At 45.8% G+C, this 60,948-nt stretch overlaps 1 protein-coding gene across 1 annotated transcript; it reads right to left on the reverse strand.

The window, feature by feature from the left end:
• Positions 1–5,013: 5,013 nt before the first annotated feature.
• Positions 5,014–60,640, reverse strand: acat2 (acetyl-CoA acetyltransferase 2). The gene is made up of 9 exons (XM_085981541.1): positions 60,531–60,640; positions 44,830–44,964; positions 30,930–31,111; positions 24,689–24,806; positions 23,121–23,264; positions 21,150–21,272; positions 20,877–21,031; positions 9,484–9,594; positions 5,014–8,324 (listed from the first exon to the last, which is right to left on the reverse strand). The coding sequence occupies exons 1-9, from the start codon at positions 60,580–60,582 to the stop codon at positions 8,154–8,156; spliced, it is 1,191 nt and encodes a 396-aa protein (XP_085837667.1). The 5' UTR covers positions 60,583–60,640; the 3' UTR covers positions 5,014–8,153.
• Positions 60,641–60,948: the final 308 nt, after the last annotated feature.

Raw genomic sequence — 60,948 nt, forward strand, 5'->3', positions numbered from 1 at the left:
CGCCTCTTGTCGCGTTGTTATACCTGGGCTGACCACCTCCGACTCCGCCCATGGCTCCACCTACCTGCCCAGGTATAAAGGTAGTCGACTGGCTGGTATTCCTCCTTGTTGGACCCGATCACCCACGAGGGTGGGCTCTGTTATTTAGTCAATAAAAACCTTTAGTTACGTTCCTAACTCGTCGCTTTTTATTGGACGAATTGATAGGTATATCAATTTTATTGACTAAATTTTAAAGATGTCTACTACTGGCCAGCCAGAAGCCCTCCCAGAAGCACAGCCACAGCAGCTTTCAGACACCGGGCTACACCAGCCACACCAGCCGGCTTGGCTGCAAGCCCTCAAACCACCGTACCTGGATCTAAACCCACAGGCAGCAAACTCAGCCCTCGACTTCAAACACTGGCTGGGCTGCTTCGAATCCTACCTGGAAGAATCCGGCGTCCCTCAGAGATCCAAACTAAGAGTTCTGAACGCCCAAGCGAGCCCGAGAGTGTACGCACTCATCCAGGACAGGACTACATACGAGGCCGCTATCAACCTACTGAAACAGCAGTACCGGAGCCCGGTAAATTACATGTACACCAGGCACCTCCTAAGATCCCGCCCGCAACAGCCAGGAGAGTCTGTAGCTGAATTTTTACGGGCGCTAAGAGCACTCGGCAGGAACTGTGACTTTAAAGCGGTGACGGCTGTTGAAAATACGGAAGATAATATCCGCGATGCCTTTGTGAAAGGCCTACGGTCCGACCACTCACGGCAAAGACTGCTTGAAGCTAAAGACCTCGACCTGGACAAAGCTGAAGCCCTCGCTCTCTCCCTAGAGGTGGCCCATCAGGACCAGGAGGCGTTTTCCAGGTGCTGCTCGCGACCCTGGGACTCGGGCCCGACCCCTACCGCAATACCCTTCGCAGCGCCGCCCCCGGGACCTACCTCAGCGTCGGCGTCCCGGACCCGACCGGGACCGCCACCCCCGGTACCGGCTCCGACATCGGGCACCCGCGATTGGGCCGCCGGCTGCTTCTTTTGCGGCCAGGAGAAGCACCCGAGGTCGTGCTGCCCAGCCAGGAACTCTACCTGCTCAACCTGCAGGAAGAAAGGCCACTTCTCTAAGGCCTGCAGGAGCGGATCTTCAGAGGCCAGCAGTGCCTCATGCGAACTGTGGGGGCGGCCATCTTCTTTCAAGGCAACTGAGGCCAGCATCCCCACACGTGTCATGGGGCGGCCATCAACCGGCCCCAATAGTGCCTCATGTGAGTTATGGGAGCAGCCATCTTCTCCTACCTCGTGGGAGACGCCATTTTACCCACCACGCCCGACTGCCACCGGGCCTCCGGACCCGACGACCGCCTCGCCCGCAGACGACAACGACTCGCTTACCTACACACTAGCCTCCGTCACTCTGGATCAAGCCCGCCCACACCATCTGTCCAAGTCGATGATGGACATCAAAGTAAACGGCCACGCCACGACCTGCCTGTTCGACAGCGGAAGCACGGAGAGCTTCATCCACCCAGACACGGTGAGCCACTACTCCCTCCCTGTCCTGCCAACGCGCAACCGAATCTCGATGGCATCGAGGTCCCACGCCACGGACATTAGCGGCTACTGTGTTGTGACCTTGTCGGTTAAGGGTACGGAGTATAAAAATTTTAAACTCCTCGTCCTCCCCCAGCTCTGCGCTGCCGTCCTACTAGGGCTGGACTTCCAATCCCACCTCCAAAGTGTAACCCTAGCATACGGTGGACCCCTCCCCCCACTCAGTCGACAACCAGCGAATGTTAAACCGCCCACCGCGTAACACCTGCAGCCTATCCACCCTCAAGGTGCCGCCACCTTCCCTGTTCGCTAACCTCACCCCCGACTGCAAACCCGTCGCTACCAAGAGCAGGCGGTACAGCGCTGGGGACAGAGCTTTCATTAGCCCTGAGGTGCGGCGCCTCCTGAAAGAGGGCATTATCGAGGGGAGCAACAGCCCCTGGCGTGCCCAGGTCGTGGTCGTTAAGACCGGCGATAAAAATCGCCTGGTCATCGACTACAGCCAGACCATAAACAGATACACCCAGCTGCACGCATACCCCCTTCCCCGCATATCTGACATGGTCAATCAGATTGCACAATACCGCGTATTCTCGACCATCGACCTTAAGTCGGCCTACCACCAACTCCCTATCCACCCCGAGGACCGCCAGTACACCGCCTTCGAGGCGAATGGGCGCCTATACCACTTCCTTAGGGTCCCCTTCGGTGTCACCAACGGGGTCTCGGTCTTCCAAAGGGAGATGGACCGGATGGTTGACCAGAACGGACTGCAGGCCACATTCCCCTATCTAGATAACGTCACCATCTGCGGCCGCGACCGGCAGGACCATGACGTGAATCTGGAGAAATTCCTCCGTACGGCCCAACGGCTGAACCTCACCTACAATAAGGAGAAATGTGTGTTTAACACCTCACGCCTTGCCATCCTTGGCTGTGTAGTAGAGAACGGACTCATCGGCCCCGACCCCGAAAGAATGCGCCCCCTCATGGAGCTACCCCTCCCCCACTGCCCTAAGGCACTTAAGAGAACCCTGGGGCTCTTCGCCTACTATGCCCAATGGGTGCCCAATTATGCGGACAAAGCCAGGCCCCTCATGAAGTCCACATCCTTCCCCCTCACGGAGGAAGCGTGCGCGGCCTTCTCCCTCATCAAGGGAGACATAGCCAAGGCCACAATGCACGCAGTGGATGAGTCCATCCCCTTCCAAGTGGAGAGCGATGCATCCGACTTCGCCCTAGCCGCTACCCTTAACCAGGAGGGGAGGCCGGTGGCCTTCTTCTCAAGGACCCTACAGGGCCCCGAGATCCGACACTCGTCGGTCGAGAAGGAAGCCCAGGCAATTGTGGAGGCGGTACGGCGCTGGAGGCATTACCTGGCAGGCAAACGATTTACCCTCCTCACCGACCAGCGTTCGGTCGCTTTTATGTTTAATAACAAGCTGAGGGGCAAAATCAAGAATGACAAGATCTTGAGGTGGAGAATCGAGCTATCCACCTACGATTATGATATCTTGTACCGGCCAGGTAAGCTGAACGAACCCCCTGATGCTCTTTCACGAATTACATGCGCCAGCGCGCATATTGATAGACTTCAGACCCTCCACAACGACCTCTGCCACCCCGGGGTCACCAGACTTTACCATTTCATTAAGGCCCGCAACCTGACCTACTCCATCGAGGAGGTCAGGACCATGACCAGGAACTGCCAGACCTGCGCCGAGTGCAAACCGCACTTCTATAGGCCGGACAGAGCAAGCCTGATCAAGGCCACCCGCCCCTTCGAGCGCCTGAGCATCGACTTTAAGGGGCCTCTACCGTCATCTGACCGCAATGTGTACTTCCTCAACATTGTTGATGAGTACTCCCGTTTCCCTTTTGCCTTCCCCTGCCCAGACATGACCAGTACCACGGTCATCAAGTGCCTGAACGACCTCTTCGCCTTGTTCGGGTTCCCGAACTATATACATAGTGACCGGGGCTCCTCCTTCATGAGCGAGGAACTCCGTCAGTTCCTACTAGCGAGAGGTATTGCAGCAAGTAGGACCACCAGCTACAACCCCCGAGGGAACGGCCAGGTGGAAAGAGAGAACGCGACGGTATGGAAGGCCGTCCTCTTAGCCTTAAAGTCTAAGGGCCTCCCAACCTCCCGCTGGCAGGAAGTCCTCCCGACAGCGCTGCACTCCATCCGGTCACTACTTTGCACTGCCGTTAACGCCACCCCCCATGAACGAATGTTTGTTTTCCCCAGGAAGTCGACTACGGGAACTACTCTACCAACCTGGCTGACCTCTCCGGGGCCCGTCTTGCTGCGAAAGCACGTGAGGGCCCATAAAACGGACCCCCTGGTCGAGAGGGTGAACCTCCTGCACGCCAACCCCCAGTACGCCTACGTGGCTTACCCAGACGGGCGGGAGGACACTGTCTCCTTACGAGACCTCGCACCCTCGGGCACTCCGGAGACACCACCATTACCCCCCCCCACCACCCCCCCAATTCCAGCCCAGGTAGACGGCATGCCGGACGAGCCTTCGCCGACCACGCAGACACCAGCATTAACACCGGATAATGCAACACCGCCGCTGCGACGATCGGAGAGGCTTACGAGGCCTCCGGACAGACTGACATACCAGAACTGGTAGTACACTTCACCCCGCCGGACTCAAATCTAAACAAGGGGTGAATGTGGTAAACCACTTTTATCGTTCACTATCGTTACACTATAGTTATCACTGTTGTATTGTTCTCACTGTTCTCACTGTTGTATCACTATACGAGGTCGCCTCTTGTCGCGCTGTTATACCTGGGCTGACCACCTCCGACTCCGCCCATGGCTCCACCTACCTGCCCAGGTATAAAGGTAGTCGACTGGCTGGTATTCCTCCTTGTTGGACCCGATCACCCACGAGGGTGGGCTCTGTTATTTAGTCAATAAAAACCTTTAGTTACGTTCCTAACTCGTCGCTTTTTATTGGACGAATTGATAGGTATATCAGAACCTCAACCTCATTATGTGGTCTAAGACAGTTTCTCCAGAGATTTGCAAAAATAGGTAATTTCTGGAGAATGTCAACAAGACAGACTGAAATGCCAAGGCCTGTTACAGGGCTGGCACTCAGGAGGCATTCTGAATCCTTCGGATACATACGTTTATCTGTTTCACCACTACATGTCTACTTTTTATATACATGTAAGAAGATAAGAAATCTCCTTCCAGTCCCAGCAGAAAGAGGAATCAAGTCTTTGAAAGGTCAAACAAATGCTGCCTAATGTGACTATATCCTGGGGTCTTACACAGGTCACTCACACAATACACTGGGGTCTCACACTATATCCTGGCCCTGTGTTGTCAGGAATGCAAGATGAGTTAGTACCTTGTGTAGTCAAGGATGTGAGGCGAGCTAGCACCTGTGTTATTGTCCTCTATATATGTAAGTGATTCTCTGGTCAGAGGCTCCATCACTCCGGGTAATGTTCGTTCTTGCTTCCAGAGTTTTATTATTGTAGTGTAAAAAAAAATATTTCCGTGCACAATCTAGACATTACAATATAACCCAATGATTCATTCTTAATACACTGAGTTACTCATGCATGGTAAATAAAGCTTCAGAATCTCTAACAACAGGGACGGTGGTGGAATTAACGCCAGTTTCCAAAAGCGTGCATGTGTCAGTCTTGTCAATTTCGGCAATCACTGATGGCAGCTCCATTGTCAATAAATGTGTTATAAATATATATATACGTATATATACATAGGCACATTCACAGCCCATATTTAAATATACTAGACAAAATGCATTCCTACATTTCTTCAGCTTTGGCCCAGAATTTGCTAGCGCATGGCCTCTCGTGGTGAGCGCTACGAGTTGGATTTCTTTCCTCGCCCTTCAGCTCCAATTAATTTTGTGCCACAAATTACTGGTCATGCGAGTTGATAACAGCGAGGTCAATGGGGCATCTGGGACCTTGATGAATGACGGAACTAATAGTTTATCTCCTTAAACAATTAAATTGAAAGAAATTTGGGCCTCAGCTCATCTGCTGCTGAAACTCTCATCCATGCCTTTGTACCTCTAGGCTCGACTAGTCCCATGCTCTCCTGGGCGGCCTCCCACCTTGCAGCCTCCATAAACTTCAGCTCATCCAAAAGTTCCCCTCACTCAGCAACACTATGCTTGCTGACCTACATTGGCTCCTGGTTCAGCAACGCCTCGATTTTAAAATTCTCATCCTTGTTTTCAAATCCCTCCATGGTCTTGCCACTTTGTAATCTCCTCCAGCCCAACAACCCTCCGAGGTCTCTGCACTCCTCCAATTCTGGCCTCTTACGTATCCCCAATTTTCTTCGTTCCACTATTGGCGGCTGTGCCTTCTGCTGCCTAGGCCCTACGCTCTGGAATTCCCTCCCTAAACCTCTCTGCCTCTCCTCCTTTAGGACGCTCTTTAAAACGTACCTCTTTGACCAAGTTTTGGTCACCTGTCCTAATATGTTCATATGTGGCTCGGTGTCAAATTTTGTTTGATGATCGCTCCTGTGAAGCGCCTTGGGATGTTTTACTACGTTAAAGGTGCCGTGTAAATGCAAGTTGTTGTTAGAAAGCTCTGAAGTGGCTGCTTGGACTTCTGATTATTTAAACAATGTTTATTAAAATATCAGCGAATTACATGCGGGAAATTTTGCTTTTTTTTGCCTATGGAGCATGACACAAAGATATGAATATGGCAGCCTCCTGCCCAGGGTTCAGCTTACTTTTCAATTCATGAAATTCAGGAACTGAAGACAGCTGCCACCTACACACGAAAGCTATATAATTTATAGTAAATCAAATTTGATGATCTACTTGCTTTGCCAGCCAGTTACTTGTCCACATATTCTGAATCAGTGACATTCACATCCAATAGAGCACTTTCCAATCTGTGCTCTCTTTGTTTCCTTTCAGTTTACCAAGGAAGAGGACTTTGCCAAAGCTATGGTAAACAAGGAGGTTGCTGGGATACTGGATGAGATAAAAATAGATGAAGTGGAAGTACTAGTAAGGCTGGCAGTAATTAAAGTAATAAGTCACCCGGTCCAGATGGGATGTATGCTAAGGTGCTGAGCGAAGTAAGGATAGAAATTGTGGAGGTGCTGGCCACAATCTTCCAATCCTCCTTAGATACGGGGTAGTGTCACAGAACTGGAGGATTGCAAATGTTACACCCTTGTTCAAAAAAAGAGGATAAACCTGGCAATTACAGGCCAGTCAGTTTAACATTGGTGGTGGGAAGCTTTTAGAATCAATAATCCGGGAGAAAATTAACAGCCACTTGGACAAGCATGGACTAATAGAGGAAAGCCAGCACAGATTTGCTAAGGGCATATCATGTTTGACTAACTTGATTGAGTTTTTTGATGAGGTAACGGAGAGGGTGGATAAGGGCAGTGCAGTTGATGATGTGTATATGGACTTTCCAAAAGCGTTTGATAAAGTACCACATATTAGGCTTGTTAGCAAAAGTGAAGCCCATGGGATAAAAGGAGCAGTAGCAGAATGGATACAAAATTGGCTAAGGGATAGAAAACAGAGTTGTGGTGAATGGCTGTTTTTTGGACTGGAGAGAGGTATGTAGTGATGTTCCCCAGGGTTCAGTACTTGGACCACTGCCGAATGGCCTTTTTTTGTGCTGTAACCATTCTATGATTAATGACTTGGACTTGGGGTTACAGGGCACAATTTTGAAATTTGCAGATGACACTAAACTTGAAAGTGTGGTATACAGTGAGGGAGGTAGTAATAGACTTCAAAAGGACATAGACAGGCTGGTGGAATGGGCGGACACATGGCAGATGAAATTCAACGCAGAGAAGTGTGAGGTGATACATTTTGGTAGGAAGAATGAGGAAAGACAATACAAGCTAAATGGTACAATTTTAAAGGGGGTGAGACCTGCGGGTGTTTGTGCACAGATCTTTGAAGGTGGCAGGACAGGTTAACAAAGCAGTTAATAAAGCACATGGGATCCTGGGCTTTATAATTAGAGGCTTAGAGTACAAAGCCAGGAAGTTATGCTAAACCTATATAAAACACTAGTTTGGTCCCAGCCGTGGACTCGCCGTTACTTTTGCAGCAAATTCTGGACCAATGTGTTGAAGGAGCATAATCAGACATCGACAACAGACTGCAATCACCCTTTCATTTTGTTATGCTAAAGCATCTGTGTGAAATTCCTGCTCAGTTTTATCCAGTGCCATGAGTGCAGGGTTTTGTTGCAGAAAAAGCATGGTGGCATAGTGGTTAGCACTGTTGCCTCACAGCGCCAGGGACCCGGGTTCGAATCTGGCCTCGGGTGACTGTCTGTGTGGAGTTTGTACATTCTCCCCGTGTTTGCGTGGGTTTTCTCCGGGTGCTCCGGTTTCCTCCCACAGTCCAAAGATGTGCGGGTTAGGTTGATTGGCTATGATAAATTGACCCTTAGTGTTAGGGGGATTAAATACGTGGGGTTACGGGGATAGAGTGGGATATGTGTTGGTGTAGGGGTTACGGGGATCGGGTGGGATATGTGTCGGTGCAGGCTCGATGGGCCGAAATGGCCTCTATCTGCACTGTGGGGTTTCTGTGATTCTGTGATCTGATTCATTGCCTTTCAACACACATTGCTATTCCCATACCACCTCCAATACACAAAGCAGCAACCCCATGCTTTCCTCCTGTTCTCTCCAGAGCGTAGAGAAGCGTCACCAGGATGCGGCATCCAGACATTCCCAGGGGGTGACCTAAAGCAATAGCACCACCTTGGATGTTTACCTACAAAAACACAATCGGTCCAATGTCAATCAATACAACAACTTGTTTTCTAAAGCAAAAGTTACTTTATCCTAGAGTTTTAACTCTGATTTTTCAATCACCCTGTACCCAATTGCTCCTCAAGGTAATAAGTTGTGTGGGGTATATTTCTATGGGAGAAGACAGCTTCCTGGTATCTGGGTGGTGAGTGAGATAATCATAGCTGGCTCAGCAGAGTAATTTAAAACCTAATAAATATGTCTCCTCCAGCTAATAAAGATACTTATATTAATATTATGTTCAAGGCTATTTGAGAGGTGACTGCAAACCCTGGCAGGGGTGGGCTTGGTTGTTGGGATGTGATCACAAGCTGTACAGAAACTGGAACATCACCAATTGCAGCATTATGGGGATCTCTTAATAGGGATGTCCAGTAGTGAGCAAAAGGTTTACTTAAATTCATTAAAAAATTGGAGTCAAGAGTACAATTGAAAAGTTCTTTGATGGGTGAACTGAACTGCAAGGGGTTGCACTGAGCAGTAGGCAGCAGAAACTCCCAGGTCTGATCTGTGCTGCATTAGTTAAACTCAGCCAGGGCTTTGACAACTGGCCTCAGTCCACCAGGAGGGAGGTGGGAAAAAAACACAGTAAGGATTCTTCCCTCTGATCCATGAATGACCCCTTGTTGGAAAGCGAATGTGCAAACATTGGGTGACTTGGTTGCGGCATCCCCCCATGTTTGAATAGCCCACGGCTACTCACCGACTTCATTCACAGGTGAAGAACTGGCTCTTGGGTGAGGTAACAGAGGATGGCTAATGCTCATGCAAGCATACTCCAGTAAGATCTGGCACCTTCAGGAGCAGTGAGGGAGAGGGGAGAACACTGGGGGAAAGGATTAGATATAAAACACAGTGCCTTAAGTGCCCAAAGCTAAAGATGTCAACTGATCTGTACTGGTGCAGTGATATTCTCTGATGCTCCAGATACAAAATATAGCGGTACTGCCTCAAACAAGGGTCTGTTTCTGTTACTGGCACACCAACACCCTGCTCCAATATAAATATATCTTGTCATCATTGAGATTGCTGTATAACTCGTGTGCTTTTGCAATACCTGTCTTTTCCAGGTACACCATTTCGCTGTTACTTTTGAAAGGACTTTTGTATCTACATCTCACCTTTTCTGGGTTTAAACCCAGCTCCTTGACAACAGCGACTGATTGTGCTGCAAAAGCTTCATTAATTTCAAACAGATCAACTTCAGCCAGTGTCCAGCCAGCCTTCTCCACCTAGTGAATTTAACAAGTCAGTACATTTAACAAATCAGTAAATGAAACCCACAGCTTAGCAGTGATTTTACACAAATTGTGCTCCTCTGGATGTTGAAAATGTTGAGGCTGCTAAAAGAAAACCCCCAACTCTTGCAAGATGTCTTGTAGATTTGTTGGGGACAATATTTGTAGAGTGAATTCATTATCATGGGTGGCAACAGCAAAAAGGTCATAAATTCAGCTGGTCAGCACACAAACTCACGTTAGGGAGCTGAGCCAAGATGTAAAAGTGAGCTTTTCCCATGATGCCACATCTCTTATTTCCCCCATGAAGCTTTGCAATGACTTATTCTCTTCTGTAAGGCTGTGTAACAGTCCACTGAGCAAGTCACTGACAGTCCACTGAGCAAGTCACTGACAGTCCACTGAGCAAGTCACTGACAGTCCACTGAGCAAGTCACTGACAGTCCACTGAGCAAGTCACTGACAGTGCACTGAGCAAGTCACTGACAGTGCACTGAGCAAGTCACTGACAGTCCACTGAGCAAGTCACTGACAGTCCACTGAGCAAGTCACTGACAGTCCACTGAGCAAGTCACTGACAGTCCACTGAGCAAGTCACTGACAGTGCACTGAGCAAGTCACTGACAGTCCACTGAGCAAGTCACTGACAGTCCACTGAGCAAGTCACTGACAGTCCACTGAGCAAGTCACTGACAGTCCACTGAGCAAGTCACTGACAGTCCACTGAGCAAGTCACTGACAGTCCACTGAGCAAGTCACTGACAGTCCACTGAGCAAGTCACTGACAGTGCACTGAGCAAGTCACTGACAGTCCACTGAGCAAGTCACTGACAGTCCACTGAGCAAGTCACTGACAGTCCACTGAGCAAGTCACTGACAGTCCACTGAGCAAGTCACTGACAGTCCACTGAGCAAGTCACTGACAGTGCATCTGTGTGACAGAAGCACCAAATTAGCGAGGCAGATGTGCACAGAGGAACTCATGGAGTTAAGAGACTGAAAAAAGAGAAACACATACGTACAAATATATACAGAGTTGCAGATGCTGACTGTGACAGAAACCATATTTTTGTCTGTATTAAGATTATTGATTTCAATTTCTTATTACTAGTAACAACACACGAGGGGTAAATAATCACACAGAAAATAACCAATCTGTTCAACACACTTTCAACTTGGAATCCAGGCAGGCTTCCTGGATTGATATCAATGTTTATGTGTCAATAAGTGTATTTGACCGGTACCTGTTGAAATAAAAGGTGGTTTTAATATATCACTATAGATTGAATGCAGAGGCAGTGGGTTTTAGCTGCTTTACAGCATCTTTGATGGCTTTCCAATTATATCAAGATATTTTAACTGGGGGAAAAATGTCCAATGCCACTGTCAAAGAAGGTCTCCAACCAGCAGAGGGTCTAGGTTAGTATGACTCTCATTGCATTGTGCCACATAAGATCCAGTTATGTTGAAAGATAGCTCAGGGGAAGCATCTTTATTACATTTGATAAATGTAAAACAACAACTACTTACATTTATATAGCGCATTTAACAGAGGAAAACATTCCAAGACACTTCACAGAAACATAATCAGACAAAATATGACACCGGGCCATAGAACGAGAACTTAAGAGAAGGGATTAAAAGCTTGGTACAAAAATTATAAAGGTTCTAAGGAAGGTCCTAAAGAATGAGAGAGGTGGCGAAGCGGAGTATAGTGAAGGATAGCAAAGTTTGTAATACACTGTTTCATGATGAATACCGTTCATTTATTGACTTGATTTCCAACAACTTGCATTAATGTAGCGCTTTTAAGGCAGAAAAAAGTCCCCAGGCACTTCACAAAGGCATATGGAACAAAATAACGCTGAGGCAAAAAGGGAGCTATTAGGAGGGTGTGACCAAAAGTTTGATCAGAGAGGTGAATTTTAAGGGTCTTAAAGGACAAGAGGTGAATGGAGGGGTTTAAGGAGGGGATTCCAGAATGTGGGACCTAGGCAGTTGAAGGCATAGCTGCCAATGTTAGTGCGAAGGGAGGGGAATGCACAAGAGGCCAGAGTCAGAGCAATGGAGAATCCCTGGCAGGGCTGGTGGAGTGGGGGGACGTAGATATAGGGAGGGATGAGCACATGGAGGGATTTAAACACAAACATGACAACTTAAAATCTGAGGCATTGAAAGCCAGTGTAGGTCAGTGAGGGCAAGGGTGACAGGAGGGGTACTTGGTGCAGGATAGCATACAGGCAGCTGAGTTTTGGATGAGCTGGTTTATAGAAGGTGGAGGATGAGAGGCTGGCCAGGAGAGAACTGGAATAAGAGAGTCTGGAAGGATGGATGCGGGTTTCATTGGCAGATGGCCTGAAGTAGGGACAGAAGCGGGCAATGGGAGTAGTTAGTGTATGTGATGGCGAGAATATGGGGTTGGAAGCTCAACTTGGGGCTGAATAGCAGGCCAAGGTTGTGACAAGTCTGGTTCAACCCGAGAAGCTAGCAAAGGTACAAAGCTTTAGTGGGGGACATAGACAATGGCTTTGATCCTCCCAGTGTTTAATTGAGTAAAATTGTGGCTCAGCCAAGACTGGATGTCAGACAAGCAGTCTGACAACACAGAGGCAGTGGATGGATTGACAGAAGTGGTGGAGAGGTAGAGCTGTGTGTCATCAGAGAACATTTGGAAGTTGATTCCCATGTCTTCGGAAAATGTTGCCAAGGGGAAGCACACAGATAAGGAAGTGTAGGGGCTAAGGATAGTTCCTTGGAGGATTTGTGAGGTGAACAATGCGGGGATGGAAAGAGAAGCCATTGCTAGAAATGCTCTGGCTACGATTGGACGGATAAGAGTGGAACAAAGTGAGGGCAGTCCCATCAAACTTCACAATGGAGGAAAGCCACTGAAGGAGGGTCAAAGGCTGCAGAGGCTGAGATGGGATAATGCACCATGGTCAGTCACAGAGAATGCCATTCCTGACTTTGATTAGGGGCACTTCATCATAGTAAGAGAGGCAGAAACCTGATTGGAGAGATTCAAACAGAATTGTGCAAAAGATATGCACGGATTTGGAAGCAACAGTATGTTCTAGAACTTTGAGGATGAAAGGGAGGTTGGAATTGGGGTCATAATTTACAAGGATAGAGTGATTAAGGGTGTGTATTTTGAAAGGAGAGAGAGCAGTTTACAATGTCAGCTGGTGTGGGAACTAGGAAGAGAAGTCGGGTAGTCAGCAGTCTAATGAGAATGGGATCAAGGGAAAAGGATGGGTTTCATAAACAAGATGAACTCAGAGAGGGTTTGGGGGGCGATGGGAAAGAAACTGGAGAGAGACGGGAGTTCAGGTCTGGAAGACAGCTTGGCTTGGTAGGCATGGGAAAGGAAGGACGCAGCATTGGAAACTGAATGGATAGTCTTGGTGACAAAGGAATCCAGGAGCTCTTTTACTTGTTAGATGTGAGGATGGAAAGAACAAGGAATAGGGGTTTAAGCTGAGGATTGATAGTGCAGAAGAGAAGCCAGGAGTTATCTTTGCTTTCTAGGATGATCTTAAGAGTAGTGGAGCTAGGAGTTTGAAAGTGCACTTGCAAGCAAATTAGGGGAGAGTTTTCCCAGGGGACGCAGAAGCTAGCTGGATTGGAAAGGGGTAGGGGAATGTGGATGGTAAGGGATACAAGGAAATGATAGATTTTTTAAAAATGTGTTTATGGGATGTGGGCATTGCTGGAAAGGCCAGCATTTATTGCCCATCCCTAATTGCCCTTGAGAAGGTGGTGGGGAGCCGCCTTCTTGAACCGTTGCAGTCCGTGTGGTGAAGGTACTCCCACAGTGCTGTTCGGTAGTGTGTTCTGGGATTTTGATCCAGCGACGATGAAAAATCAGCGATATGCTTCTAAGTCAGGATGGTGTGTGACTTGGAGAAGAATTTGGAGGTAGTATTCCCATGCGCCTGCTGCCCTTGTCCTGCTAGGTGGAAGAGGTCGCGGGTTTGGGGAGTGCTGTCGAAGAAGCCTTGGCGAGTTGTTGCAGTGCATCTTGTAGATGGTACACGCTGCAGCCATGGTATGCCAGTGGTGGAGGGAGTGAATGTTTAAGGTGGTGGATGGGGTGCCAATCAAGCAGGCTGCTTTGTCCTGGATGGTGTCAAGTTTCTTGAGTGTTGTTGGAGCTGCACTCATCCAGGCAAGTGGAGAGTATTCCATCACACTCCTTACTTGTGTCTTGTAGATGGTGGAAAGGCTTTGGGGAGTCAGGTGAGACACTCGCCGCAGAATACCTATCCTCAGACCTGCTCTTATTGCCACAGTATTTATGTGGCTGGTCCAGTTAAGTTTCTGGTCAATGGTCACCCCCAGGATGTTGATGGTGGGGATTCGGCGACGGTAATGCCGTTGAATGTCAAGGGGCGGTGGTTAGACTCTCGCTTGTTGGAGATAGTCATTGCCTTGCGGTAGTCTAGTCAGTGATCATGACCACAGAAGTCGAACAGCCACAGGAGATAGTGAGGTTGAAAGGGTGGCTGTGAATATGGGTGGGAGAGTTTATATTGGCGGAGATATTTAGAGAGAACAGGACCATGGTGAATTCAGAAGAGAGAGGGCAAAAGGAGCTGAGATGGAGATTGAAATCACTGAGGAGGAGTCACTCAGTGCAGAAGCTGAGCTTCAGTCTGATAGAGTGTACATTCAATTTACCTACTGAAGATGAAGAGAATGATGTAGTAGCACATGGGTCTTGCATTTGTTTACCTGGATTTTGGGCACGGTAACAGTACACTCTGGATCCACTTACAGAAGTGGTCAGTGACACCAAAACTAAGTAGACTATGTAGCGTAAAACCCAAGACTTTTCCCAACTCAGACAATGTACACTTAATATACATCACAATCCAAAGCTGCAATGCTGTAAGGTATGCCCACTCTCTATTGTGTCCTAGTGTAGAGATTCTGACCTCTTGTTCATGCTACAACTCATTCCATTGATACCCCATACTTGTGCAGCTATAGGTAAATATTGGACTATTTGTGGAATAACATAACAAAGGGAAGGAGAATGTGAGAATGAGAGATTGACCTGTTGTCTATATTATGACTTTATACACAGTACAGTAATGCAAAGAAGTAAAAGGGTATGACACACTGTGATTCCAGCTTGTCCATCACCGAGTGGAAATGGTCTTATAGGAAACAATCATGACCTTAACAAAACATAGATCAAAGTGCTTAAGATGTGGCTGAGTGGAGAACGTTTTTTGACTGTATCCCATGCATTATGGTTCTCTAAAGGTTTGGTACACAGTTCTTCCGGTATTTAAATACAGTAGGAAGTGATGGCCTTCCTACTGAGCTTGCCTGGGGACGATGCAGCTGTTTACCTAGTGCCAGGATATAGTGCCTAATGTAACTGGAATCCCCACCATGCTCTATTCACTCCCTCCTCTTTCTGCTTAATGAGCACTGTTCTCATGCTCAGCCCTGCAAACTATTTTGCAGCTGTATTTGTGACACAGCATCATCCACACAACAACCACTGGCATTTGAATGTCACCAGGCACAACAGGTGGCCTCAGCTGTAGTTCATAGGGTCCATTTTCTTCAACTGTGCAATCAGGAAGCGGTCAGGAAAAATCAGTGTAAAAAAGGGGGTGGAGACCTGTTACGTTTCCTCCCCCTTTGTGCTGCCCAGGGATACCCAAAGGGTAAGCAGAGCATCTGCCTAACAGCTCCCACCACAAAGACTTCTGTCCCAGGGAGAATTAGTATGTGTTGCATTAATTGGATTTAGTAGTGGTAACACTGCTTTTTTACTCCAAACATTCAGAATGCAAGGTAGGTTTCAGAGCAGCAATAACAGTACACACCAACCACACATGCACACAAACTCCTCTGAGGGTTACTGACTGATTTCCCTTTTCCTACAAAGGGCACTGAAACCCAGTCTCGCCAAAATTTGCTACTCGTCACGTTCGTAAACACTTTGCTTGCCTGCTTGGATACCGTTTGTTAAGAACAATCTTCATAGAGACTTTCTACTTCAAAGGAAAGCATACCCTTATGGACAAGGCTTCAACGCAACCGTAACTAGAAAATTACATAGAAAAATAGAAAATGCTGGAAATACTCAGCAGGTCAGGCAGCATCTGTAGAGAGAGGGAAACAGAGTTAACGTTTCAGGTCGATGACCCTTCGTCAGAACTGGAAAAAGTTGGAGATGTAACAGGTTTTTAAGCAAGTGTAGGGCAGGGAGAGGGGGAGGGAAGAAAAGAACAAAAGGGAAGGTCTGTGATAGGATGGAAGGCAGGAGAGATTAAGGGGGCGATTTTCTGATGCCGGAGGAGGCAGGTTTGGAGTCGGGAAAGGCGGGAAAATTAGAATCAATGTGGTCGGGTTCAAACCCGCCTCCATGGGATTTTGCCGGTGCCGGTTTTGGAGGTCGGGAAACACTCCTGCCTCCAGCTGGCCATTGCGTTAATTAACGTCTGCAAATGCTTGTTAAGGGCCTCTCTAAGCCTATTTTGAGAGGCTCTCGAGAATTTCCCATCATTTTGGTGTGCTTCACGCAACTTCTGAACCTGGCGGGTTGACTCGTGGGTGGCCTCCTCACTGCTGCAGGTCTAACAAGACATCGTTTACTGCAGCAAGGATTACTTGCAGGTGCCAGACCTTGGCTTTAAAAGGTCTCTGAGCACTTTTAGAAGGCCTTCCAAAGTCGGAAGTGCTGCAGCCTGACTCCATCAACTGTGGGACCTCCTGTGAAGAACCTCGTCCCGCTTACAATGAGCGCTTCCCCAGAGGAGGCATCTGCAAGCAGAATGGGAAACATTCATTTCCTTTCACCTTGGAGCTCAGATGAGGATGAGGAGGAGGAAGAAGCTGAGGAGGAGGAGGATCTGGAGGAGGAGGAGCAGGAGGAGGTCAGAGCGCCGGTGTTTCGACCAGCGGCAGTGGCAGCACGTGAGCACATGGTTGCCAGGGATGAACTTATCATGGCCAGATTTGTATAGGTTGGCCAAGTTGGCACATGTCGGCTCCATGCTAGGACTTCATTGACAATGGACATGACTCTCTGGCCTCCTTTCAGTCAGGCCACCAACCTGACAATGCAAGTGTGGCGGTGCCCACAATGTGGAGCTGCCTAAGGCTAAGTAACAGATGGCATAGCGCCAACATTTTGGCATCAAATCATGTTAATGCTTTCCAACAGGGATGGCATTTCATCAATACACAGAAGCAGTCTCCCAATCTACACACAGATCTGGACCTTATATCCCTTGCCAGCTGTACCCACACAGCCTTGGTTTCTTTGGCAGGCCTCTTCCTCCGAGATGAGTGGAAGAGGACCTCCATGCTAGTTCTCACGCCCCAAACAACATTTGCAGCAACGCATCTGAGAGCCTCGGGTAGGCCCTTGCCTTGGAATTGGATATACATATCTCAAAAGATGTTGGAGATGGTGCAGGAGAAGCAGAAATGCTGTGGAGTGAGCCAAGGGAGCGAGAAGCCATAAAATCAGACTGGAAAAGTGCTGTCAACAGAGGCGAGTTTCAGTCCCAAAACACTAATTGAGCAAGGGCATCCCACACCTCTGAAATCAAGTGGCCAATCATGGGAAAATCTCAATTTTTTGAAAACTATCAGTGGAGGCGAGTTTCAGACACACCCAAGCCGAAACCCGCCTCCAGTGAGAAAATCACCCCTAAGAGACAAAAGGGATGATGGTACAAGGCAAAAGGAGATGGTAATGGGACAAGTTAAGACTGTCAGGACCCTAAATGTTCCCTTTAAGCTGCACGGCCGCGCAGCTCTCTGAAGGTCCTGCGCAGCCAGCTTGCCGGCTTTTAAATAGAAAAACTGCACATGCGCGATATTTTGAATGGGCCACACAGCCCCCAAAATAATTACAGGGAACATCGAGAGAAGGTTTACCAAATGTTACCTGGGATGAAGGACTTCAAGTATGAGAAAAGGTTGGAAAAGTTAGGACTGCTCTTCTTCGAACTGTGAAGGTTAAGAGGTGTCCTAATAGAGGTTTTCAAGATGATGAGAGCTTTTGATAGAACATAAGAAATAGGAGCAGGGGTAGACCATTCGGCCATTCGAGCCTGCTCCGTCATTCAATAAGATTATGGCTGATCTTCTCCTCAAACCCACCTTCCCGCACTATCCCCATATCCCTTAATTCCTTTAGTATTCAAAAATCTATCAACCTCTGTCTTGAATATACTCAACAACTGAGCCGCCACAGCATTCTTGGGTAGAGAAGTCCAAAGATTCACAACCCTTTGAGTGAAGAAATTTCTTATCTCAGTCCTAAATGGCCGACCCCTTATTCTGAGACTGTGACCCCTGGTTCTAGACTCCCCAGCCAGGGGAAACATCCTCCCAACATCTACGCCGTCAAGCCCCTTAAGAATTTTATCTGCTTCAATTAAATCACCTCTCATTCTTCTAAACTCTAGGGAATATAGGCCTAGTCTACTCAATCTGTCCTCATAGGACAATCCCACCATCTCAGGAATCAGTCTAGAACCTTCATTGTAAGTATATCCTTCCTTAGGTAAGGAGAACAAAGCTGTACACAGTACTCCAGGTGTGGTCTCACCAAAGTCCTATGTACTGTAATTGCAGTAAGATTTCTTTACTTTTATACTCCAATCCTTGGCCAACCATTTGCTTTCCTAATTGTTTGCTGTACCTGAATGTTAACTTTCTGTGATTCATGTTCAGGTCCCTCTGAACACCAACATTTCCCAGTCTCATCTTTTAAAAAATATTCTGCATTTCTATTTTTCCTACCAAAGGGATAACTTCACATTTCTCCTCATTATATTCCACCTGCCACATTCTTACCCACTCACTTAACCTGTCTGTATCCCTTTGCAGTCTCTTTACACAACTTACTTGTGAGTCCTCCTCACAGCTTACTTTCCACCTAGCTTTGTATCGTCAGCAAAATTGGATACATTACACTCGGTCCCTTCATCAAAGTCATTGATATAGATTGTAAATAGCTGAGGCCCAAGCACTGATCCTTGCAGCACCCCACTAGTTACAGCCTGCCGACCCAAAAATGACCCGTTTATTCCTGTTTTCTGCCCACTAACTAGTCCTCAATCCATGCTAATATATTACGCCCAGTCCTATGAGCCCTAATTATGTGTAATAATCTCTTGTGTGGCACCTTATCGAATGCTTTTTGAAAATTCAAATACACTACATCCACTGGTTCCCCTTTATCTACCCTGCTAGTTACATCCTCAAAAAACTCGAACAGATTTGTCAAACACGATTTCCCTTTCATAAACCCGTGTTGACTCTGCCCAATCATATTATGATTTTCTAAGTGCCCTGTTACCATGTCCCTAATAATAGGTTCTAGCATTTTCCCTACTACTGATGTCAGGCTAACTGGCCTATAGTTCCCTGTTTTCTCTCTCCCTCCTTTCTTGAATAGCGGGGTTAAGTTTGCTACCTTCCAATCTGCAGGGACCGTTCTAAAATCTAGGGAATTTTGGAAGATCAAAACCAATGCATTCACTATCTCTGTAGCCACCTCTTTTAAAATCCTAGGATGTAGGCCATCAGGTCCAGAGGATTTGTTAGCTTTTAGTCCCATTAATTTCTCCAGTACTATTTCTTTACTAATACTAATTTCTTTAAGTTCCTCATTCTCACCAGACCCTTGGTTCTCCATTATTTCCAGAATGTTTTTTGTGTCTCTGCCATTTCCTTATTCCCCATTATAATTTCTCCTGTCTCTGCCTGTAAGGGATCTACTTTTACTTTTGCTAATCTATTCCCTTTTACAATCTGTTTTTATGTCCCTTGCTAGTTTACTCTCATATTCTATTTTCTCTCTCTTTATGAATTTCTTGGTCATCCTTTGCTGAATTCAAAAATCCTCCTAATCCTCAGACTTCAAACCAATGAAATCTAGAAAAAAATACCCATAATCCAGGGACCACCTGCACCCAAACCAAAATTAGAAAAAAATACCCTTATAATCCAAGTACGTACCAAGTTTCACCCCCACCATAAATAGAAAATTACACCCTTATAATCCAAGGACCAGGTTTCACCCCCAACCAAAACTAGAAATAAATACGCTTATAATCCAGGGGCTGGGCTTCAACTCAACTATAACTAGAAAATTACACCTTTATAAGCCAAGGAACAGGTTTTAACCCAATGAAAACTAGAAAAAAATACAATTATAATCTAGGGAGCAGGCTCAACCTCAACCATAACTAGAAATTTATACTAATTATTCAGGGACCAGGTTTCACCCCAACCAAAACTAGTAAAAAAAAACTTATACTCCAAGGACCAGACTTCAACTCAACCAAAACTAGAAAATTATACTCTTATACTCCAAGCACCAGGCTCCAACCAAACCATAAATAGAAAATGATATCCTTATCATCCAAGAATCAGGTTTCACCCTTAACCAGAAAATTATATCCTTATAATCCAGAGACCTGACCTAACCCCAACCAAACGTATAAAATTATACCCTTATAATCCAGGGACTAGCTTCAACCCAACCAAAACTAGAAAACAAAACCTTTATAATCCAGGGACCAGGCTTCAACTCAACTATAACTAGAAAACAATACCCTTATAATCAAAGGACCAGGCATCACATCAACCAAAACTAGAAAAAATACCCTAATAATCCAAGGAGCAGGATTCACCTCAACCAAAACTAGTAAAAAATACCCTTATAATTCACACCTGACCATAATTAGAAAATGATACCCTTATAATGTAACTCAGTGAGGACAAGCGGGGGTGATGGCAAGCAGGGATAGGACACAATGGCAGAGTTTTGGATGAACTTAAGTTTTTAGAGGGTGGAGAATGGAAGACCGCCCAAGATAGCATTGGAGTAATTGAATCTGAAAGTTAACATTTTAAGTATTAACATTTCAAACTTCAAGTCATCAAAGTAATTTGATTTCAAGAAAACAAGGTATTGCCCCATTTCTAGCAGGTTGACATCTACTGATTTCTATTTTGAAACTCTGAAGAGAGAACAGTTTCTTTCTTGACCGTAGTGTTTTTCCTCTATAAAAATCATATGCAATAAAGGCAAACTTTGTTTCCTGAAAGGGAGAGATTCTCCTACTGATTTCCTTTGTGGGATTATCTGACTTATCCAATGAAATAAGAAAGAAAGAAATGAAATATTCTGCCATATTTTGCTGCACTCTGTATGGTATATGCAATAAAATAAGGCCAAGGATTAATGTACGAAGCTCTGAAGTAGCTTGCTTAATAACCTGTCTTACCGCTTTCCTTATTGCTGGTATAGGGCCAATTCCCATAAAAGCAGGATCCAAACCAGCCTGTGCCCAGGATACAACACGTGCCAAAGGTGTCAGATTTCTTTTAAGAGCCTCTGATTTTTTCATCAGAATTACAGCTGCAGCCCCATCATTTATACCTGCAGCAACAGGAACAGAAACCAAAATAACATCAGTCCAGTTACTGCGAAAGCCAGTCACTCTGCTCTGGAGGTGGAAACAACTGTCTGGGATTTAAAGGGAAGGCATCTCACTCACCTGATGCATTAGCAGCAGTGACGCTGCCAGTCCCATCGCTTAAAAAACACGGCTTCAGTTTCGCTATCACTTCATAGTTGCTCCCGTGACGGGGAAATTCATCAGCTGCCACTTCAACAGAGCCTGAAGAGAAATATGTTTATGTCCAGTTAGTTATAAGCAGAAGCCAACATTGAACACTCAAAACAGCACTATGAGACAGACCCCTGGTGCATTGTCGTCGATGGTGTCTTTTCAATGTGAAAACCACCAAAACTAAAATCTACTTCACAGCCCAACAAGTATTCAGAAGAAAAGGATAAAATGCATGCACGATGGGTCCATTTTTACTGTCCTAATAGCCTGAGTTTGTATTTTTCAGTGATTTTCTTTACTCATGATGCAGGACATGTCCAGTAAGATGATCCAGGATCTGTTTTACTGTAGTCTGTACAGAGCTACTAATGAAAGGGGGTTGAAGTCAGGAATGGAAAACATCCCATTGGTACAGCAGAGGTGCTTCACCGAGGGAGCTTTACGCTGAAGTGGCTTCAGAGTGAGAAGGTACAACAATCATCAACAAAATTATCCTAGCATTTGTACATGTGCTAATTTGATAAAGGATGAAATGCAGTTATGTATAACACATAGGATTAAATGCATTCAAATTACATATGGGTTTATCATCCATTAATCTAGTACAATGCCCCTAAACATAACACACTGGGAGAAAATAGGAGACAAGCATTTTATTACCCAACCCCGACATCCCTCACCCACCAAAACACATGAACAACTAGCGGAGACAGAACATGCCACCATACTGTTAAAATTCAGGAGTGAGCAACTGTGGCCACCCAAACCAGCTCTGGAAGCCCAGAGGACTCAGTCCTATGTGTGTTTTTATTTCTTATTCACTGGTTTGAATTTTGTGAGCTTAGAGGTCTGTTCTTGGGGCTGTTGCCACGTTGGTGATCAGAACACTAAGATCTGTTCGTATCAGCAACTTGAGATCTGTACAAATTAATAGTTACATGGATCCAAATTTGCAAATTAACAGGAACATGTAATTAAATATGCACATTAATGGGAACAGGGATTAAAAATTTATAGGAGGCATGAGGCACGAAGACATCCCCTGTTGTTACAGATCAGTTCCTGTTGCTAAGATGAAGTCATAACAGTTCCCTCTTAATTTGCTTTGGTTGTTACACCGGACATCAAAAAAGCCTGGTCACTACAATAAATGTCTGAAAGAAACAATTAATGCTTATAATGTGATTAGTACTCCAACTTGAACTCAGCTTTACACATATCCCACAGAATTGTAGCAGCAATCAGTGTAAATTAGAGATACAGAGGGGGCAGAGGCCGACAGCAATACAGACCACACCATAACCTTGTGGCATCAGTACTGAGCTCTGTGTACACTGTAGTCACAGTGCTCAGTACTGTACCACTGCTGTCAGTGTGTATTGAGACAGGGTGTGGCTGTGGGCTTTTGCAGACGCTACAGAAATAATTGGCGCCAGCTCCCTTCAAAGGATTGGTTGTTCAATGCTGTACAGACCAGGAGGGCCTGAGGTTCGATCCGCACCCTCATGCTGAACTGGCCGATGCAATTATCCTCGACGCTCCCAAGCTGTGGGAAAGGCTCAGCCACAGTTCCTGCTGCTGACTGCCATGCAGTGGCTGCTGCTGGAAGTACGAGTGTGTGTGAACACTGGGAAAGATCAAGCTACCGCTTGGCTTGATTGAGGTGCCCCCTCCACAATCAAATAGCCTGTGACACGCAATGTCAAGGCTGACAGATGAAAGAATATATAATTAGGGTTAAATATCAATGACCGGGCCCCAGTATTAGGCAGCACTTTCAGGAGAGGAAGGGGGAAATTACTTGATGGAGACTGAAACCACCTCTCCTGCACCCCAGCCCCTCTCCCCCAAAAAACAGAGCTGACCCATGAACAATGTCGAAGATCGCACTGATACCTTTTCTAGATGACACAGAGACAGGGGCAATTTCTTTCTCAAAAAATCCCGCTTTTTGTGCTGTCTCAGTTCTTTTCTGGGACTGTAAAGCAAACCTGTCCTGTTCCTCTCGGCTCACGTTCCACTTTTTGGCCACATTCTCGGCTGCAGAAGGAGGAGAAGAACAACAAAATAAAACACTGTGCTGTAAAAATTAAGCTGCTCTACTATCAGCCGCTCGCCGACTGTGGAAACCCAAGGTCGGCCATGGTGTATAACAGGCAGCTGATCCATTATCACCTGTTTTACACTACTGGCCACAGGCAAAATTACTCCCCTTGTCTGAGAACTCGGTCTGGGTATTCGCCAGTGCACTGTGACACACAGTTGCTCAATCTGTGGTCGCTTCACACCGTTCCTGTTTTAGCTCATTTTTATTAACTTTTTCTGCTCTTTCACGCAGCTCCTGCAACACACAGTATCCCTGAGCAAAGACGGTGGCCAAATTATCTATCACTAAGAAACATGTGGGTACAGCCTGGGTGGACTTAAACTCCAAGTTTTCCCCAATTCCTGTGTGGCAACCTGACTAAAATCAGCAAAGCACGCTGGTGCAGCAGCCTTGTACACTGACATGTCCTGTGCCCTGCTACCCAGTGTCCAATCAAATGTCCTCCGTTTCCCTTTATGATTCAGAAGCAGAATTAACTTTTTAACCAAACAGATTTCAGGCTTAATCCACTTGGACCATTTCACAGTTATCCAGTCATCTGATTCCATATACAGATGAGAGCTGGGACTTTGTCTGGAGGGAGGTCTGTAAACCAGTTGCAACTAAAGTAACTCAAATACATTTAAGTACAATTCTTAAAACAATAAACTATTAAAGCAGTTTGGGAAGATTCAAAAATTAGTAGGATTGGCAGGATGCCGATTTCCTGATGAATGAAGTACAGCGGACATGCGGGAGAATCTAAAAAGAAAAGGGGAAACAATAACTAAATAAAGTGGGAGATAAGATAATTCTAAAGTGGTCAAAATACATGTTACTTTTGGGCATGGAGTGTCAACACAAGTGGAAGGCACATGGGTAAACTGGGCATGGCAGATCACACTTCCATAACACAAGCCCGTCAGACTTCCCCAGGTGAGGCTCTACACTCAAACGCTGGAGAAAAATTACCCTCCCCCTTAAATCCACGGTATTTAAAGGTTTATTTCATTTCCCACTTTATTGAGTTGTCGTTCTCACCTCCTTCTTAGATTCTTCCACATGTCTGCTACTTGACCAAGTCAGAAAGCTGGCTATGGCAACACACTTTGTAACTAAAATAAGTTAATGTTTTAGTTACAAAGTTAGTGCTGCACTGAAATCTCGCCTAGATTATGTGCTCAAGTCTTTGAAGTGGGATTCAGCAGTGAGAGTGCCAGCACTGAGCCAAGGCTGACACTTAAGGGAACAAATTGCTCTCAGGCTTGCCACAGTATCCACTTGATTCACTCACATGGTGAAAAAATCCTGTTTCTGTCTGAAATAGCATTTACAGTATACTGGAGGAGTCTTTTCAGTAGTTAGTGGCAGCTCTTACCTGTTATTCCCATGTGGTAGCAGTTAAATGCATCCATCAGACCATCACACAGAATACTATCCTGAAGTGATACATCCCCCATTTTGACCCCAGCTCTCATCTGTGCCACGTGTGGAGCCTAGTGTGCAAAAATGAAAGCAGCTCTTAGTCTAGCACTTGAGTTAAGATCTGGTTGAAAACAACTGAGACCCATTAACCTTCAGTATTTTTAAACAGACAAATATCATAATCTGCTTATTGTTATCAATATTTTAAAAATTGTGATTTAGACATATTACACAAAACAGATTAAATATTACTGAGGGGAAGCACACATGTGTGTGTGGACTGGATGTCGACAGGTGCTCGTCTATGAAGCCCTCTGTGGCAGAATAGCCATGCTCTCCAAATGGCCAATTGGGTGAGGTACCAGAGGCCTGTTGGTGCCTATATCGGTATTCCAGCAACGGAGAGAAGCAGAAAAAATTGATATGGGGGGGGGGGGGGAAAAAGGAGTTATACAAGGGTAACCTATAGCAATTTTTGTCTGTGCTTATGTGAAGGTTAAACTTGGTGCAGTGGGATGAAGAGAAGTACATCCAACTCATCTCCAGTTTCTCCCCATCTCTCGAAGTTGCTGGCTCTTGCTGTGGCTATTCTCTATACATTTTAAAGAAAATAAACCTCACCTTGTCCTTTCCCGTGCATCAATACCCACTGAGGTCCATAGGCACTGCTTTCCCTCCAGCATCTTGATCAAATTTGAGCCTAGACGGTGAGTTTTGGTGGGTTATTCTACATGAAGCACATCACAACTGAAGGTGATCCTGCTCATACCTGACCTCTCCACTTATTAGAAGACTAGATGGTGATAAGATGAGGAAACCCTGGTTACATTGAGTGTACAGCACAGAAACAGGCCACTCAGCCCAACTGGTCTATGCCGGTGTTTATGCTCCACACAAGCCTCCTCCCACCCCTCTTCATCTAACTTTATCAGCATATCCTTCTATTCTTTTCTCCCTCATGTACTTATCTAGCTTCCCCTTAAATGCATCTACGCTACTCGCATCAACTACTCCTTGTGGTAGCACATTCCACATTCTTACCACTCATTGGATAAAGATGTTTCTCCTGAATTCCCTATTGGATATCTTATATTTATGGCCACACGTATTAGTGGCTATCTTATATTTATGGCCACATGTTTTTGAATCCCCTACAAGTGGAAACATCTCTATTTCTACCCTATCGAACCTCTTCATTAGTTTAAAGACCTCTATCAGGTCACCGCTCAGCTTTCTCTTTTCTAGAGAAAAGAGCCCCAGCCTGTTCAGTCTTTCCTGATAGTTATGACCTCTCAGTTCTGGTATCATCCTTGTAAATTTTTTTTGCACCTTCTCCAATGCCTCTATATCCTTTTTATAATATGGAAACCAGAACTGTGCACAGTGGTCTAACCAAGGTTCTATACAAGTTTAACATAACTTCCCTGCTTTTCAATTCTCTCCCTCTAGAAATAAACCCCAGTGCTTGGTTTGCTTCTTTTTTTATGGCCTTATTAACTTGCATTGCTACTTTTAGTGATTTGTGTATCTGTACCCCTAGATCCCTTTGCTCCTCTACCACATTTAGACTCTTATTATCCAAGAATTATGTGGCCTCCTTATTCTTCCTACCAAAATGCACCACCTCACACTTATCTATATTGAAATCCATTTGCCAATTAAGCACCCATTCTGTAAGTTTATTAATGCCTTCTTGTATTTTGTCACAATCTTCCTTTGTATTAACTATGCCCCCCAATTTGGTGTTGTCCACAAATTTAGAAATTGTACTTCCGATTCCCGAGACCAAAACGTTAATGTAAATTGTGAACAACAATGGTCCCAGCACCAATCCCTGTCCAGTCTGAGTATCTGCCCTTAACCCCTACTCTAAGTTTTCTGTTTTGTAGCTAGCTTGCTATCCATTCTGCTACCTGTCCCGACTCCACATGTTCTGATCTTAGTCATGAGTCTACTATGCGGTACCTTATTGAAGGCCTTTTGAAAATCTAAAATATATTACATCTACCACATTACCCTTGTCTACTCTTTCTGTTACTATTTCAAAGAATTCAATAAGGTTGGTCAAGCATGGCTTTCCGTGCTGACTACTCCATTATATTTTCAGTTTCCAAATGTTTTTCTATTACATCTTTGAGTAAAGATTCCATTATCTTTCTGGTTGATTTTATTTTTCTAACTTGAAGTGCTGAGGCCAACTACAGCTCCCCAACTGTTGCACTTGTTAACTCAAGACAGGCCAGGAATCGACCCTGGGACCTTCTGGTCTATAACTAGTGATACACCAGACAGTATCTTCATCCACTAAGTCAGAGATTTCCAAGCTTTGTGTCTTCTAGGATTGCATCAGTGTGCACTATAGAGCCTTGGGGGAAGCATATAAAGTTTAAATCCCTGTCTTCATCAGTTCCCATATAATCCCATGCTGCTGATACTATCATAACGTGGTGTTCTGATTCAGGGTTCATCCAGCAATAAGGCAACAGTGCTACGAACAGCCCTTTCCAAACTTTGAGGCTAACGCAACTTAAATAAGCGAGCAACAATTGTAAGCACAAATAGGGCTGAGTTGTCTGTAAAAAAGGTATGGTAATAATCATGGGTGATTTTAATCTCCATATTGATTGGACAAATCAAGTTGGCCATGGTAGCCTTGAGGAGGAGTTCATAGAGTGCATCCGGGATGGTTTCCTGGAACAGTATGTAATGGAACCAACCAGGGAGCAGACTATCTTGGATCTGGTACTGTGTAATGAGACAGAATTAATAAATTATCTCATAGTAAAGGATCCTCTAGGAAAGAGTGATCATAGCATGATTGAATTTCAAATTCAGTTGGAGGGTGAGAAAGTTGTATCTCAAACCAGTGTCCTGATCGTAAACAAAGGCAATTACAGTGGCATGAGGACAGAACTGGCTAAAGTGGACTGGAAAAATAAATTAAAGGGTAAGACAGTTGAAATGCAGTGGCGGACATTTAAGGAGATATTTCATAACTCTCAACAAAAATATATTCCAGTGAGAAAGAAAGAAGCACCATCCGTGGCTAACTAAGGAAGTAAAGGATGGTATCAAATTGAAAACGAAGGCATACAATGTTGCCAAGATTGGTGGGAGACCAGAGGATTGGGAAATTTTTAAAAACCAGCAAAGGATGACTAAAAAAATAATAAAGAGAGAGAAGATGAATTATGAGAGTAAACTGGCAAGAAACATTAAAACAGATAGTAAGAGCTTCTACAGGTATATAAAAAGGAAGAGGGTAGCTAAAGTAAACGTTGGGCCCTTAGAGGATGAGACTGGGGAATTAATAATGGGGAACGGGGAAATGACAGGGACTCTGAACAAATATTTTGCATCTGTCTTGACGGTAGAAGACACGAACATCCCAATAATGGCTAATCAAGGGGCCACAGGGAGGGGGGAACGAAAGACAATCACTATCACTAAGGGAATAGTACTTGGTAAAATAATGGGACTAAAAGATGACAAGTCCCCTGGACCAGATGGCTTGCATCCCAGGGTCTTAAAAGAAGTGGCTGCAGAGATAGTGGATGCATTGGTTGCAATATACCAAAATTCCCTGGACTCTGGAGAGGTCCCAGCGGATTGGAAAACTGCAAATGTAACACCCCTATTTAAGAAAGGAGGGAGACAGAAAGCAGGAAACTATAGACCAGTTAGCCTAACATCTGTCATTGGGAAAACGCTGGAGGCCTGCATTAAGGAAGCAGTAGCAGGGCATTTGGAAAATCATAATGCAGTCAGGCAGAGTCAGCATGGTGTTATGAAAGGGAAATCATGTTTAACAAACTTGCTGGCGTTCTTTGAGGAGGTAACGAGCAGGGTGGACAAAGGTGAACCAGTGGATGTGGTGTATTTGGATTTCCAGAAGGCATTCAATTAGGTGCCACATAAAAGGTTACTGCGTAAGATAAGAGCTCACGGAATTTGGGTGTAATATATTAGCATGGATTGAGAATTGGCTAACTAACAGAAAACAGAGAGTGAGGATAAATGGGTCATTTTACAGTTGGCAAACGGTAACTAGTGGGGTGCCACAGAGATCGGTGCTGGGGCCTCAACTATTTACAATCTACATTAATGACTTGGATGAAGGGACCAGGTGTAATGTAGCCAAGTTTGCGGATGATACAAAGATGGGTGGGAAAGCAAGTTGTGCAGAGGACTCAAAGAATCTGCAAAGGGATATAGACAAGCTAAGTGAGTGGGCAAACATTTGGCAGATGGAGTATAATGTGGGAAAGTGCGAGGTTATACACTTTGGCAGGAAAAATAAAAAAGCAAATTATTATTTAAATGGAGAGAGATTACAAAATGCTACAGTTCAGAGGGACCTGGGGGTCCTTGTGCATGAAACACAAAAAGTTAGCATGCAGGTACAGCAAGTAATCAAAAAGGCAAATGGAATGTTGGCCTTTATTTCAAAGGGGTTGGAGTATAAAAGCAGGGAAGTCCTGCTACAACTGTACAGGGTATTGGTGAGACCACACCTGGAGTACTGCGTACAGTTTTGGTCTCCTTATTTAAGGAAGGATATACTTGCATTGGAGGCAGTTCAGAGACGATTCACTAGGTTAATTCCAGAAATGAGGGGATTGACTTATGAGGAAAGGTTGAACAGGCTGGGCCTATACTCATTGGAATTTAGAAGAATGAGAGGTGATCTTATTGAAACATATAAGATACTGAGGGGACACGTCAAGGTAGATGCAGAGAGGATGTTTCCCCTCATGGGGAAATCTAGAACTCGGGGGCACAGTTTTAGAATAAAGGGTCGCCCTTTTAGAACTGAGATGAGGAGGAATTTCTTCTCTCAAAGGGTCGTAAATCTGTGGAATTCTCTGCCCCAGAGAGCAGTGGAGGCTGGGTCATTAAATACATTTAAGGTAGAGATAGACAGATTTCTGCAAGATAAGGGAGTGAAGGGTTATGGGGAGCGGGCAGGGAAGAGGCTTTGAGCCCAAGATCAGCCATGATCTTATTGAATGGCGGAGCAGGCTCGAGGGGCCAAGTGGCCTATTCCTGCTCCTATTTCTTATGTCTGGATTTCAAGTGCTGGCTTGGCTGGGATTGGGAGCTGCTTCTGGCCTCTGGGCCACAATTTTGGAACCCCTGCACTAGTCCATTGGGAGAGTTTGTTAGTAGTTTCAAACATGGGGTACAGTAGCATAGTGGTTGTATTATTGGACTAGTAATCCAGAAGCCTGGACTAATGATCTGGAGACACAAGTTCAAATTCACCATGGCAGTTTGTGAACCACTACTGATCAAGCTGTCCGAGTCCAGAAGGACACAGCTGCCAGAATAGCAGATGGTGAGAGAACCAAAGTGGAGGAAAATCCTACTTTACCTTTTCCTCACCAATCTACCCGTCACAAATGAATCTGTTCATGACAGTACTGGTAGGAGTGACCGCACAGTCCATGTGGAATCAAAAGTCCCATCTTCACACTGAGGACACCTCCATTGTGTTTTAAAAAAATTCATTTATGGGATGTGGGCGTCACTGGCAAGCCCAGCATTTACTGCCGATCCCTAGTTGACCGTGCGAAAGTGGTGATGAGCCGCCTTCTTGAACTGCTGCAGTCCATGTGGTGAAGGTACTCCCACAGTGCTGTTAGGGCAATTAAGGATGGACAACAAATGCTGGCTTTGCCAGTGACACCCACATCCCGTGAATGAATAAATAAAAGAAAATTCCAAAATTGTAACAGTTGGATTGGTTATATATTGCTGGACCAGTAATCCAGAGGCCTGGACTTCAGTTAAAAAAAATCTGGAAACAAAAAGCTGGCATCAGTGTATGTGTCCATGAAGCTGTCAGATTGTCGTAAACACCCACTGGTTCACTAATGTCCTTTAGGGAAGGAAAACTACCGTCCTGGCTTATGTGACTCCAGTCCCACACCAACGTGGTTGACTCTTAACTGCCCTCTGAATTGGCCGAGCAAGCCACTCTGCTGTATCAGGGCACTACGAAAATTACCACATGGACTGCAGTGGTTCAAGAAGGCGGCCCACCACCACCTAATCAGGGCAATTAGAATGGGTAATAAATGCCATCCTTGCCTGCAACGCCGAGTATTAATTATTGCTTTAAACCTGCACCTTAATCAAGAGATGTGTGGAGGGAATGACCACTGGATGTGACAGACCCACTGCGCTTATACCTTGCTCATGCTCTCCATTCCTCCTGCTACCACAATATTGGAGCTCCCGGTTATGATGGCCTGCGCTGCAAGACACACCGCTTTCAGCCCGGAGCCGCAAATCATCTGACAACTCCATGCCGGCACCAGATGTGGGATTCCTGCACCGATACTAGCCTGGCGGGCAGGATTCTGTCCTTGGCCTACAAAATGGTGAAAGAAAAATGTTGTAGTAATGCTTTCATACCTCAAAGTGCATTAACATTACTGAAAAAGGACAAAAGATGTGGGAATGTTTCACGAAAAGTTACTGAGGTTATTTTTTTCATGTGTGCGATTTGATTTTGTTACGCACTTTTTTTTTTAACCAATATTTTCCCATCTCCACCTCTCCTGAAGGTGTTGACATCTTGCTGGCTTACTCTTGCGCTTACTGGTCACTGGCCCCTTCTGGTACCTTTACAACTGGTCATTATTCTTGTATAAGCTTTGAAAATCAGTGATGGCAGGCTATTTCATCATGTGGGGCATCACAGCTGAGCTGGATCCTCACTGCGTGAGGATGTCCATGGTGTAAAAACAGTCAGAGAAACTACAAAATAAAAGGCAATGGTGAATGAGTATTAAGAAAAAAAGCAGGGACTAGCAAAACTGAAGAGTGGGGAATAGAGCCTGAAAAAACACAAAAAGAGTGGGTCACATTTGGGGGACTGAGACATGTTTTCCTCACATGATCTAGGAAGCCAATCAGAAGTAACTCAAAGATTCAAGCTGAATGTGTCAGCTGGCAAGAATCGGCCAATCAGAGATAAGCATCGGAAATTAAAGTGAAAAACAGGAAGTAGAATTATAGAGTGACAGCACACCGTTTGGCCCACCATGCCTGTGCTGGCTCTTTGAAAGAGCTATCAAATTAGCCCTACTCCCTGCTCTTCCCCCATAGCCCAGCAAATGTTTCCTTTTCAAGTATTTATCCAATTACCTTTTGAAAGTTATTATTGAATCTGCTTCCACCACCCTTTCAGGCAGTGCATTCCAGATCATAACAACTCGCTGCATAAACTTTTGTTTCCTCATGTCGCCTCTGGTTCTTTTGCCAGTTACCTTAAATCTGTGTCCTCTGCTTACCGAAAAACTGTCACTGGAAACAGTTTCTCCTTATTTACTCTAACAAAACCCTTCAACATTTTGAACAACTATCAAATCTCCCCTTAACCTTCCCTGCTGTAAGGAGAACAACCCCAGTCTTTCATCCCTGGTACTGCACCTTCTCCAAGGCTTTGACATCTTTCCTAAAGTGTGGTGCCCAGAATTGGCCACGATACTCCAGCTGGGGCCAAAATAGTGTTTTATAAAGGTTTAGCATAACTTCCTGCTCCCTTGACCCTATTACCACCAAACTGCTGACCACCCAACTTCCCTTACTGGCCCCCATGTTAGCTGATGTTGTTAACAGTTCTCTCTCCTGAGGTACTCTCCTCCTCCCCTTCAAATTTGCCATCATCACCCATCTCCTCAAAAAACCCACCTTTGACCCTTCTACCCTTGCAAACCACTGGCCTATCTCCAACGTCCTTGAACATTTTGTTGCCTCTCAAATCCATGCTCAGCTTTTCTGGAACTCTATGTTTGAATACCTCCAATCAGGATTTTGTCCTGCCACAGTATTGAAACGGCCCTTATCAAAGTCACAATTGACATCCTTTGTGACTGTGACCATATTAAACTATCCCCCCTCGTCCTGTCTGCAGCCTTTGACACGGTTGACCACACCATCCTCCTCCCAACGCCTCCCCTCTGTCGTCCAGCTGGGTGGGACTGCACTCGCCTGGTTCCATTCTTATCTATCCAGTCACAGCCAGAAAATCACCTGTAATGGCTTCTCTTCCCGCTCCTTACCTCTGGAGTCCCCCAAGTATCTATCCTTGGGCCCCTCCTATTTCTCATCTACATGCTGCCCCTCGGCGACATCTTCCGAAAACACAACGTCAGGTTCCACATGTACATTGATGCCACCCAGCTCTACCTCACCACCACTTCTCTCGACCCCTCCACAGTCTCTAAACTGTCACACTGCTTGTCCAACATCCCGTACTGAACGAACAGAAATTTCCTCTAAATAAATATTGGGAAGACTGAACCCATTGTCTTCGGTCCCCGCCACAAACACCGTTTCCTAGTCACCAATTCTATCCCTCTCCCTGGCAACTGTCTGAGGCTGAACCAGACCATTCACAACCCTTGGTGTCATATTTGACCCCGAGATGAGCTTCTGACCAGAAATCAGCGCCATTACCAAGACCGCCTACTTCCACCCGCGTAACATCGCCTGACTCTGCCCGCCTCATCTCATCTGCTGCTAAAACCCTCATCCATGCCTTAGTTATCGCTAAACGATTATTCCAATACTCTCCTGGCCGGCCTCCCATTTTCCACCCTCCATAAACTTGAGCTCATCCAAAACTCTGCTGCCCGTGTCCTAACTCACATCAAGTCCCGTTCACCCATCACCCCCTGTGCTCGCTGACCTACACTGGTTCGCGGTCCGACAATGCTACACTTAAAAAAATTCTCATCTTAGTTTTCAAATCCCTCATCTGCCCTAATATCTGCTTATCTGGCTCGGTGTCAAATTTTGTTTGACAACACTCCTGTAAAACACCCTGGAATGTTTTTCTATGTTAAAGGCGCCAGTTGTTCTCTATGCCTCTACTTATAAAGCCAAGGATCCTGTATGCCTTTTTAACAGCCTTCTCAACTTGTCCTGCCACCTTCAAAGACTTGTGTACGTATACCCACAGGTGTCTCTATTGCTTCACCCCCTTTAAAATTGTACCATTTAGTTTATATTGCCTCTCTTCATTCTACCTACCAAAATGTATCACTTTACACTTCTCGGCATTAGATTTTGTCTGCCCATTTCACCAGTCTGTCTATGTCCTCCTGAAGTCTGTTACTATCTTCCTCACTGTTTACTACATTTCTGAGTTTTGTATCATCTGCAAAGTTTAAAATTATGCCCTGTACACCCAAGTCCAGGTCATTAATATATAAGAACAGTGGTCCCAACACCGATCCCTGGGGGAAACCACTGCACATTTCCCTCCAGTCTGAAAAATAACAGTTCACCACTACTCTCTGCTTTCTGTTCCTTAGCCAATTTTTTTACCCACACAGCCACTGCCCCTTTAATCCCATGGGCTTCAATTTTGCTAACAAGTCTAATATGTAGTAATTTATCAACTTGAATATCCATATACTCAATATCAACTGCAATACCCTCATCCACCCTCTGTTACTTCATCAAAGAACTCAATCAAGTTCTATTCCTCAAAGTAGAAGACGGGTCAAATGGCCTTCTTCCGTGCTGTAACCATTCTATGATTCTGAGTAGAAAAGTCACCCATTCCAGATGAGATGCATCCTAGGTTACTGAGAGAAGTAAGGGTTGAAATTGCGGAGGCTCTGGCCACAATCTTCCAATCCTCCTTGTAAGGTTCAAAAATTTCTGCATAACCCCAGAACAGAAGGAAAGGTCATTTTTAAAGTGATTTTGGAACATCATAGAAGAAATCTGTAAAAAGGACAACAGTGTGGTTGGGCCAAACAGAAGGATTTCAAAGAGTTTAATTTAAGGGAGAGATTTTTGGACTGGTTTCAGAGTTATTAGGCAAAAATAATTTAAATCAAAATCCCAGGAAGGTTTGGCTGGTTTAAAAGGACATGTTCAGACTTGTAGGAAAAGGCTGCGACAGGAATGTGGGATTGACCTCTGCAGAGGAACAGTTTGTGTATTCGAAAGTAGCCAGACTGTCTGGGAGGAACAATAAATGAAACTCAGCCCCTATCTGGGAATTTGCATTCAATCAATAAATCAATGAAAACCCCAGCCTCACCTAAAGCCCAAAGCCCATTAAAACCCATGCATAAAAGAACCTGCACAGAATTTGAAGGCCTTACAGGAAATCTAAGATTAAAAGACTGTTTGAGACATTCAAAGCCACTTCACACCTTCTTCAACTACTCAGGAAGCTATCCCAAAACCAGTTAACTAAATGGGACCAATCAAGTGGCCCTTAACGAGCCAGCCAAAAATCTAACAAGATTAGCAGGTTTCGTTTTAGTATAAACTAAAGACCTGTCTCCACAAGAAGGCAGTTCGTTCGATGGGTTCGATCAGTACAGAGACAGTCGTTCAGGCAGAGAATTGAAACAACAGTCAGTGAATTGAAGTCGGCAGTACAGTTCGGACAGACACAGAAAAAGGCACAGCTCATTCGAAAGACATCAGCCTCGGGACAACAGGAGAACGGAAGGAATCGCAACAACTAAGGGCCCCACAAAACAAACAACCAACAATATTACCAACAACTCGGTAATATTGGGCCACCGTGACCAACAAGAAACCAACCTGGAAGAAACTGAAGATCTGCAAGTTTTTCCCACTCTACAAACTATTCCTGCGTTTGGTGAGCATTTCCTGGTCCTCTGGAATTCAAACTAGTTAGTGGGATTGGGAGGGATAAGGTAATTTTGTCTATTGTCATTCTCCCTCGCATATTCCAAAGTGTTCCCCCTTTTAGAGTGATAAGATTTATTGTGTTGTGTATATTTTCTTGTCTCAAATAAAATCCAAGTTCTTTTCACCAACTCAGTTGTCTGTTGCAATTTCATTACAACCCCCAAATAAGTCCAGGTCTAGAACCAAGGGAGTGGGAGCGATTTGAACCGCTCAAAGGAGTCAGAGATGAAGCTGACACACACACCACCCCTTACATCCTTGGATATGGGAGTGGTACCAGAGGACTGCAGGATTGCAAATGTTACACCACTGTTTAAAAAAGGGGAGAGGGATAAACGCGGCAACTACAGGCCAGTCAGCCTAACGTCAATGGTGGGGAAACTTTTAGAGACATTAATCTGGGGCAAAATCAGTTGGCATTAGGACTCCCACATCTAAAGACGATTGGAAGATTGTGGCCAAAGCCTCCGCAATTTCAACCCTTGCTTACCTTAGCAACCTAGAATGCATCTCATCTGAACTGGGTGACTTTCCTACTTTGAGCACTGCCAACCTCTTCATCTATTTTTATCCTATCCAATTTCTCTACTACCTCCTACTTTCTGTGACATTGGCAGCAACCTCTTCTTTAGTGAAGACAGATGCAAAGTGCTCATTTTTCTACCTCAGTCATGTCCTCTGCCTTCATAAGAAGCTCTCATGTTTAGTCCCTAATCGGCCCCACCCTTCCTTTGACTACCCTTTTACTATTTAAATGTTTAGGACTGTATAATGGTAAATTGCAGTGTGACAGACAGTTGTAATATGTGTGATAGAAATAGTATGACAGGGAAAGTGACACAAAGTAAGTGTACATTAACAGGAAGAGATGACGTGGGTGTTCTACAGTAAATAGATAAGACAGCTGTCTGATTATTTGTCAACTATCTCTCTCTTCCCTCTCCCTCCATAATCACCATGTATCCTTAATGTAGCTTCCTTCTGCCTGTATGGAGGGTTGCTCCAAGTTGCAGGCTGCTCAAGCCTCTCACTGCCAGAACATGATCAGCTGACAGCTGAGACCAACAATGGGTTGATCTGTTCTGATTCATAGCCTGTTTTCTAACTGACTAAGCTCCTGTAATCTCAACTACAACTGGAAAATTACTGTGTACAAACTACAAACTGTGATTGACAAATCAAGCACTGCCACTGTACTGGAGGAGACTCTACACAAACTGTATAGCACCAATTGAACTAAAACTATAATTTACAGCAAGTTCCTTAAAGTGTATAATTGCGCCACCCTATTCAGTACTGCAGATGATGCACTCAAGGACTGAAGTGGAATAAAATCTAATTTTGGAGCAGAGCAATTACTATTTAATTGAAGTATTTTATATCATGTATACTGAATACTACACTAATCAAGTCTCCAGTCTTGTGATCGCATAGAACATAAGTTAGTTTAAAATCTAATGTTAGAAACATGTGGTATAGATAGTGAATCATGAACAGTACCTTCAAATGCCCATTACCTTATGCGTGTGGTGTTGTCTGCTTACACCCAGGTGTCCCGCTATCAACAATAGTCCTCAAAGTTTTGGAAATGTATTTGTCCTGCATGGTCAACATTATGGGGGAAAAATTTGGTTGGTTAGCGCCTCCCGTTAGCGCCTCCAGGGACGCTAACAAGGCGCTAAGAACTTAGCGCCGCTCGCGAAATTGACCAGTCCTTTTGCGGCAGCGCTAAACACCACCACCACGATCTCCTGCGCCCGCAGATCGTGACGTCGGTCAAGCGTGCAATGCCCCGGACCGGATATTAAGTGGCGCCCCCTGCCTTAGCGCCTGCCGCTAGGAACGAGGTAGAGGGGAACGTTTTCAAGTCGGGAAGGGGCTGGGGGGGCGCTATTTAAAGGCGGGCGCTTCCTGCCTTTTCTTGTTAGCAACATTTTTGGTTTTAACGCTGTCCTAAGGAATTTTGGCCCTCAGCACCACTTTTGAGGTTCCTAAGTGCCAAGCTCTTTTCCTGGGCCTATCCATACTTCCACACAATTGCTTTTGAGGTCTCTCCAGGCCAAGATTCAAGGCTGCAATGAGCAGGGTGTGGCTGGCCAGCAAGATGGCCCCTCCCCTTTAAGAACTGGATGGCGCCAGTCTGTCTGGCCTCCATAGTAATTGGCATCGCCTGAGCTTCGGTAGCGTTCTGAGGTAGCGCCTTAAGAAAGTTGTGTAGCGCCTGATTTAGCGCTCAAATCACCTCCAGGGGCGATAGAGGCGAATTTTGCAGTCGGAGTCAATAATTAGAGCCAGGCGCTAAACTTTGCGCCCGGCCAATATTAGCGCCCCAAAATGGACGATACCAAATTTTTCCCCCTATATCTTTAAAGACATTCTATGGCCTAGAAATTCAGTTGGTTGCGCCAGCCGGTAGCGCCTTAGGAGGAGTAGATGTCGGGCGCTAGGCGGCTAGCGGCCGGGCGCAGCGCGATCTGCGCCTCGCCCCAACTTCACTCACGATTTAGTGGCGGCGCAAAGTCTTTGCGCGCGCTCAGCTGCGCGCGCAGATCATGACGTCATTTCCTCGTGCAACGCCCTTTGGCCGCCCCCAACTGGAAATTCAGTCGCGACGCCCCATTGTGCGCCTGGTGCCCCTAGCGACTGTTAGAGTGGAACGATGCTCAGTCGATGCGGGGCGCGGGGGGCGCAAATTAAAGGGCACTCCTCCTGCACTATAAAAGGCTGCCATTTCACAGCACTCCTTCTTGAGAGACGGATCTTTGCAGAGACCAAGGTAGAGAGCTTTCTGCTTTGGCCCAACATTCGGACAGGTACTTGTGGCTTCAGGCCACAGCTTTCCACTTGTCTTTGCCTTCATTGACATCTCATTGTTTGCCAGCATATTATGGGGGCTGCAATGGGTGTAAACGCTGGCTTTCTCAATTACATCCAAAGGGCTCACAGACGCCGTGAGAGGGTGGCAGCCCTGGCTAGACGGAGAGGGGGCAACAGGCGTCGGGAAAGGAGGCCTTACCCACCCAGGGTATACCGCCAGCAGTTCTCCTATCTCAACATGTCTGAGGAGCAGTGTGTTCGGAGGCTGCGATTCAGAAGGGAGGTGGTCACAGAGATCTGCCACCTGCTTGGCGGTGATCTGCAGCCACAGCTGAGGAGCAGGACGTCTCTGTCGGTGGCAGTGAAGGTGACGGTGGCTCTCAACTTCTATGCCACCGGCTCCTTCCAATCCGCTGCTGGGGACATTGCCAACATCTCCCAGTTCGCCGTGCATTGCTGCATCCGCCAGGTGACCAATGCCCTTTTCACAAGGAGACGTCAGTTCATCTCCTTCTCCATGGCCCTTGCCAAGCAGCAACAGCGTGCAATGGGCTTTGCAGCATTCGCGGGCTTCCCCATGGTGCAGGGCGCCATTGACTGCACGCATGTGGCTTTGCGGGCACCTCTGGAGAATGCCGAGGATTACCGCAACCGGAAGGGCTACCATTCGCTGAACGTCCAGCTGGTGTGTGACCACAGGCAGCTCATCCTAGCTGTCAATGCCCGCTTTCCAGGCAGCAGCCACGATGCCTTCATCCTGCGCCAGACTTCTGTGGCAGACATGTTCCAGGCCCAGCCTCACCCATGAGGATGGCTTATCGGGGACAAAGGCTATCCTTTGTGTACCTGGCTGATGACCCCGCTCCGTGCGCCCAGCACCCCTGCTGAAGAGGGATACAACAGTAGCCATCAAGCGACCAGGAACATCATCGAACAAACAATCGGCGTCCTGAAGCAACGGTTCCGCTGTCTGGATCGTTCCGGTGGAGCCCTACAATATTCGCCGGAGCGAGTCTCCCATTTCGTGGTCGTTTGCTGCATACTGCACAACCTGGCTATCCGCAGGACTCAGCCACTGCCACCACAGATTGGAGGACCACCTGAGGAGGAGGAGGAGGAGGAGGACCAGCACAGGAGGGAGGCAGAAAGTGCAAGGGCCGCCCGTTGCCGGCTTATTGAATGTCGGCTCTAGGCCCCCTCTCAGGGAATGGCTTGTGCCAATGTCAGCAGATGAATGTAGCCGCTCCACAAGCCCTCAGCCGAGCAGGGCAACCAGGACTTAACCAAAAAACCATGCACAGTGCAATTTAACAACAATAATTTATTGAAAACCTCTGCCCTTCCCACATTACATCCTCATGTGGAGAAGCCCCCTCCAAAAACACAAAATTACCAGTCTCGGCCTTACAAAAAGAAAGACACCAGTCTCGGCCTTACAAAAACACAACTGCACCAATCTCGGCCTTACAAAAAGCACCAGGCATTTGTGCATACCTTCTACCTTTTGCCCTGCGAGGGCGATGCCTTTCGCATCCTTGCCTGGCCCCTGCCCGCCCTGCAGCTCCTCCTCAATGGGAGCCCAGTGGCTGCAGCAAGGCTGGGGGAAGGCTGCTGAGGGGCAGATGGCGAGACGGCAGATGCCCTTGGGGGTCGGCCTGCACCAGCTCTGGCCTTGGAGTGGCCGGCTGCTGACTGCTCCAACTCTGGCTGGGCGGCAGCAGTCTGTCCAGCGGCTCGTGGCAGCTGCAATGGCAGAGTGGCAGTGTCGGCTGCAGGAATGGTGCCAACCTGGCAGATCGCAGGTGCTCGCTGGTCGCCTGAGACATTGGCACTCGCACGGGCCAGCACTGCAGCATGCGCAGCAAACAGCTGAAGAACAGACTGCTGGGCTGCTGCTGCGCGGCGAGTGCCCTGGCGATGCCTGGCTGATCCAGTGAGGGTGGCAGCAGTTAGTGCCCGTGTGGCCCTGGTCTGTGTCCGCATGACAACAGCCAGTGAATGGACGGCACGACTGAGCACTTGGCTCAACGCCGCCTGTGCTGCCGCGAAGTCCTGTAGACTCCTGGCCTGTGCTGCACTGAATTGATCCAGACTCCTGGCCTGTGCTGCTCCAAATTGCTGCACACTCCTTGACAAAGACTCAATGGAGTCAGGCATCCTTGCCACTGCAGCCATGAGCTCATTGTGCCTGCGCTCAGCCTGGACGGCCATTTCCTCCAGGAGCCGCACCTCCTCTGCGCTGACCATCGCAGGACTGGAGGCCGCACTCACCCTCTGGGGAGAAGTCCGCCGAGCTTCCCCACCCCTCCTGCGTTGCTGCAGGCCGCTGGGCCCCGGAGCTTCACTCTCCTCCGACCCTTCCCCCCGGCTCCCCTCCAGGGAAGACGTGTCCCCTACATCGCCATGGGCTGGCGCGGCTGAGGGTGGCACTGATGGGCCGGCTTCCTCTTCCTCCTCCTCGTATTCCGAAGCGCTGACAGTGGCAGCTTGAGGGCCCGCCTCCTCGCCTGGCGATTCACCATCTGAAAGCAGGAAGGCACAAGAGTAGCTTTAGAGTGCGGACAGGGCGGCAGCGAGGGAGGCATGAGTGGTGCCATTCACTGCATTGGTCGGACAGTGGCAAAGGATGCAGATCTGAGGCGCAAGTGTAACGAGAGAGGTCAAAAAGGTGATGCCCTTACCATTGGTGCCCAGAACAGGGTCGGCATCTCCACTGGCGACGGTGCCAATCAGCCGGCCTGCCATAATGCGCTCCACACGCTGGTCGAGGTCGGAGAGCTCTTTGACGTCAGGACGGCCTCCCCCGGTCTCAGTTCGTTTCCGCCGGTTGTGTGCCACCTTGGCCTGCAAGAGAAAGGATGGCCTCTAAGTACAGTGTGAAGCCCTGATCCTGTCTGCAATGCCTCCCATGGTCGAATAGCTTGTACAGTGTGAAGCCCTGATCTTGTCTGCAATGCCTCCCATGGTGGACTGGCCCTGACAGTGTGAAGCCCTGATCTTGTCTGCAATGCCTCCCATGGTCGAATAGCTTGTACAGTGTGTAAAGTGCTGAATGTGCAAGTGATTTTCATGACAGTCCCATAGCTGCTGGATGAGGGCTGGCCATTAGGGCTTTCAGGTCCCTTTGCCAATAAAGTGAGGTGCACATGCAGGGATGAGGAGGACACTGGAAAGGGTACTCACCCTGACAACCCGAGTGAGGTCGTTGAACTTCTTCCGGCATTGCACAGGAGTCCTGGCAACCACGCTGTTGGAAGACACCCTGTTTGAGACCTCCCTCCAGGCTTTCCGGTAGGCGCTGGGCAGCGGCCTCTTGCCACCTTCTGGGAACAGAACATGGCGCCTGCGCTCCACTCCGCCAACCAGCAGCCTCAGGTCACCGTCGCTGAAGCGCTGCGCTCTCTCCCTGGCCTTCTCCATAGCCCTGGGCGTTGTGCAGGTGAAGCTGAAGTGGTCAGGCCTAGGTTGAGGGCTGCACTGTGCAGGGCGTGGCAGGCAAACAAATCCACCCTCCCCCTTTAAGAGCTGACCGGCGCCAGAGTGTCTGCCGTCAATCAGCAACTCGCCGCACTGGCGCTGCGCCCAGCCTCGGGGGGGGGGTATCGCTCAGCACCGCCGGCTTAGCGCCTAAAGATAGTCGTGCATCGCCTGTTTTAGCGCAGCAGCAACCTCTTGGGGCGATGCGACTGAATATCGGCGAAGGGGGCGCGACTTTGCGCCGGGCGCAAACTTTAGCGGCCGCCCGACTTTACCGCCCCAAAAGTGGCTATACTGAATTTCTAGGCCTATGTGTCTTCTACTGAAGTGTTCTTGTACAACTCCCTTCAATTCATTGAATTTCAATCTTTTATAGTTCTTTACCTGACTCCTGGTCTTAGTTAGTTCTGACTTCAAGATCATGTTAAATGTTATCATTCTGTGGTTACTGCCCCCAGAGGTGCTACAACTTTCATTTCCTGTACAGTCATTAACAAATAGATGAGCATTGACTCTTGTGGCTTCCTTCACATACTGGGTCAAGAAGCAGTCCTGCACTACATCTACTAACTCTGAGTCTAAACCACTTGGGTTTTCCCAGTTAATTGGTCTCCTATTAAAATACTAAAAAGACTTAAGAAACTTGGGCTTTTCAGCTTAGAAAGGGGGTGTCCAAGAGGTCATCCAATGGAGGTATATAAGATTGTTAAGGATATGGAAAACGTTAACCTGGAATACTTTAAATTAATCTGTAGGAGTAGAACCAGGGGACACAGGTTCAAATCAGTAAAAGGTAATTTTAGGGACAAACATCAGGAAATTCTTCTTCACACAAAGCGTGATCAACATGTGGAATAAACTTCGAGATAGAATAGTGAAGGTGAAAACCCTGGGATCATTTGAGACGATTGGATGCTACAATTGGGGGTGGGGTTAGAATCACTGAATGGATGATGTAAGATCGACTGAATGGCCTTCCTCATCATAGATATCTTGTGATGTAAACAGATCGATGGCAGTGACGATGCACTTTTTCATTTTTCATGAGTCTTCCCATCTACTGTCAGAACAGTGATTCATTTCTGTGTCCTGCCAAACATAGTCTTTAGTCCTTCAGTGTGCTTGTGATCAAATTCAGCTTTGATAACCACAAGCCCCTCACCCGCCCCCAAGCTGACTCTGATAGTTGATCAGTGGTCTAGACACAGTCTAAAGTCAGACCTGAAAAATAGCTAATAAAAACAGAAAATGCTGTAAATACTTAGCAGGTCAGGCAGCATCTGTGGAGAGAGAAACAGAGTTAACATTTCAGGTCGATGACTTTTATCATGAAAAATAGCTCTTGGGTTAGGTACTAAACAGTACCCAATGCTGATGGAACAGGAGCAAAGGGAGGATATTGGCCAAAAAATGATGTTAAAGTTACATCAACTTATTTTTGCTGCCTAACAACAATTTTTAAAACCTCAGTAGCTCAGTCTATGCTAGATCTCAGCCAGGGCTGTGGTAGGATTAGCCTCAGCATCCTGGAGTTAGGAAGTGGCGGGGGGTAATTAAATAAATTAGACAGTGTTCTTGCTCCCTGATCGCTATCTAGTGACCCGCTTCCCTCCACTGGAATGCATGTGTACAAATGTAGTGTGAGGCTATGAGTGGGCTATAATGCGATGTCCCCTCCAGAATCAAATAGCCCATCAACATTCACTGTCAATGCCTACATATGAACGATATGCACCTAGAAAATGTACCAGAGAACTGCAGGATAAGAGGAAAAAATTGGCAAAGAAAAACACTATAATTTAATGTTAATAAGAAACTTCAAATTTTTCAGACATCTTAACATCTATAGTCATTACCCCAAAAGCATCTTTGTCACCACTCCTAGTCCAGTACTTGCACCCTACCTGTCATAGAATCATAGAAACTTATAGCACAGAAGGAGGCGATTCGGCCCATCATGTCGGTGCTGGCTCTTAGAAAGAGAAGTCGTGCTTAGTCCCACATCCCCGCTTTTTGTCCGTAACCTTGCAAGTTCCTCATCCTCAAGTATCTGTTCAATTCCCTTTTAAAATTATTTATGGAATCAGCTTCCACCACCTTTTCAGGTAGAGCATTCCAGATCCCAACAACTCTCTGAGTGAAAAAATTTCTACTCATCTCCCCTCTAGATCTTCTGCCAATGATTTTAAATCTATGACCTCTGGTTATTGAGCCACTCGCCAGAGGGAATAGTTTTTCTCCATCCACTCTACTAAAACCTCTCATCTTGAAAACTTCTATTAGGTCGCCTCTCCTCATAATCTAACCTTTGGAGCCCTGGTTTATCCCTCAAACAGGCAGGCTCATGTTAACGCTAGAGGGATTCTTCTTTTGGATGTGCAACAGCCTCTACTGGAGTAGTGGTGCCTCCCCCGCACCCTCAATCTTTCACCACCTTTTTGAAGGCGGCGACTCCTTTCTGGGGTACAGCTCTACCTCTGCCCTCCAGTACCTTTCCCCAGGAAGCTCTCAGCCCAGCCCGAACCTCTGCTCACCAAGTGCCTACATGTGCAGCCATTACCAGCAGGGAGTCACTGGACAGCGATCAGGAGGTCTTGTGGTGTCAGCCTTAGCTCAGTGATAGCCCTCTCGTATCCGAGTCAGAAGTTTAAGACCCACTCCAGAGACTTGAGCACATAATCTAGGCTGACACTTCAGTGCAGTACTGAGAGAGTGCTGCACTGTCGGAGGTGCTGTCTTTTGGATGAGACATTAAACTGAGGCCCCGTCTGCTCTCTCAGGTCGATGTAAAAGATCCCACTGTAATATTTGAAGAAGAGCAGGGGAGTTCTCCCCGGTGTCCTGGCCAATATTTATCCCTCAACCAACACCTAAAAGATTATCTGGTCATTATCACATTGGTGTTTGCAAATTGCTGTGCACAAATTGGCTGCTGTGTTTCCTACATTACAATAGTGACTACACTTCAAAAGTACTTAATTGACTGTAAAGCATTTTGATACGTCCTGAGGTCGTGAAAGGCGCTATAGAAATGCACGTCTTTCTTTTGTCTCTTTCTTTGTGTGCAACTCTCACCTTCATTGCCACCCAATTACAATACTGTACCTGCGGTTAAAACCTGTCCTAAAATGACTTCAGACACGTCTTCTGGTTTGATAGTTGCTCTCTTCAGGACTTCTTTTATCACAACAGAAGCCAGGCCATGGGCAGTCAGGCTAGATAAACTGCCATTGAAGGAACCTGCACAGACAAACAAATCCACAGCATCAAAATTTACGAACATACCACAAGATATGCAATCTAAAAGAACCTAGATTTCCCAAGGAAACATTTATTAATGGGGCATTTTGTTAATTTGCTGTTTCTTATTCACTGATTTCTCCTATTTGAATATTGTGAACCTGGAGGTTTGGAAAGGGCTGTTCTTAGCACTGTTACCTCAATGGTAGATAAATCCTAAATCAGAAAACCTATCTGCAACCTATCAGCAATTTGAGACATAGAGAATTAAACTTCATACGTGGCCCCAAGGTAAACAGACTTTAAACAACCAACAAATACAAAAGCACTGATGCCAGGGTAGAATTTCCACAGAGAATCCCCAATCTCTTGCCGTAGTTTTGATGGAAACCCTGCAGAAACAGTGTTATCAGCTGTTCCCGCTAAAGTTAAGGCAGGAGATCGGAAGAACCCCCACAGAAATTCCAGGCACTCCAGTTTGGATAACATTTAAACAGAAAATGCTGGAAATATACAGCAGGTGTGTCAGCATCTGAAAATAGAAAAAATGGGTTAACAGCTTGGGGGTAGGTCATTCTGCCAGAACTCGTCAGAATTCTGATGACGGGTCTACAACTGAAATGTTAACTCATCTTTTCTCTTTACAAATGCTGACTGACCTGCTGTGTATTTCCAGCATTTTCATTTTTGCTCTTTTATCACCAACCAATTGTTTTTAAATCACCTTGTCTCTAGAGCATTTCCTGCAACAGAATGCAACGGACAGAATGAGGGACTGGAGGCAGAATTTAAATGGAAAAAAACTTAAAAGATATGTTCCTGGAAAATACAACATCAGTGCTTTTGTACTTGTGGGTTGTTTAAAGTCTGTTTACCTTGGGGCCACGTATGAAGTTTTCAGTTTATTACCTTTAGTATACGAACCAGATGCTGGATTTATCCATTTATAAAAATCCACAGCTACCTTGACTACCCTTCCTCCCAACCCGCCTCTATTCCATTCTCCCAGATTCTCTGTCTCCGCCGCATATGTTCTGACGATGCCAGCTTCCATACTAGTGCTTCCGACATGTCTTCCTTTTTCCTCAACCGAGGATTCCCCTCCACCGTGATTCACAGGGGCCTCGACCATGTCCGTCCCATCTCCCGCACTTCTGCTCTCACCCCTTCCCCTCCCTCCCAGAACGATGATAGTGTTCCCCTTGTCCTCACCTTCCACCCCACCAACCTCCACATTCAACGGATCATTCTGCACCATTTCCGCCACCTCCAGTGTGATGCCACCACCAAACACATCTTCCCCTCCCCCCCCCTTTCAGCATTCCAAAGGGATTGTTTCCTCGGCGACACCCTAGTCCATTCTTCTATCACCCCCAACACCCCCTCCCCTTCCCACGGCACCTTCCCGTGCAAGCGCAGGAGATTGAACACCTGCCAGTTTACCTCCTCCCTTCCCACCATCCAGGGCCCAAAACATGCCTTCCAGGTGAAACAGTGATTTACTTGTACTTCTTTCAATTTAGTATACTATATTCACTGCTCACGATGCGGTCTCCTCTACACTGGGGAAACCAACCCAGATTGGGCGATTGCTTTGCGGAACACCTCCGTTCAGTCCGTAAGCGTGACCCCGAGCTTCAGGTCGCGTCATTTTAATTCTCTGCCCCACGTCCACTCTGACCTCTCTTTCCTCGGCCTCCTACACTGTTCCAACGAAGCTCAATGTAAGCTCGAGGAACAGCACCTCATCTTTCGATTAAGCACTTTACAGCCTTCTGGACTCAACACTGAGTTCAACAATTTCATATCAAAACCACTGCCCTATTTTTTCGGACAGCAGCTGTTGGTAATGATTCTGCCATTCCCATTAACACCTCCTCTAGACCCATCTTCTGTTTCTTCACTTGTTCCATTACCACCCCCTTTGCCATGCATCATTATCCCTTTTTGTCATTTAATCTCTCCTGCCTTCCACCCTATCAAGCCCTTACCTTTTGTTCTTTCCTCCCCCTTTCCCTGCCTCTGTACATGCTTAAAACCTGTTACATCTCTATCTTTTTCCAGTTTTGACAAAAGATAATTGACCTGTAGCATTAACTTTGTTTCTCTCTCCACCGATGCTGCCTGACCTGCTGAGGATTTCCAGTGTTTTTATTACACAAATCCAATATCATTTTTGTAAATTAAATGGCTTTCTCTAAATGTTCTGTGCTGACTGTTTGAACTAAGCCCACATTAGGACTACTTTGATCTGCTGTGTCAAAAACCAACCTGGAGTACATATAGAATTACATAGAAATTATGTAACAAGGGTGATGAAGTAATCATGAGGGACTTTAATCTACATATAGACTGGGCAAACCAAATTTGCAGTAATAGTGTGGAGGATGAATTCATGGAATGTATGCAAGATAGTTTTCTGGATCAGTATGTTGAGGAACCAACTAGGGAAAAGGCTATTTTTGATCTAGTATTATGCAATGAGAAAGGGTTAATTAATAACCTTGTAGTAAAGGGGCCTTTAGGGAAGAGTGACCATAATATGATGGAATTTTATATTGAGTTTGAAAATGATTTAGTTAAGTCCGAAACTAGGGTCTTAAATCTAAACAAAGCAAACTACGTAGGTATGAGGGGCGAGTTGGCTAAGATAGATTGGGAAACTACCTGAAAAGGTATGATGGTAGAGAAGCAATGGCTAGCATTTAAAGAATTAATACATAATTTACAACAAATATACATTCCCCACAGGAAAAGTGGTCCAACTGTGGCTAACAAGAGAAGTTAAAGATAGTATTAGATCAAAGGAAGAGGCTTATAATGTTGTCAAAAATAGTAAGCCTGGGGATTGGGAGGATTTTAGAATTCAGCAAAGGAGGACCAAGAAATTTATAAAGAAAGGGAAAATAGAATATGAGAGTAAACTAGCGAGAGACATAAAAACAGACTGTAAAAGCTTCTATAGGTATGTAAAAAGGAAATGATTAGCAAAAATAAATGTGGGTCCCTTACAGGCTGAGACAGGAGAAATTATAATGGGGAATAAGAGAAATGAAACAAATACTTTGTGACTGTCTTCACGGAAGATGACGCAAAAAACTTCCCGGAAATAGTAGAGAACCAAGGGTCTAGTGAGAATGAGGAACTGAAAGTATTAGTAAAAAAATAGTACTGGAGAAATGAATGGGACTGAAAGTTGATAAATCCCCTGGACCTAATGGCTTCATCCTAGGGTTTTGAAAGAGGTGGCTATAGAGATAGTGGATGCATTTGTTGTCATTTTCCAAAATTCCATAGATTCTAGAACAGTTCCCACGGATTGGAAGGTAGCAAATGTAACCCCACTATTTAAGAAAGGCAGGAGCGAGAAAATGGGGAACTACAGACCAGTTAACCTGACATCAGTAGCAGGGAAAATGCTAGAATCTATTATTAAGGGCGTGGTAACAGGGCACTTAGAAAATAATAATAGGATTGGGTAGAGTCAACACGGATTTATGAAAGGGAAATCGTGTTTGACGAGTTTTTTGAGGTTGTAATGAGCAGAATAGATTTAGGACTAAAATGAGGAGAAATTTCTTCACTCAGAGGGTGGTGAATCTTTGGAATTCTCTACCCGAGGGCTGTGGAGGCTCAGTCGTTGAGTATATTCAAGACAGACATTGATAGATTTTTGGATATTAAGGGAATCAAGGAATATGGGGATAGTGCAGGAAAGTGGAGTTGAGGTAGAAGATCAGCCATGGTCTTATTGAATGGCGGAGCAGGCTTGAGGGACCAAATGGACGACTCCTGCTCTTATTTCCTATGTTCTTAAATTCAGCACAGAAACAGGTCATTCGGCCCAACTGGTCCATGCTGGTGTTTATGCTCCACATGAGCCTCCTCCCACCTCTCTTCATCTGACCCAATCAACATAACCTGCTATTCCTTTCTCCTTCATGAGTTTATCTAGCCTTCTCTTAAATGCATCTATGCTATTCGCCGCAACTACTCCTTGTGGTCGCAAGTTCCACGTTCTAATCACTCTCTGAGTGAAGATGTTTTTCCTGAATTCCCTACTGGATTTATTAGTGATTGCAGTGGGAAAAGAGTTAAACTGACATCGCTGGGAATTTCACTGAATAGTGTAAGGAAGATAGGGACTAACATGAAAGACCACATCTATAAAGATGCGGTCAAAGATAGCTGACCTTTGGAGAAGTCAAGCGTAGGTCCCTTGCAGTCAGAATCAGGGGAATTTATAATGGGGAACAAAGAAATGGCAGACCCATTAAATACATACTTTGGTTCTGTCTTCACAAAGGAGGACACAAATAACCTCCCAGAGATGTCGGGGAACATAGGGTCTAATGAAAGGGAGGAACTGATAGAAATCAGTATTTGTAGGGAAATGGTGTTAGAGAAATTGACGGGATTGAAGGCCGATAAATCCCCAGGGCCTGATAATCTACATCCTAGGGTACTTAAGGAAGTGGCCCTAGAAATAGTGGATGCATTGCTGGTCATCTTCCAAAATTCGATAGACTCTGGAACAGTACCCATGGATTGGCAGGTAGCTAATGTTACCCCACCGTTCAAAAAAGGTGGTAGAGAGAAAACGGGGAATTACAGACCGGTAAGCCTGACATCGGTAGTGGGGAAAGTGCTAGAGTCCATTATAAAAGATGTAATAGCAGAGCACTTGGAAAACAGTGACCGGATCGGACAAAGTCAACATGGATTTACAAAAGGCAAATCGTGCTTGACTAATCTACTGGAATTTTTTGAGGATGTAACTGGTAAAATAGATAAGGGAGAACCAGTGGATGTGGTGTATTTGGACTTTCAAAAGGCTTTCGATAAGGTCCCGCATAAGAGATTAGCGTGTAAAGTTAAGGCACATGGGATTGGGGGCAAGGTATTGACTTGGATAGAGAACTGGTTGGCAGACAGAAAGCAAAGAGTTGGAATAAACGGGTCTTTTTCCAAGTGGCAGGCAGTGACTAGTGGGGTACCGCAGGGATCGGTCCTTGGACCCCAGCTATTCACAATATATTAATGATCTGGACGAGGGAACTAGATGTAATATCTCCAAGTTTGCAGACGACACAAAGCTGGGTGGGCGTGTGTGCTGTGAGGAGGATGCTGAGAAACTCCAGTATGATTTGGACAGGTTGGGTGATTGGGCAGAAGCATGGCAGATGCAATATAACGTGGATAAATGCGAGGTTATCCACTTTGGTGTCAAAACAAGAAGGCAGATTATTATCTGAATGGCAATAGATTGGGAGAAGGGGAAGTGCAACGAGACCTGGGCGTCCTTGTGCACCATTCGCTGAAGGTAAGCATGCAGGTGCAGCAGGAGGTTAAAAAGGCAAATGGTATGTTGGTCTTCGTAGCGAGAGGGTTTGAGTACAGGAACAAGGATGTCTTGCTGCAGTTGTACAGGGCCTTGGTGAGACCACATCTTGAGTATTGTGTGCAGTTTTGGTCGCCTTATCTGAGGAAGGATGTTCTTGCCATGGAAGGAGTGCAGCGAAGATTCACCAGGCTGATACCTGGGATGGCAGGAATGATGTATGAGGAGAGATTGGGTCGATTGGGCTTGTACTCGCTGGAGTTTAGGAGAATGAGAGGGGATCTCATTGAAACTTATAAAATTGTAACAGGACTAGACAGACTAGATGCAGGAAGGATGTTCCCGATGGTCGGGGAGTCCAGAAACAGGGGTCACAGTCTAAGGATAAGGGGTAAGCCATTTAGGACAGAGATGAGGAGGAATTTCGTCACCCAGAGAGTGGTGAACCTGTGGAATTCTCTACCACAGAAGGCAGTAGAGGCCAATTCATTAAATATATTCAAGAAGGAGTTGGATATATTTCTTAAGGCTAAAGGGATCAAGGGATATGGGGAGAAAGCAGGGACAGGGTACTGAATTTGGATGATCAGCCATGATCGCATTGAATGGCGGAGCAGGCTCGAAGGGCCGAATGGCCTACTCCTGCTCCTATCTTCTATGTTTCTTTGAGATATAAAACAATTAAATGGAGACAGGATGTCCAGCATTTCAACTGCCCATGAGAACTTTATTACCTAGGTTACATTCCAAGGTATCTTTTAATTAGCATTCAGCAGTTTGAGTGATTGATTGAGGAGGCAGCTTATACATGTTTATATTAAGATTCGTAACCAATCCGTGAAGGTGCATGTGGGCCAAGATCCAATCAGGTGGCAGGAATGAATTTAACATGAGGTGGCCATGCTTATTGTAATGCATAAAAATAGTGTTTTCTGTAACAATTTGGAAAGGTCTGGCTAAGACAGAGCAGACTGTTTCCCCACCGGTGCAATAAAGACAACTTGACTATCGATCTAAAACCTTGTGTCGAGTGTTGGTTTAAAATACTCCACAATAATTGGCGTCACGAACAGGATCCACACAGACGGGAGGCATGGGCGAGTGAAGCTGAGCCAAAAACGTGAGTACTTTTAAATACCACGTACAGTTAGGGCAAGGCAACACCATCTCATGTCCACCGCCCCCTTTGGAATCAGAGAACTAAAAGGTTTGAATCGATAAGTCAAGCGGTCTTGGGGTTAGGATGAAATGCGCGGTAGTATAGGCGTGGTGTGAGTTGCAAGTAGTGCGTTAACTTTGGAGAAAAAGTCTAAAGCATACCCCTGACAATTCGAGTTGCAAGTAGTGCTAAGCATACCTCTGACAACAAATCGCCAGAACAAATTGTTGCAAGTACCATCTCACTGTGTGAGAGTAAAGTAAGGGACGTACCGCTGACAACAATTAACCATGGGAATTGAAAAACTCGAGTGGGGACTGGTGGGGTCTCTGACACGCTATTTAGCGGACAAAAATAAAAGATTAATTGACAAAATGGTTAAAAACGATTGGCAACCGAACGACCCACCGGCCAAACAAAGAGAATGGTGGGCTAAAAATTAAAGGAATAAAAAGCCATCATTTTAGTGGCTCGTGCATATTGTGAGTTGAGTAGACGTACTCAAATTTGGACCAAAAACAAGTGCCAAAATTGTACCCAAGTACCAGTAATTTAAGAAAGTGAATAAGGAAATTTTTTTAAGTTATATCGACACAGATCATATCAGTTTCTGTCCAAAACAAGTAAAATCCAGGATTTGCTGAGTGAAAGGAATCTTAAAAGGAATGCTGGAATCTCAGTTCGTGTGAAAGTGTGTGTGTTAAAAGTGTGGAAGTACTCTGTCTTTGAAAGTAAATGTCTGCTGTGTTTGTTTTAGCTCCACCCACTCTTTTATACAGAGAGCTAAAAGCTGTTTTGAAGACCTGTCTTGAATGATGGACAAGCGTGTGTTGTTTTAAGTTTGTTAATTGTTTTACAAAAGATAAGCTTCAGCCTGGAAGTCACAGTCGCCAATGTGCCTGAAAGAAAATGAAGCTGTGGTTTCTTTCTTTTTCAAGTGAAACTGGTTAGGTAAAAAAAATTGATCTGGATTGGATTGGAGTTATGAGGTTAATTAACCTATTAAAACCAGACTTTTATTGTGGCCACGGTGAAATTCTGGTTGGTGTAAATTTGTGTAGACCGCATTGAATAAGATATTTAATGAAACCAGACTTTAAAATATTTATACTGTCTTGGATATAGCGAACGGGTTCTGGTCCATACCATTGGCAGAGGAATCACAAAGGGAAATTTCACCTTTACTGTCGGGGATAGACAGTATACATGGACCAGAGTCCCGCAATAGTCCAAATATATTCCACCGTGTACTGAGTCAAGCCTTAGACGAGTTAGACCTATCAAAGTACCAGAGCGCCCTACTCCAATATGTCGATGACATAATGATTGGCATCCTCTGATGCAAAGGACACATGGGAGCATTACTAGCCACCCTCCAGACACTTAAGAAAGCTGGCTTTAAATTGAACCCCAAAAAGGCACAGATTGGACAGTCCAAAGTGAAGTATCTAGGGCACGAAATTAGCCAGGGGTATAAGACACGCCCGCAGGAACAAAAGGCAGCCATAAAAAACATGCCAAGGCCAGTGACCGTCCGGGGAGTAAGGAAAGTGTTGGGACTATTTAACTACTGCAGGAATTTTATATCAGGCTTTGCAGGGAAAACAGAGCCGATTCAACAGTTAGTTAAAGGGGGGAGACCCGCCACTGATAAGATAGAATGGGAATCGGAGCAGGACGAGGCTTATGCAAAATTAAAAGCAGCCCTGACGTCCGCATCCGCACTAGGATTGCCAAATATCGTCAAACCATTCCATATATATTATAGTATAGAGGGGGACTTCTATAATGCTATAGTCACCCAAGAGTACGGGGGAGATATGAGGCCAATCGCCTATTACTCCACTCAACAAACCCCCGTGGCTAAAGGAATGGCGAGATGCGTGGCGGCCCTCGACTGCGACGCATGGGCGGTGCGGATATGCGAGCCCGTCACTATGTCAGGACAGCTGATATTACACACACAAAACACAGTGTGGACCTGCTAAACACAGGCAAAATGAAGGCTGTATCAGACAGAAGGAGGGCAGCTTGGGAAGCATTATTGATACCCTAGGACAGATCAGTCTAGATTATAAGGGAACATAGAGTCAACCCCGCAGAGGGAATGCTATCAGAGGGTGAGGCACACAAGTGTCAGTTAGTAATCGATGAAGAGGTCAGAGGAACCGTATCAGAATCACAATCACAGATCACAGAATCTACAGTGCAGATAGAGGCCATTTCGGCCCATCGAGCCTGCACCGACACATATCCCACCCTATCCCCGTAACCCCACGTATTTAATCCCCTAACACTAAGGGTCAATTTATCATAGCCAAATCAACCTAACCCGCACATCTTTGGACTGTGGGAGGAAACCGGAGCACCCGGAGGAAACCCACGCAGACACGGGGAGAATGTGCAAACTCCACACAGACAGTCGCCCGAGGCCAGATTTGAACCCGGGTCCCTGGCGCTGTGAGGCAACAGTGCTAACCACTATGCCACCAATCGCCCCTTGAAAATCCCGAAAACTCCTTTAATGTAGACGGATCTTGCCGATATATAAATGGGGAGCCACACACGGTTGGGCAGTAGTATCCGAGAACAGAGAAACAGTCGCAAAGGGAGGGCTTGAAGGAGGAACCTCAGCTCAAGTAGCAGAACTAGTGGCTCTCACGGAAGCATTGAAATTGGCAAAAGGAAAACAAGTAAATATATACACAGATAGTAGATATGCGTTTGGGGTAGAACATGATTATATGATAGCGTGGAATAAGAGAGGATATGTAACCTCCGGAGGAGGACACATACAGCATAAGGAGGTAGCAGTGATTAAAATAAAGGCACACCGTAAGATAGTGAGCGAGCAACAAAAAGGAAATATGTTAGCTGATCAGGCAACAAGAGCAGCAGCAGACACAGAGATGCCTACACCAATAGCAATAGGTAGAATAACAGCAGAGCGAAGAAATACTGCCTAGTGATCATAGACCAGTTTACAAGGTGGGTGGAAGCATTCCCCACCAGAGACTCCAGTGCTCAGACTGTGGCCCGAGTATTTGCATACGACGTGATACTGAGATTGGGGGGTCCCGTTGCAAATAGATTCAGATCAAGGTACCCACTTTACAGGAAAGGTAATGAGAGAAGCTTGTAAGCTACTAGGAGTAAGACAGAAGTTCCATATCCCCTATCATCCGCAAAGCTCAGGCATGGTAGAGCGAATGAACAGAACCCTGAAAACAGCCTTAAGCAAGGCCATTAGGAAATACATACAAACATTGGATAATCAACTGAAGGAGCTCAAACAAGAAATTAAAAAAACAAGACATCAGAGATAAAATACACAAAAGCAGGGGGCCTTGGAGCCCCTACCCAAGGTGGGCGAGCAGGTGTTTGTTAAAATATTGCCAGAGAGATCGGGATTCTCACCTAGATGGACTGGGCCATTTGAGGTTATCATGACCAGTGATACATATGCATGTATAGATATGATGAGGGGAAAGGGTAGATGGAAACATTGGACTCAATTATAAAACAATAAAGCAATAACCCCTCTGATCTTAAATCCCACAGGAACAATGGAATAAACACCGGAGATAAACTAACCTCTGGTGATGACCAGGCTTCTGCTTAATTTACAGGGAAACTTCACCATGAAGGTGGGATTACTGGTGGGACACGAAATAAGCGAAGGGACATCCCACATTACATGACAAGTACATGATGAAGAAGCACCATGTCCCAATACACAGAAAGAAGCGACAAGCGAACCGAGGATGCTACAATGTCCAGATATGAAACCTGGACCCATGAATGGACTAGTATTATTTACCGAGGGAGAACAATTGTACGGTAACGTGGGACACGAAATTGTACCGGTGTTAATGAACTTAACCATATTACAATGGCCAGGATATTGTGAAAGGTTTACTAAAACTAGAGAATTGTATGCATATATGATAAAGAATGTAATTAACAAGCTGCTGATGCGACAGGGGCTCCTAATTTTATGGGACATGCTGCATTCCACCAAAGGATTAAGAGGAGCTTAGGAACCGATATACTCACGGGAATAAACACAGGGACATTATTCATTAATGCCCTAAATATACAAGGAGCCCAAAGCAGTGTGGAACGACTACAAAGGGTATTACAACAGATTTTAGAGAAGGAAACTGGTTTGGTTCAACAAAGATCAGAGTTAGGAGGACATACGATAAGGAAATTACTCGAGGGAATCAAGGTTATAGAGGACCATGCTAGCGTTATCAACAAACTAAACCATAGAGATGAGGAACAGGCAAAAGACGGGGTAGGGCGAAGCGTGTGTCATGCCTATGGCCAATGGATTACCAGACAGTTAAAACATAATCTGGCACAGATACAGCAAGGCAAGGTACCAGACTGGATTAACAGCACACAGCTCCATGGCATGAGCCAGAATCCAGGCCCTCTGTGTGCTTGCATCCTCAAAGGAATGACCAGACTATATACAAAAATGTAAAGCAGAAGTGACAGCAATGATAGGCATGGTACTCCTGATACCAGTGCTGGGGCGAGACACGACTCCATACCCAAACATAGGCATAGTGAGGGGTGAGACGTACCTCCAATACTATCCAATTGATACCTATGCCATCAGAAAGAATGGTACTATGAGAGGAGTCTCCCTAAACAGATGCCACGGGAAAGGCACACTTATGATATGCCCACATCCGGTAGGAGAAGGCCCTAAGGATGAGTGCGGCTATAATAAGACAGGGAGGTGTGTGTTGGAATTATCACATGTTGATCACCATCACACCCGCTCGGGATATAGAGGCAAAGGGGAGTATTGTATAGCCACCACAGAGACTGAGTATCAATATAGTAACCTTGTATGTGCAACCACAATGCCTAACTTCTGTTTGACGCCAAAGATCCCTGTGACAATTGGACACACCAGATTGGTGTATGTACATTCAAGGGAGGAGATAAAACTAAATGTGCCAGATAGTCTAAAGGACGAGTTGGTTAATTATGAAGATCCGGTAGGGGCCCCAATACCCCACCTGCAAGAGGATCTGCAAGAAATGAAAGAGGACTTAAGTAAGATGGTGAAACAATACATAGTGTTGCAAAGGAATCTTGGGGAATTAGGAAGGGACACAGAGGTAGAGTTACAGGAAGTCCCGTGGTATGAGAAGCTGTGGGATTGGGGAATGAATGCCAACATACACCCATGGATCTGCATAATTTCTTATATATTAGTGATAGTACAGTTAGTCATGGCTATAGGATGGGGAATAGCAGCATGCACCGCTTGTAAAAAGAAACGGACCAAACAAAGAGCTAAAGCGAGTCGGAAAAAGCTGGAAAATAGAAGTTTGCTCTAAATATGATGGGTATGCAGGGCCTCCCGAACCAGCGACTGATCACCGCATGTGGCAGGAGGCACAGCGATGCTTATACATGTGGTTTAATAACTTGGGCAAGGGCCAAGTACCAAAAAGGGGGGATTGCAGTGGGGAAAGAGTTAAACTGACATCACTGGCAGTTTAACTGAATAGTGTAAGGAAGACCGGGACTAACATGAAAGACCACATCCATAAAGATGCGTTCAAAGATCGCTGACCTTTGGAGAGATATAAAACAATTAAATGGAGACAGGATGTCCAGCATTTCAACTGCCCGTAAGAACTTTATTACCTAGGTTACATTCCAAGGTATCTTTTAATTAGCATTCAGCAGTTTGAGTGATTGATTGAGGAGGCAGCTTATACATGTTTATATTAAGATTTGTAACCAATCCTTGAAGGTGCATGTGGGCCAAGATCCAATCAGGTGGCAGGAATGAATTTAACATGAGGTGGCCATGCTTATTGTAATGTATAAAAATGTAGTGTTTTCTGTAACAATTTGGAAAGGTCTGGCTAAGACAGAGCAGACTGTTTCCCCACCGGTGCAATAAAGACAACTTGACTATCAATCTAAAACCTTGTGTCTCGTGTTGGTTTAAAATACTCCACAACAGTGATTATCTTATATTTACAGCCTCTAGTTTTGGTCTCCCCCATAAGTGGAAACATCTTCTCTACGTCTACCCTATCAAACCTCTTCATAATCGTAAAGACCTCTGTTAGGTCACCCCTCAGCCTTCTCTTTTCTAGTTACAGTAACAGGTTACAGCTTGGGAGGACTATACAACATGTACATTAAGAACCAACACTGTCAAATTTCTCCCAAGATTTCCACCACAGTCCAGACAATCCTGGCTTTATTAAGATTGGCAGGCTGTGTTCAAGTTTTTAACAATGATATTTCTTTTGGAAAAGCTGTAGTAACAGACCACGAATATATATATTACGAGCAGCACCTCAACTTTCAATTAGGCACTTTACAGCCTTCCAGGCTCAACAATGAGTTCAACAATTTCAGATCATAACTAGCGGTCCCACTTTCTTGGATAGCAGGACCTGGTAATGCGATAGCAAAATGCTGCGGATGCTGGAAATCTGAAATAACAGAAAAATCTGGAAAAACTCAGCAGGCCAGGCAACATCCGTGGAGAGAGAAACAGAGTTAATGTTTCAGGTCGAAACCCTTCTTCAGAGTTCTCTCTGTTTCTCTCTCCACAGATGTTGCCTGGCCTGCTGAGTTTTTCCAGCTTTTTCAGGAGCTGGTAATGGTTCTGCTGTAACCATTTACATTTCCTCTGGACCCATCTTCTGTTTCTTTACTTTTAACATTACCACCCTCCCTTTTCCCTGCTTCTGTACTTGCTAATAAATTGTTAAATCTCTAACTTAAAATCATGGAATCATACAGCACAGGAGGCCATAGTTGAAAGTGCTGCTAGCTTTCCCCTATTCTGGACTGTGAGATGCGACTCCATGGAGCCAAGAAACATCCACGTCTCATAGAAAACATAGAAAATAGGAGCAGGAGTAGGCCATTCGGCCCCTCGAGCCTGCTCCGCCATTCAATAAGATCATGGCTGATCATCCAAACTCAGTACCCTGTCCCTGCCTTCTCCCCATAGCCCTTGATCCCTTTAACCTTAAGAAATATATCTAACTCCTTGAATATATTTAATGAATTGGCCTCCACTGCCTTCCGTGGTAGAGAATTCCACAGGTTCACCACTCTCTGGGTGCAGTAATTCCTCCTCATCTCAGTCCTAAATGGCTTACCCCTTATCTAGTTAAACGATTCAGATTTAAGATTTGGAAAACTTTATTATCTTGGATCCAGTTTAAAGTATGTGTAATTTATTGCTGGTATTCTATGTGCTGTATTCCTCCCTCCTGGTGAAGTGCCTTGGCTCCACTCTCCATGTTAAAGGCCCATCGAGCTGCCAAGAAGGGGAAAGGCCAAAATCCAGCCGGCTGGTCTGCACAACTCAGGGCTGTGGTGTGTATGTGTCTCAGCCAATCACAACACTCTAAGAACATAAGAACATAAGAAGTAGGAGCAGGAGTAGGCCAATCGGCCCCTCGAGCCTGCTCCACCATTCAATAAGATCATGGCTGATCTGATCCTAACCTCAAATCTTCTATCACTCTGCATCCACCCGAACCCATGTGATCTCCCGGGAGAGGCGAAAAACCAGATAAAGACCCAATGGCCAATTTGGGAGAAAAAAATCTGGGAAATTCCTCTCCGACCCATCTAGGCGATCGAAATTCTTCCAGGAGATCACTCTGTCCCTATATTTTCTACAGTACTTACCTTCTGTAAAGGCGATCTCCACCCCAGCCAGGAACAGGAATAAAACCATCTCCTGAAATCTAACAGAATTAGAACACAGTAGGAGCAGAACAAGGCTACACGGCCCCTGGGCCCGCTCCACTACCCACAGGGCCATGACCATTCCGAACCCAGACTCATGTCCAATTTCCTGCCCGCTCCCCGTAACCCTTTATTCCCTTTACTTCTAGGAAACTATCTATTTCTGTTTTAAATTTATTTAATGATGTAGCTTCCACAGCTTTCTGGGGCAGCAAATTCCACAAACCTACCACCCTCTGAGTGAAGAAGTTTCTCCTCATCTCAGTTTTGAATGAGCAGCCCCTTATTTTAAGATTATGCCCCCTAGTTCTAGTTTCACCCATCATTGGGAACATCCTCACCGCATCCACCCGATCAAGCCCCTTCACAATCTTATATGTTTCAATAAGATCGCCTCTCATTCTTCTGAACTCCAATGAGTAGAGTCCCAATCTACTCAACCTCTCCTCATATGACCACCCCCTCATCCCCGGGATTAACCGAGTGAACCTTCTTTGTACTGACTCGAGAGCAAGTATGTCTTTTCTTAAGTATGGACACCAAAACTGTATGCAGTATTCCAGGTGCGGCCTCACCAATACCTTGTACAACTGCAGCAATACCTCCCTGTTTTTATATTCCAACCCCCTAGCAATAAAAGCCAACATTCCATTGGCCTTCTTAATCACTTGCTGCACCTGCATACTAACTTTTTGAGTTTCGTGCACCAGGACCCCCAGATCCCTTTGTACTACAGTACTTTCCAGTTTCTTGCCATTAAGATAATAACTTGCTCTATGATTTTTCCTGCCAAAGTGCATAACCTCACACTTTCCAGTATTGTATTCCATCTGCCAAATCTCTGCCCACTTACTTAGCCTGTCTATGTCCCTTTGCAGGTTTTTTATGTCCTCCTCACTCACTACTTTCCCTCCCATCTTTGTATCATCTGCAAACTTTGATATGTTACACTCGGTCCCCTCCTCCAAATCGTTAATATAGATTGTAAAGAGGCCATGGGCCCGCAGCCAATCAGGCACTGGCACGAGCAGCATGCCAGACTGTGGCGGAGCGTCTGATTGGCTGCGAGCCGCCCTCCCCTGGTGCCGAGTTAGTGGGCGTGGCCCCGGCACCCGGCGTCAGAAATGCGGCTTCGGCAGCAGTGCCTGACCGGCGGCCCGCGGAGAGCAGGCCGCGGGCCATTTCAAAGCGGCGGCTCCGAAGGCCTTGCACACCGCAACTAGGCTTCCAATGGAGCCGCCTGCAGTTTGAAAGCAGGGGAGAGTTCGGGTTCCTCTATCACCCCAGGCCCGCTCCCCGCGCTCTTACCGACCGGGGTCCTGACAGCAGACACAATCACCACAGCGTCCTCCTCACTCATGGTGCGAGCAATGAGTATGAGGGATCGGGGAGGAGCCACTGCAGACCGCGGCCGCGCCTCCCGCACATCACTGCTTGAGGGGCGGGCCCAGCCTGGCTGCCCCGCTACTTCCAGCCTTAGTTTACACAGGTCTTTTTTGTGATCTGAGCACGAAAACATTTCTCACATTCGTTACCTTCTCATGTTCAGCGTTATGAACGCGTAGACTCATCCCAGTGGACATTATACGTGGCTTCTGAATCACAAATAATTTGGTCTGGAAGTCTTGTGCTAGTAGAATTGAATTCCATTTTTATTTCAATTGGTAGTTACAGGATCAGGATCCTATCTGATTCAGGATTTCTTTCGCTCTTCTAATTAACAAAC

Source organism: Somniosus microcephalus, chromosome 3 (genome assembly GCF_052327205.1).
Source record: "Somniosus microcephalus isolate GS21.2 chromosome 3, FLI_Smic_1.0, whole genome shotgun sequence".
In the NCBI taxonomy this organism is placed as follows: Eukaryota; Metazoa; Chordata; class Chondrichthyes; order Squaliformes; family Somniosidae; genus Somniosus; species Somniosus microcephalus.

What these genes read in the sequence shown, in the direction of transcription:
- acat2 (XM_085981541.1), bottom strand. Translation starts at nt 60,582, where the DNA reads ATGAGTGAGGAGGACGCTGTGGTGATTGTGTCTGCTGTCAGGACCCCG. An exon ending in AGGACAGGTTTTAACCGCAG is followed by an intron (nt 31,112 to 44,829) that starts GTACAGTATTGT and finishes ACCATTTTGTAG; the next exon opens with GCCAAGGACAGAATCCTGCC. An exon ending in TGGGTTTAAACCCAGAAAAG is followed by an intron (nt 8,325 to 9,483) that starts GTGAGATGTAGA and finishes GTGTTTTTGTAG; the next exon opens with GTAAACATCCAAGGTGGTGC.